Here is a 71,652-nt window from a genome sequence, read left to right as displayed (position 1 = left end):
GCTCACAGCCAACAAAAACGAAAAAGGCGGTTTTTTGTGGTTTGTTTTGTCATTTCAGTGTATCATTTGCTTCCTTCTTTAAACCCTTTCGCGAGAGAAAGCATTCGAAGGAGCTGGCTCTACTGTGAATGCTGGATTCCGTTGTTTCCGTGGGGAAAATAAAAACGATTTCACTTGCAGAAAGGATTTATTTGAGTCACTATTTCTTCGTGATCATTCTCTGAGTTCTGGCCAAAAAGCATGGCCCCGTGGGGGCTAATAGTAAAGACGTAAAGTGCTTTCAACTCTTTTCAACTTCCACTCCCAAAAGAGGAAGAAAGAGAGAAAAAGAAAAAAAAATAAAAATAAAGAGAGAAGTATAGCGGAAGACCGAAGCTGAAGAAAGAGTGAAAGAGCGAAATTAATTCTAAGCTAGGGTTTCTTTGAATCGAAGGATAAGGATGGTGAGTCCTCAGCAGGAAAGACTGGGGATCAATCTTGGTGGTGCCAGTGGTAAAACTGGATCTCTTCCTGGCTCTAGGGTTTTAGATCTTTCCACTCCAGTTGCAAGAAATGGCGGCACTCCTCTCGCCGATGAAGCGATCTGCAAGCGTCTCCGGGAGGCTGGCTTCGACGAGGAATCCATCAAACGTAGGGATAAGGCATCTCTCATTGCTTACATCGCCATTCTCGAAGCTGAGGTTCGTCTACTCCATGCATCCTTCTCTATTCTCCTTTGTCTTTCTCGGTTGAAATTCATTTTCTTGGTCATAGTTGTGTACGCTTTGGATTCAACTTTAAAGTTAAAGCTGAAGAACTAGAGTGAAAATCTCTCTTTCGGCAAAAAAAGCTAAAAATTCTTGTTTGTGATATTGAAGGAAAACATGTAAAAGAAAATTCCGATTTCAGAACGCATGTTCCCTTAACACTCAATCGTGATGCATTCCGTCATATAACAACGGGACTATCACAACAGTCAACAGCACTTCTGATTTTAATTCTCCTTTGAAAGTGTTGATAGACTAATCAGATGTTAGGAGGCGGACACAATTCGTCAATGATTTGTAACTATAACTCAAGAAAGCTTTAGTTGTTCCTTCGTCTTTGTGTTAGTTTTCATTAACTAATTCCATTCTTGAACCTTTGTGAACGGTATGATTTTAAGAGTTTCTGATTCACTTTGTTCTGAAAGCCTCTTTATATATATTTTGGGCTTAACGTATTGGAATTTTATTAGACCAATAGCTATAAGGCGATCATTGTTCATGTAGCTGAACTAGGGTTTTTAAATCAGGAATCGGTGATGGAGTCAATTCCGATTCAGACTGGAATTGGCCAGAATTGGTCCAAAAAAATCTTTGAATCGCCTGAAACGGTAGAAATCATGGGAATTTTGGCTTGAAGATTTCGATTCAGAACGGAAAATTTTGGAATCGGTCCCGGCCGATTCCCTATCCGATTCACTGATTTTTTAAACCCTGGGATGAACTGAATCTTTTTCATCTTAAAACTATCCAGTATTGAGATGTTCTTTACCCCACTTTCTATTTTTAGTTTATTAGTATCCGAAAATCAGATCCTTCTAGCTACTGAATATTGGTACCGTTATATTGAACTGCCATCTAAATCTTAACTACTGAACATGGTATTGGTGTTATGCTACTTTCCAGAACTACCCTAAAAATGCATGCTTTTGTCTCCTTGTCCCCACATTCTTCATTCATTAACTGAGGTCACAATGTATATTGCATTTCATTTTGTTCAGGTTTTTAACTATCAGCATCACATGGGTCTTCTCATATTGGAAAGAAAGGAATGGGCGTCTAAGTATGAGAAAATTAAAGCTTCAGCAGATGAAGCTGAAATTAATTATAAACGTGAACAAGCTGCACGTTCAACTGCTTTAGCTGAAGCTAGGAAACGAGAAGAGAGTTTGAAGAAGGCTTTAGGAGTTGAGAAAGAGTGTATAGTAAATGTAAGCTTGTGAGATGACCCTTCTTTTATGAAGCAATGCTTGTTTGGTCTGAAATGTGCTATGGTGTTACTGTTGTTTAGCCAGTTTTCTTCTATGGCTATTATGTAGATTGAGAGGACCTTACATGAAATACGTGCCGAATCTGCTGAAATGAAAATTGCAGCTGAGAATAAGATGACTGAAGCAGAGAGTATGACAGAGCATGCTCAGAAAAAGTATACTGAGGTGGAGACAAAGCTGCATTTTGCTGAATCTTTGCAAGCAGAGGCTAGGCAGTATCATCGTGATGCCGAAAGGAAACTCCAGGAAGTTGAAGCACGTGAAGATGAGCTTTGTCGGCATAGGATATCATTTAATTCTGAGTATGTTCTTTCTCTTCTTCTTTGAACGATTGTTTTCTCTGCAGTTTGTGCTATTTTGATCTGTATTCTATTTGTTTAAAGTCATTTTTATTATGGCCTGGACCCGTCAGTGCGGAAGGATAAAAGAAAGGGCAAAACCTAAAATGCGGATTTTGTGAGCAATGTGAATCTAGCTGATGTATGTGTCTGGAACTTTTTCATATGTGTCCTGGATTAAGATTCTTGTTAAATGAGTATGTTTTATCTTATTATCTAGTTGTAGTCTTCAGGATTCTTCATTGCAATTTCATTTTCATGGAATGATAAGTTGTTAAACTTGGAGAGGCATTATTTGCATTATGTCAGGAAAGAATATGTTTGCACTATTTGAATGTTAAATTTTGCCATTATGGATTTTACATGTAGTTCTTTGACAGATGAGCTCCTGATCTGGCTTTTATGACCATTAAGCAACTAAATTGAGCACCAATTGTATCCATAAATGGTTATCACAAATTCATGTCAATTATTTATACATAGTTTTTTGGTTCAAATGTCTTAGTGTTTATTTAATTTTGGAGAAATAGTTGAACTAACTACCACTCTGTTGAGTTCCTGAAAAGTTGATATGCATTTATTGCTGTTGGCATCTTCATATGTACTAGTTGTGATGCTAAAGAGAAGGAAATTAGTCTTGAGAGGCAATTGTTATGTGAGCGTCAGAGAGTTTTGCAGCAAGGACAATATGGATTACTTGAAGGTCAGGCCCTGCTGAGCCAAAGGGAAGAATATATCTTTCAAAGGTCTCAAGAATTAAATCGTTGTGAAAAGGAGATGGAGGTCTTAAAAGAAAAAAATGAGAACAAATATAGGGCCCTTAATGAGGAAAAATTCAATTTGGACTTGAAGATGACTACCCTTTTGAAAAGGGAGGAGGTGTGTCCCTTTGTGCTTTCTTTGTTCTGAGCACACTACTTTATGTGTTACTGTTTTCAGGGTACAGGGTGTTAATTAATTACTCTTGGTCCTCACAGGCTGCCATTGAAAGGGAAGCACTACTCAACAACAAAGAGAACGAGCTACTGATACTACAAGAAAAGCTTGCAAGCAAGGAATATGTGAGTCTTGCTTGTCAGATTTATACCATATCTGGTTAAATATTGTTGATTGAATTGAATTCAAATGGACCTTTACTTTAGTCTTGCTATTTTTTTCGTCTGGAACTTTTTCCTCTTTGGTCCATGTGCTGCTTTACTGTTTTATGTAACTATTTGTCGGAGTGTGGAAAAAACTTGTTAAGGATATATGCAATATTTTCTTTTTCTAAAGATTTCTTTTATGCTGCACCATGCAGGATGAGATTCAAAGACTCACAGTTAAAAATGAAATTGCTCTTAAGAAGAGGAAGTCTGACTTTGAAGTAGAGCTGGAAGTAAAGCGCAAGAAAATGGAGGATGAGATTGAAACCAAGAGACGGGGTTATGAGTTGAGGGTGGGTGATCTTAATCAGAAGGAGGACCTAATCCAGGAGAAGGAGCATGATCTTGAGGTTCAGTTAAGAGTATTGATGGAGAAGGAGCAGGATGTGACAGAGAGATCAATATTACTTGAGGAGAAAGAAAAAGGACTCATTGAAGCTGAAAAAGATACAGAATTGGAGAAGATACGTTTGGAGAAAGAAAGAGAAGAGATCAATAAGATGAGGTTAGACCTCCAAAAATCTATTGATTCACTGGAAAATAGTAGGAAACAAGTTGAGCAAGAACATGAAAAATTAGAAGCCAAGAACTATGAAAGAGAAGAGTTACTGGTCCTGGAGATGAAACTTAAAGAAGAAATTGATAGTATCAGGGCTCAGAAGCTTCAGCTGATGAGTGAAGCAGATGAATTGAAAGCAGAGAAGGCAAAGTTTGAAACTGAGTGGGAGCTGATTGAAGAAAAAAGGGAAGAAATACGGAAAGAAGCTGAACAAGTTGCTGAGGAGAGAAAAGTAATTTCCAAGTTGCTCAAAGAAAAACGTGGCAGCCTAAAATTGGAGAAGGATGCATTTCAGGATCAATTAAAAAATGACGTGGAATCCCTTTCACGTGAGCGGGATGCCTTCATTAAAGAAATGGAGCGTGAGCATTTAGAGTGGTTTAGCAAGACTCAGCAAGAGCGGGCGGATTTTCTACTTGACATTGAGATGCGGAAGAAGGAACTGGAAAGTTGTATTGATAAGAGAAGGGAGGAAATAGAAAATTACTTAAGAGAGGAGAAGGAAGCATTTGACCAAGAAAAAGCTGGAGAACTTCGTCATATCAGTTCTCTGAAAGAAACGGTCACCAAAGAATGGGAAGATGTTGCTTTGGAAATGAAAAGACTTGATCATGAAAGAAAAGAGATCAACCTGGATCGGGAGCGAAGGGAAAAGGAATGGGCTGAGATCAATCATGCCATTGAAGAACTGCAGACACAAAGGGGAAAACTGAAGAAGCAGCGGGAATTATTGCATGCTGATAGAGAAGTAATTCATATCCAAATCCAACGTCTTAAAAAGTTGGAGGATTTGAAAATTGAACCAGAAAATGTTGTATCCGAGACACAACAAGGTGAACCTAAGTATAGCAGAAGAAGGTTTCCTGCCAAGAAATGCTTAAATCCACCAGGTACTTTACAGGTTGCTGAGCAAAAATCCCATCTATCAAAAGAAGCTATTTGTGATACCTCTGAACTAGAGTTGCTTTCTAAGCATGGAGCACAAAATGATTCACCTCCTAGCTCTAGCCCCCTGTCATGGCTCAAACGATGTGCTGAATTGATATTCAGACAGACTCCTGAAAAACCTGCAGTGAAGCATGGAGAAAGGGTTTTTGTATCTAAGTTTGAGGATGCAAATTTGAAGTTGCTAGAGAGCAAGTATTCCCAAAATATAAAGAAGATTTTGTCGACACAGTTGGTGAATATTGAGGACCTGAAATCCAAAGAAAATGATCGTATAGAAAAGAAGATGAACAGTACACAATCTGCAGCATGTGTTCTTAAAGAACCAAAAGTGATACACAAATTGGTGGCCGTTGGTAAGGATGGTGGAGGCCCACATAATTTGGCATCTGAACGTGGAACAGATTCAGCTGAAAATTTTGTTGACTCGGTTTGTGAAGAGGACCAACTGGCTGGAAAAAAACGACCTCAAAGTGCTTCCTCATGTGAACATTTTGATGGAGAATTAAGGCAAATGGAGAATAATAAGAAACAGAGGCAACACAATTGTGCCACAGAGACCCCATGGTTAGAGACACAGACTAACTGTTTCAGTGCTTGTCCTGCATTGTCTGCTTAATATGTTGCAATGAATTTGTTACCAAGAATGATAGTTTTATAGTGCATGCATTCTTAAGCTCTTTATGATATTTGATTTTGTGCATCGTTAATTATTTATTTATTTTGTCAGGGCAACCTCAACACCATCACTCTCTCCAGATGAAAATAATGACATTGAGATTTCAGCAGAACAGGTGAAGGATGTCTGTAAGTTATCTTTGGAGGATCAAGTACCAGAATTAGAAGAGGATAATCTTCAGAGTGGAGGACCAGACAAAAATGCTAATTCTCACTGGGTAGGGAATGGTTTCTCATCTTGTGGCTTGAAGACACTAAAAAAGGTACATGAAGAGACAGTGTTGGAGGCTGACAAAGAACTAACAAGGCAGCATAATCTGGTAAGCTTAAACTTTAATGTAATGCTGGCTATAATAGCTATAATCAAGATTTTAATTTTTTTCCAAATTTATATTTCAGCTAGATGAAACGAAATCAAAATCTGTGTGGTTTTGGCTGATCTAAATCTGGATATTTTGAATATCTTGGATTTTGTAATTCAGGTCAAAATTTCGACAAGACTATTTCATGCCAAAGTACTCTCTAGTGCCCCTGTACATATTTTTCTTTTTCTTTATTTTTGCCTTATGCGATCACTATGTGTTTGATATGTTATTTATTTTGTTTGTATTGCATTATGTACATTATATGATTGTTCAGTTAGTCTTTATTATTGTCTAGATTATAACATTTTTAATTGAGTTTTTATATGTATTGACATTATTCATAATTCAATTAATATCTAAGATATAAAGCCATTTCATTACGTTTAAAAAAAATACATGTCACTGCCGTTCTCATCAGTTCTTTGCTACTCATGATGTCACAACTTTATTACTTCTCCCAGGTACTTGAAGTAGGGGTATTGGTAGCTATTCTTCTTCTTCTTTTCATGCCATGTTATTTTCTTTCTCTTGTTTTGGAATTTTATGTATATTTCTTTTTTGCAGTCATGAAGTTACGAGGAGCAGTCGCATGCTTAATGTTCATGTTAAATCAAAGCCAGAAAATGGTCGGAAAAGTTGATAAAATAAATGAAGATTTGGCAGGAAAAGATTATTAATAAGCTTGTGAAACTTGATCAGTAAAAGCTACGTACATTGTATCTGGAGGTTAGGTATGTGAATATGAATGAATGGTGCTGCTGAGAATTAACAGATTGGTGCCAGCGCTTTTTTCCTACGGTAGATTCTGTGATATTTTAAGCATTGGGAAGCGTTGGCTGCTTATTTGACAATTTTTGTTTGGTCATTGGTGTGCTGTGCAACGCCAAGGATAGCGTATGAATTCGTGGCAGCTGTCAATTATATATAAATCTGTAAATGCTTTTTTGTCTATTTTGTGTTGAAATTTTCCTGTATTGAGATATTTGTTAGTGTTTAATGGTGAAAGCAAAAAAACTTTTACTTGTGTTTTAATAGAGTTACAACCCTTAATGAATAAAGTTTATGTTTAACAAAGAAAACCATAACAGTTAATTAAAGTGACTGGATAAAGATTACAAACTGGCATGTGTCAACGACTTGAAGTTGAAACAAACAGAACAATTTTGATTTAAAAATAGCAATCTAAACTTAGTGGTAACTGGTTGGAATTTCCTCACTACAACCTCTTCTTTAAGAAACTTCTTGTTTATCGGGGTAACTATATAATAAGATGGAAGTTGGTGGGAGGGACAGATCGAGAAGACTCATCAGAAGGAAGGAAGGAAGGAAGGAAGGTAATTAATTGTGAAAAACAATTGAAGAACATCATATATGGCTCCCTCGACCCTTTCTTTACCTAAACTATTGCTGCTAGCTATTGGCTTGATGTTGTGTGGTACCACGTTGGTGCTGGTGGAGGGCCGTATTCCTCTTTTAGAAGATGGCCATACACACTTCGGGGCCCGTGTTCCTTCTGTAGTACACAATATTTCTCCTGTAGTACACACCCAGGGCCAGACAAACAGTCTGACGAAGTTCGGCAAAGAAATGGTGGACCAGCACAATGTAGTTCGTAAGTCATTGGGGTTAGGGCCTTTGACATGGAATGAGACGGTGGCAGAATACGCACAGAGATATGCGGATCAGAGATCTGGGGATTGCCAACTCGTACACTCACAAGGACCATATGGGGAGAACCTCTACTGGGCCTCAGGCGCTGCTGAGTTAGAGACTGCCGCAGCTGCCGTGAAGGCATGGGTAGATGAGAAGAGCGACTACGACTATGCCACCAACACTTGCGTCAATGGCAAGATGTGCGGGCACTACACCCAGGTTGTGTGGAAGAACTCCCAACAACTCGGCTGTGCCTCCGTCAAATGCTCCGACAATGCTTACTTGTCCGTCTGTAGTTATTACCCTCCTGGGAATTACGTTGGAGAACGCCCTTACTAAAGAGATACAGTTACTTATTATCTCTTCTAGGCTTATAGAATGTGATATTATTGTGTACACATGAAGCAGAATTCACCCATTGGTTTAGGTATATATGGTGTGACACCTGCAGTTATCATGTTGTCTTCATCTCCACAGATAATACCAGAATGTATACAACTGACGAGGCTGCTTGTTGGTCTAATTTGCCACTAGCAGTTTTGCTTCTTAGCCTTCTGGTTTAATTACCTTAATCAATCCTTTAATTTTTTCAATCTCGTGATCTTCTTGATTCTTTTGAAAGTACAACACACTGCTAGTGGGGATGAACAATCTGCCCGGAAAATTAATGAAGATAAGATCGATCAGGACTTCAATTAGCCATGTTGATTCACTGTGATTATTCATTTTTCCATCCCAATTAGGGTAAAATACACGTACCCCCCATAATGCACCTAATATTCCTCATGCCCCCCTAAGGTTCTGACAAGTCCACACCCACCCGGCTACCCGCTCAAAATTCTATGTACCACCCCCACTTTACCCCCACTAAAGCCATTTGAGTCCACACCGTTAATTTTAGGCTTTAAATGCTAATAATTTTTTTTTATTGATCAAACTATCCTTTTTTTCTTTCTTTTTTAAAATTTGAAAAGACCTAATTGCCCTAACTTATTTGTTTATAATTTGAAAAGACCTTTTTACCCCCACTATTTCCCCCTTTCTTCAACCTTACGATATGAGCAACAAACCAGCGGTGAACTGGTTCTGCTTCAGGAGATGGAACTCCCTTGATTCACCCCCTTTGAAATCCTACCTCCTTTCAAGGTAGGATTTCAGGCCACAGTACCTGACCTTAAAACCTCTTGGAAATAACCAATAGCAGTCCCGAATAATCAAATGTGAGTGCCATGCAACACGTACTGCCAATCTTTCTGCTTATAATGCTCATGTGACCACTGATTAACCTCCATGGAAATGTGATGAAGTTGCAGGAGTATAATAAGATTTTTTTTAAAAAAAATTTGATTGTGATGGGAAATGATTCAGCTAGAATATTTAATCTCTATTGACACCTACACTTTTTGCCAATTATATGTATATTTTTTCTATTATATTCGATCAATTTGTATAATATCAGCTTCTTTTTGGAATCGACGTTGAATTGGAATATGTTTGGACATATATAAATACTATTCTATTTAAAGGGTATCAAGTTGAATAGTGGTGGAAAAAGATGAGCTCTTGATTGGCAGTTGACCAATAAAAACAAATATATTAATACAAAAAAAAATTGAAAAGAAATGTAATGACCTTTTAAGATGGGAAATTGATTTGGCCTTTGATGGTTTGGCTGCACGTAGCCATCAATGCTTGACTTTGCTACAATTATATATCTATCCATCCATAATTTATCCATAGGAGAATGTTCTTTGTGCCGTAGCGCAGGCTGTGTCTAGGCATACGACTGCCACTCAGGGGTAGAGTGATCATTGTACCCATCCCCATGTGCCTGGGTGTAGCTTGTGCTGCGGCACAGAGAACAACACCCCTTTATCGATATATCATTTTGGGTAAGATATCGTTATTTGTACATGTACCATCTGCACTAGCATGTGGGGACAAATGAGAGTGCATGTAAGGGGATCAGTTGGAATGAAAATTTTTTTTCAGTTCATTGGAAGTTGAATGGTGAAAACACGCAGTTGAATGGTAAAAACACGTGGTTCTTCGTTTGGGCACATGAACCATGTGATCGGTTAAAAAAAATTGAACTTTTTGTTTTCTTTTCTATGCATTTCTTGTTAACCAAACAAAGCCTAAGTGCAAATCCTTGGTAGGGTAAATTTTAGGGAAAATTATACGGTCACCCCCCTGAGGTTGTATAAAATATAGAGGGACCCCTTGAGTTCTGGTTAGTTGTTGCAGTCAGCCCCATTCTGTTATATCATTACTGTTAAGTGGTACGATGTTGGTAATTCATGATTTAAAATGACTAATATATCCCTATTAAGGGTGTGAGCTTACCACCCCCTTCCCTGTCCTGTTACTCGAATCAGATTAGGATTCTGGTCCTCTGCAACTGAATGCCATCCCTTGCCTGCTACACGAACTGAGAAATGCGACAACCGTACTAGAGATATCTACTGAGACCATCACCGAGATCTGGGACGACCTGCGACTCTCTTCCCCGTTCTCTCTCTCCCTCATTGAATCTTTGATTCCTGTTGTCGATTTGTTTTATCACTGGTTTATTCAAAGCTTCCTAAGGAAATTTGTATCTAAAAAGTTATTCCCTTGTTTTTTAAACTCTGTGCCTGCTATTTCACAAATCCATAAGTTTAGAAATCATGGTTAGGTAACATAGGAGGCTAAGGGTAGTTAGGGCTTGGGTTTGCTTAAATGCATCCAAAAAGTCTCAACTGATTTCCATATCTCCTTGTGTACCATCTCTGATCGCTTGATTCCTTCCCCTCTTAGTCCTCTGTCAGTTTGAAACTGGTATTTTCCTTCCAGGTGTAATCTTCTCTGTTCTCTGTTCTCTTATCCTTCATATTTCTTCTTGTTTCTTCTTGCTTCAAAGCTAATGCATCCCCTGTTTTTTTGCTAGTTTTCAGCTACCTTAATCCTTTCATATTTAACAAATTATTATTTTGTTTGCTTCCATTTTTGGTAGGTAAGGGTTTCTATTGACCTCTCCTCTTATATATCCTGGCTTTAGTTGTGTGTTTATTCAGCTGGTTTTTTTTTTTTTTTTTTACAAAAAAAAGACCTGCTCTGTTTTCTGAAATTTCTACAACTCACCCATCGATCTGTCCATGTTGCTTTGGAAATCTACTTTCTAGTTTGGGAATCACTTTCTAGGCTTGGGTGATCCTATTGGTGAAGCCCTATTCTGATCTCTTTGATTTTCAGGAGGTTACAGCTTACCTTAGGGAACTGGTTTGCAGTCATCACTGTTCAGTTGTAAGGTTGAAGGAGAACTGTTCCTTATCACAAACGGGACATATTATTTCCTACATGTATAATGATCGTAAGGAAAAAAGAATGATGGAGGGTTACATCTTACATAAATAACTTGTCTTGCAATAGGTTTTGGTTTATAATCTTAGAAGAGGGCAAAGTTGGAATTTTCTACTGAGTATTAACATGATATTAGAAGAAGGCAAAATTGGTATTTAAAATGTATTATTTAACACCATCCACTAACCGTTCACTCAGGGGGTGTGGCTGTATAATTTAGAAAGACAGGGGATCACTCAATATTTTATACAAACCTCAAGGGGTGGCAGTATAATTTTCCCTAAATTTTATTGAGCTACTTTGGATAAAAACGACATTACAATAGGTAAGAGATTTTATTAAGCCCATTTTGTAATATATGGCTATGCAAATTCTGTGCTTTATTTGCAAATTTACATGAGAAAAAGAATAAAAATCTAGACTATTCTAAAAAAAATTTATAATTTTGAGAGTGATGGAGATCTCTGTCGATGGTTGAAAGATTTGATCATCCAAATCTAATAGGTTGATGGCAACAACAATGGTGGATCGTCGAGTCAAAACATTTTTATCTGGTGCTTTGCTGATGGCAATGTCACAAGTGGAGGTACAAGTCTTCGGAAAATTATCTCCTCCACGTCCCTGCCTGACCCAATTCCCCCAAGTGTCTGTAATAAGGGCGGTGGACCTCACCCAGGTAGAGTGTTCAGGCAAGGGTAGGGTGGTCGTTGTGCCCCCCCTCTTACTACAGGCACTGGGGGAACTAGGCATGATAGATAATTGGAAGGTAAAAAGATCCCAAGTCTTCTCTCTATATTATATTTCCGAGTATGCCTAGACGTTAATCCTGTAAATCTTCATTCTTTAATATGTTCTTTGACTGACCTTTGGTAAAAAAAATTAAAATTAAAATTAAAATTTAATGTATCTTATTTTAGACTCATTCTTTAATTTATTCTTTTACTCACCTTTAGGGTTTTTTTTTTAAAAATTAATCTCATTTTATTGATGACTTATTAATCAATGTTAGGTCTATCTTTAGCATAAGAAAATAAAAAGGAAATGATATACTTAATTTGGGTTCATAGTTTTAGAAGCAGTTTTAAGAGACGAACGTTATAAATTCCACTGTCTGCCGGTGTGTGCCTTTAACTGTAGGTAGTGGTGTCAAATTTCAAATTGAACCGGTTGGATCAATTAAATTGACTAGTTTAGTTTGGACCGAACCAAATCTGCATCATTCTGGTTTTTATGAAACTAATAGAAATCGAAACTAATGGAGATTGAAAACAATCCTTATAAAAAACCGAAAAAACCCCCTAAAAAAAACACTAAAACGATATTTTCTATATAAAACCAGATCTGAATAGATAGCAAGATGCTAATAGCCCATTAAACCAAACCGATAAAAGATCCAACTGAACTGGTTCAAAACCGATACCAAACATGATCAAGCATTCCAAATTGTTAAAAAAAAGGATGATACAGGAGTTAAACATTTATATTTGAAAAAAAATGATACTATACACACAAATTGTAGGACCAATTCATGTCTTGTTAGTTAAATATTTATATTTGATGTTTATTTTTTTTGTTTTTTTTTTGGATAAAGGTCAACAAAAATACATAAAGAAAAAAGAGAAGAATATTCAGAATTAACATCTACACATACCTAGACGTATACAAGAAATATATCACCAAATATATATATATATGAGATCTCACCTTCGAGATTGTCACTAGTACGAAATCAAACCCAACCCCCCCCCCCCCCACCAAAAAAATAAAAATTTAATAGTCAGATCAAAACCTAGGACGTGATTGAACATCCAAAATCAACTCATTCCACACATGAGGAGGTAGATTAGAAAAAAGTTTAAAATATTCTATAAATAAACCGCCCGTTTAGCAAAGATGTCTCCCATGCACTCCTTTAGCTTCCTTGAATTAGTGTGTAATTTTCCATGTAATGGAGGCAAGAAAAGATTTCAATGCCCCCCATTTTTTATGACAAAAAACATGAACCAAACATATTTGATGTGTGGGTGATAAAACATAAATAATATTAAATTATTATTTTGAAAATCAAAATTTAAGTTTTTTGCAGCAGCGTGCAGCACTTGAGATGAGACGGTGCGCATTTACCACCTTGCCCATGCCCAAACGCCTTGCCCTAGCAGCTGTAAGGCGGTCAATGCGCACCGCACATCTCAGGTGCTGCACATGGCTGCACGCTACCCGAATTGACAGGATTTTTTTCGGGTTTTTAGTGCCTTTTTTTTCACTCAATTTTTTTTATTTTTATAGAAATGCTAATGAAAAGGATCAAACTCCATGGTGAGGAGATTGGGTGAAGAGAAACTGGGTTCTTTTGGATTTGATTGCTTCACCAAGTTAAAGTGCCAACCTTCCTCCCTGCAAACACTCCTAGACTACAACCGCCACCCACCTGTTCTCTCCCCCCTACACCGGATCATTATCTACTCCATTTCTCAGGCAGATCCATGTCCCCAAGTTCCTCAAATAGGGAGGGAGGAAGTGACCACCCTACCCCTGCCTGACCACACCGCCCCAAGTGGGGTTCACCCCCCTATTGATTTAAGTTCAAGTGCTATTTGAGATGAGAAGCATTGAATCAATTCAATATTTAAGAATTTAAAAACCAACCTAAATGATTCTCATTGGTTCCTCTCCTCTCGTCCATGCCCCCGCATCATGGTTATTTAATTCGTCAAATAATTCATGAATTCAAATGCTATTAGCAAAAAAAAATGAAAATCATGAATTATTTTTTCCGCTACTCTGAATAAAACGACTTATGTTTATAAAAAAATAAGACAAATTATTCGAATAAATCCGAGTCAAAGAATGAAAAATTCGCGATCTTCTGAACCCTAAGTGAAAATTTGGATGACCCGAATTTTATCTGAATAATTTGCCAGGAAAAAACCCCAAAATTACGGGTAACGCCTTGCTGCCCTGTCCAACAGGGGTTTTTATCGTTGAGGGTCTAGGCGAGGAGCAATTTTTATCCTCTCCTGTTACAGCACGGTGCTGTAACGCATCGTGCGGTGGCTGCAGAGCCATGTGCACCATGTGGGGCTCGCTGTGCCACATGGCCTCTACAACACCGCACGATGTGTTACAGCACTGTGCTGTAACAAGAGAGGATAAGAGACGACTGAGAATGTCAACGAGTAACACCTTGCTGCTTGTGGAGACTAAGTAGAGTGTGCACGTTAGAGGATTAGTTGGAATGAAAATTTTGAGTTTATTGGAAGTTGACGGTAAAAACATGGAGTTCTATGTTTGGGCACATGAACCATGTGATCGGTTAGCGTTCTTTTTCCATCAATTTTTATAGGTGCAAATCCTTTGTGAGGTAAGTTTTATTGAGCTACTTTGGATAAAAGCGGAGTTACAATAATTAAACCCATTTTTAATATATGGGTATGCAGATTCTATGCTTTATTTGCAATTTTACATAAGACAAAGAATAAAAATCTACATTATTCTAAATTTTTTTTATATTTTTGAGATTAGTGGAGATCTTTGACGATGGTTGAAAGATTCGATCATCCAAACATCGAACAAATACTTAACAATTCGAGTGCAACAAAACTCGACAAATACCAAGTGAAGGATACCTTGATTAAGAATACTAACCTTTGATTAGAGACAAGACTTGTTCGATATTCCTATTTATCATTGATGTCTAGTTTCTGAATGATTGTAATATCGTTTAGAAAACTTCTTTGTTCCAAATTTCCCACATAACAGTTGCATGTGTTGTAAACACTTTCTACCATTCCTTCTTGATCTCCAGTAATAAAATGGATGATTTGGGTTTACTAAAGATCTCATTATTACATAAGAAACAAACCACGCTTGCAGAGCATGAGAGCACTCTAGAAGTACAAATTCACTTGCATATCATTTAATGATTCTCAAGTCAAGACATTTTTGTCTTGTGCTTTGCTGTTGATGGCAATGCCAAAGGTGGAGGTACAAGTCTCTTCTGCATTATCTTTTCGGGTATACACCTAGACGTTAATCTTGTAAATCCTCATCTTTAATATATATTTTTTTACTGATCTTTAGTAAAAATAAAAAATTTAATATATCTTATTTTTTATTCATTCTTTAATATATTCTTTTGCTGATCTTTAGTAAAAAAAATATGAATCTCATCTCATTTTTGACTTATTAATCAACGTTAAGTCTATCTTTTGCATAAGAAAATAAAGGGAAATGATATAATTAATTTGGGTTAATAGTTTTAAAAGGAGTTTCAAAACCCCAAAAGAACCTGTCAAATTTTTTTAAAAGTAAAGGGAGATATTTTGTATAAAAAACGTGTGTTTTAAATTTTAATGTTAAACTTAATTTTAATTTCCGATTCTATGAAACCAGAAAGTCCACTCAATCGTCTCAAATACGGCTTCAAAGTTCACTCTGGCATTTTTATCTCAGATGGGATTATTGGAAGGGGCCACTGGCGCACTGTGAAGTTTGGACTTGGGTGGAATTCTAATAAATGCCCATCCCAGTGATATTGTGCCTGATTTTAGCCCAACTAGAAGTGGAGGAGGGCCTACGGTGCCAATCTGGACAGGGTTTCAAGGAATTGTTATCCCCTCCAATTCGTTGTCCCTTTCAATTCTTTCAATTCCTCATATAAGGGCAGAAATGATCATTCTGCCCTGTGCCTGAAAATACTGTCCAAAATGGGGTCCATTCCCCCTATTAGAGGAATTGAAAGAATTGGAGGTACCTGCGAATTGAATGTGATATTTATCAAGACTTGGGATGAAACAGATTGGGGCCAGCGCTTTAAGATTTCTATGGTAGATTCTGTGATATTTTAAGCATTGGGAAGTGTTGGGGTGAGGTCATCATTTACGCCCTCCTATGAAAATAGCCTGCTCACCTGACCAGGCGAAGAACCTGAGAGGAGAAAAATTCGCGTATTTGACAATTTTTGTTTGATCGTTGGTGAGCTGTACAACGCCAAAGATATCTTATAAATTCGTGGCAGCTGTCAATTATATAGAAATCTGTAAATGCTTTGTCCATTTTGTATTGAAATTTTCCTGTATTGTGATATTGTTTGGTGTTTTATGGTGTAAATGACCGCAAAAAAACTTTAACTTGTGTTTTAATAGAGTTAAAACCCTTAATGGATAAAGATTACAAACTGGCCCGCATGCATCAACAACTTGAAGTTGAAACAAACAGAACAACTTTGATCATAAAATAGCAATCTAAACTTAGTGGTAACTGGTTGGAACTTCCTTACTACAACCTCTTCTTTAAGAAACTTCTTGTTACAAGGCAGCCATCGGGGTAACTATATAATAAGATGGAAGTTGGTGGGAGGGACAGATCGAGAAGACTCATCATCAGAAGGAAGGAAGGAAGGAAGGTAATTAATTGTGAAATTAAGACAATTGAAGAACATCATATATGGCTCCTTCAAACCTTTCGTTACCTCAACTATTGCTGCTACCTATTGGCTTGATGTTGTGTGGCACCACGTTGGTGCTGGTCGAGGCCCGTATTCCTTCTTCTGTAGTACACAATATTTCTCCTGCAGTACACACGCAGGGCCAGACAAAACTTCGGCAAAGAAATGGTGGACCAGCACAATGTAGTACGTAAGTCATTGGGGTTAGGGCCTTTGACATGGAATGAGACGGTGGCAGGATACGCACAGAGATATGCGGATCAGAGATCTGGGGATTGCCAACTCGTACACTCACAAGGACCGTATGGGGAGAACCTCTACTGGGCCTCTGGCTCTGCTGAGTTAGAGACTGCCGCAGCTGCCGTGAAGGCATGGGTAGATGAGAAGAGCGACTACGATTATGCCACCAACACCTGCGTCAATGGCAAGATGTGCGGGCACTACACCCAGGTTGTGTGGAAGAACTCCCAACAACTCGGCTGTGCCTCCGTCAAATGCTCCGACAATGCTTACTTGTCCGTCTGTAGTTATTACCCTCCTGGGAATTACATTGGAGAACGCCCTTACTAAAGAGATACACTTAACTAATTCCTAATTATTATCTCTTCTAGCTAGGCAGGCTTATACCATGTGATCTTATTATGTACACATGAAGCAGAGTACACCTATTGGCTAGCTGCTTCTTGGTCTAATTTGCGACTAGCAGTTTTGCTTCTTGGCCTTCTGGTTTAATTACCTTAATTAATCCTTTAATTTTTTTCAATCTCGTGATCTTCTTGATTGAAAAACATGGCTCTCTCGATCTTTTTGTTACAGAAATTAATTAAAGGGAAAGAGAATGCTAACTGTGCATGTGTATTGTGCGGTACCTTTTCGCCCAGAGAGAGGCGTGTGAAATGACTGTTGTATCCTAGGAAATTTTCGCTTTTGTATGGAGGCATGGCAGTCATTCCCTGTGCCATGCACAATAAAAATTTAACTTTTTCCTTCTAATACTTTTCTTTTTAATAATTCTTCTGTTCACCCATGTCCATCTTCGGTTTGATCTCCATTGGAATGTTTTTATGTGGGTGAACCCATCCCGGCCAGTATTTCATAGTCCCTACTATATCTCAGATAAATTATAGCAAATTGACCTTTGCGTCACCCAACAACAATAGGCTTCCTATGTGTCCCACCTTCTCTATATTGGCATACACCTTCTTGGTAGTCTTTGATTTCTAAAGCTTTTTTCTACCACATTGTGCCAACTCTTTTCAGACTTGGCATTGTGGTGGCCGCTCAAAAGGGAAAAGAGCTCCGAAAGGTCCAAATTGGCAACTTGAACAATGACTCTTTCAATTTCAACTGGGGGAGTTACAATTGCTATCTCTCTTACTTTTTTCAAATGCTCAGGGCATTCGTTGGATTCCCAAACCCTAAAGTGGTTGGGCCCATATCAAGCATTTAACATGGGCCGAATTCCACTACGACGAGGCTAATAACTTTAATGTTTGGGCCTGAACTAGGTGTAACTTGATGGGTTGGCCCATGAATATCTTACTCTTCAATCGTTGGGTCCCTCAATTATGTCTCTTTCCATGCAACCCTATTCTCCATTTTTCGATCGGAAGTCGGAACTGATTTCCTGTGATTTAACAAATTTTAATAATAATAAATTCTGATGTCTTCGAAAGATCGCAATGTGAGCTTATTATTGCTCTTTTTTGGAATGATCTACTTTTGATCATTCATCTGTTTTTGGGTTAATGTTTTGTTCTTATTGCTCTTCTCTTTGTTATTGTTTTTATTGATTTCATGGGGTATGGCGGTATTTATGCTCATATGGGTCTGGACCACATGACCAAGTAGTGCTTTTATCCCAAGTAATAATATCGAGTTGTGTAGATCTTGCGCCCAGACACAAAAGCAATCAGACAGTGATCTCTTGTCTTTTTTTTTTATTTATTATTATTATTATTATTATTATTCATACAAAAAAGTTCTTAGATCATTCCATACGAGAAGGCCTTCTTTGCAATACCAAATTGTGCCACATGAAAAGTTAATACAACAATGCAAATCAGTGGATAGATTGGGCCGGGATGTAAATTTAGAATAGAATTCGTCTATTTAAAAGCAAACCAAATCGAATACAAAATTGATTCGGCTTTTGTTTTGGAAAAAAGAAATTCAATTTGTTTTCAGTTTTAAATTAATAACCGTCAGTTTAAAACTGGATGAACAGAATAAAACTGAAACTGTGCAAACTGAATAAAACCAAAATTGAACAAAATAGAAAGTACAAATATTGAATACAAACTGAATAGGTTTAATCAAAATTACACAATCGTATGAAAACTAATTCAGATTGAATCAGAATTAAACCGGATCAATTCGGTTTTAGTTTTATTTTTCTAAATCTATTCAGTTTTGCTTTGTAAATATTGTAATGTGAATCCAACTGAAATCAAACCAAAAAATTGAAAACAAACCGATTGACACCCTTAAGATTGGGCATTGTCTTGACACCCAAATATCATGAATCAAAGTCAAATTCAATCGTATATCCTATGTGTTGGTGTTTCTCCACGATAAGAAAGATTACGCTAGAGATAATCTCAAATTGACTCTAATACTATGACAATTCTCGAGAAATTAAACTTGTAAAAGAGATCCATAAGAGACAATTGAGCTGATAATACATGGTAATACAGAAATGTAGACATTAGTGAATAACAAAATATCTACAACTAACAATATTCCCCTCATCATTATTATATCATCAAAAAAAAAAAGTACTGTGTTTTTTTCTTTTTTTTTAAGGCCCTGTTATTTTAGGGTTTTTGTTTTATTTTTAAAAGAATGAAGTTTGAAAGAAAAGGTCAGGATATGATTTGTTGTTGACTACTAGGGGTCACCATATCAAAATTTTAATTTCTTTTTTTCCCCTTCTTTCTAGAGAAGGTAGAAGAAATAATAGAACTTCAACATAATTGGGGGCCGGGGGGCAGGGAAAGATAGGAGATTTGTTGATTGTGATGGGAAATGATTCAGATGGAATATTTAATCTATATTGACATCTACACTTGTTGCCAATTATATGTATATTTTCTTATTATATTCAATCAATTTGTATAATATCAACTTCTTTTTGGAATCCACGTTGGATTGGAATATGTTTGGATATATATAAAAATAAGAAAAAAGTTCTCTTTCTGGGAGTGTGGCCTATGCCAGCATTCCCATGAGTCTATCTCTTTCCTCCTCATGTGAAACGATATCTCTACCCCCTTGTTTTAAGGAGGAGAGAGATAGACACATGAGAGTGCTGGCGTAGACCACATTGCCGTATAGAAAATTGCTTCCCATAAAAATACTATTCTATATAAAGGGTATATTAACTTGAACAATGGTGGAAAAAGATGAGGTCTTGATTGGCAGTTGACCAATAAAAACACATATATTAATACAAAAAAAAATTGAAAAGAAATGTAATGACCTTTTAAGACGGGAAATTGATTTGGCCTTTTCATGGTTTGGCTGCACGTAGCCATATGTACTTGCTTTTACAATAATTATATATCTATCCATCCATAATTTATCCATGTATCATTTTTGGGAAAGATATCACTATCCGGACGCGTAATGTTTGTACTAGGGTGGGGACTAATGAGAGTGCATGTAAGAGGATCAATTGGAATGAAATTTTTGAGTTTACTGGAAGCTGAACGGTAAAAATATGTGGTTCTATGTTTGGGCACATGAACCATGTGATTGGTTAGCATTCTTTTTCCATCCATTTTTTTTTATGCAAATCCTTTGTGGGGTGTAAGTTTTATTGAGCTACTTTGGATAAAAGCGGAGTTACAATAATTAAGCCTATTCTTAATATATGGGTATGTAGATTCTATGCTTTATTTGCAATTTTACATAAGAAAAAGAATAAAAATTTTAATTATTCTAAAAAAATTTTATATTTATAAGATTGGTAGAGATCTCTAACGATGGTAGAAAGATTTGATCATCCAAACATTGAACAAATACTAAACAATTCGAGTGCAACATAACTCGACAAATACCAAGTGAGGGATACCTTGATTAGGAATACTAACCTTTGATTAGAGACATGACCTATTCGATATTCCTATTTATCATTGATATCTAATTTCTGAATGGTTGTAATATCGTTTGGAAAACTTCTCTATTCCAAATCTCCCACATAACACGGTTGCATGTGTTGCAAATAGTTTCTACCATTCCTTCTTGATCACCAATAATAAAAGGGATGATTTGGGTTTACTATAGATCTCTTTATTACATAAGAAACAAACCACGCTTGCAAAGCATGAGGGATCTTTATCACCTCTAGTTCCCTGTTCGGCCCAGTTCCCCAATTCCTCTAATAAGGGGGGGGGGGGGGACTGGAATGACCACCCTACCCCTGCCCAAACACTCTGCTCGGATAGGATCCACCCCCCCCTATTATAGGAACTGGGGAACTAAGTCGAGCAGGAAACTGGAAGAGATAATTTTCCGAGTATGAGAGCACTTTAGAAGTACAAGTTCACTTGCATATCATTTAATGATCCCCAAGTCTGTGCTCTGCTAATGCAATGCCAAAGGTGAAGGAGTACAAGTCTTTTCTGCATTATCTTTCCGTCTGGGTATACACCTAGAAGTTATTCTTGTAAATCTTCATCTTTAATATATTTTTTTTTTACTGATTTTTAGTAAACAAAATAAGAATCTTATCTTATTTTTGACTTATTAATCAATGTTAAGTCTATCTTTTTTGCATAAGAAAATAAAGGGAAATGATATACTTAATTTGGGTTAATAGTTTTAAAAGGAGTTTTAAGAGACACCAACATTATGAATCCCGTCTGTCCCTTTAGCTGTAGATAGGGGTGTCAAATTTCAAATTGAATCGGTCGGATCAATTAACTGACCAGTTTAATTTGGACTGAACCAAATCTTTATTGTTCTGGCTTTTAAGAAACTGATAGAAATCGAAACCAACCGGACCGATTGAAATCAAACTTATAAAAATCCAGAAAAAACACTAAAACAATATTTTCTATATAAAGCCAAATCTGAACAGATTGCAGTACGCTAATAGCCCATTAAGCCAAACCAATAAAAGATCAAACTGAACTGGTTCAAAACCGATACCAAACTTTGGGTTAACAGTTTAGTTTCAGTTTCGTCTATTACCAACCCGATCGAAACTGGACCAAACCAATCGATTGACATTAGTTAACAACCTTGATCTCATAATCACAGTAGTAATCCTTACAACCTTTCCATTTTTTCACAAAATATATCTTTTCCGTTTTTCTATAACAACTTTGTATTCTCCCTTCTCCCTCGGCTTTATCCTCAATGCTAGGGCCGGAAGGTTAGCAAATCTTAGCTCAATCAGGCCAACTCAATTGAATTGAGGTTGGAGCTCGGGTTTGTTCGTATTAAAACGAGAATGACAAAAAAATATTTTTGTTCGGTACATTAATTATGTTTAAAACAGCTTATAATTTAAATGGAATGATCAAAAACACGGTCAAATTATTAAAATTATTTTTTAAAAAAAAAGATGACACGGGGTTTAAACATTTATATTTGAAGATTATGTAACCGAAGAAAATGATAATATACACACATAAATTGTGGGATCTATTCATGTCTTAGTAATTAAATATTTATATTTGAAGTGTGATTTATTTTTTTTTTGTTTGATAAAGGTCAACAAGGATATATTAAAAAATATATATATATTCAGAATTAACGTCTAGACGTACCCAGACAGATACAAGAAATATCTCAAAAAAAACCTGAGATCTCACGTTTGGAATTGTCATTAGTAGGAACTTAAAACCCTGAAAAATATTAAAATCTAGTAGTCAAATCGAAACCTAAGATATGATTGAGCATCCAAAATCAACTCATTCCACACATGAGGAGGTAGATTAGAAAAAAGTTTTAAATATTCCATAAATAAACCGCCTGTTCAGCAAAGATGTCTGTCACTCCATTACCTTCTTTGAAAGGGTGTAATTTTTCATGTAATGGAGGAAAGAAAAGATTTCAAAGCCCCCCATTTTTACTTAAAAAAACATGGAACCAAACATATTTATGTTTGGGATGATGTTCTCTACGCCACAATGCAGCCTACGCCCAGACATATGGGCTGGGTATTTCTACCATTCAGGGAGGCAGGGTGGTTATTTTGCCCACCCCCATGTGTTTAGGCACAACCTGTGCCCCGGCACAGAGAACATTTGGCCTAAGGTTTTTCAGTGCTTTTTTTTCACCTTTTTTTTTTTGGTAAAAATGCTAATGAAAAAGATCACACTCTGAAGAGAAACTTGGTTCTTTTGGATTTGGTTGCTTCACCAACATGGTTCTAGTGCACGGTATCGGATTGGGTATCGATCAGTTGCAAAATTGATATGATATCGATACGGTATCGGAATGGATCGACCGTATCGAACAAAAGTACCCCTAAATCTCCTTAAAAAATGGATTTTCTGATCATTTTACCTCTTGTCGAAACCATATCACCATATGGTATCGACACAGTATCAAGATCGCCTATATGTAATACCGGTATGTATTGCAGGATACCGATACTTAGAACCATGTTCACCAAGGTAAAGTGCCAGCCGGTCTATTTCTGCATCAAGCCAATGGATGTGTTCTCCCGTAATTATAGATAGAACATGATTATTATAGAATAGACCACCTACAAGGCTACAACACAATTTGGCCAGGTTGCGCAAAGTTGCCGGTTTTATGATTAGATTTTGAATTGTAGTTCTGCAATTTGCAGACCTAAGATTCGTTTTAATGTCCAATCAATTAACCTGTTTATTGACATTGATTCGTTAAGTTAATTTGAAGTTCAACCAAATTCACAAGATTTGATACATGTGTTTGTGTTTCTAAATACTTACTTATTGGGGTGTCAATGGTTCGGTCCGGTTCTGAGTGGGCTGACCGTCTTCTTTTTAGTTGGGTCAAATTGAAGCCGGCCCAATAAGTTAGAGGATTAGTTTTAGTTTCAGTTCGGTTAAATTTCAGGTTTGTATTGGGTTGAGCTACCTGCTATTATATATAGAAGATAGCTCTAGGCTAGGGGTGCAAGTTTGTTCTTGTCGGCTCAAGTCCGCCTTGAGCCCGAGTAGGGCCTGAGTTGAGATACCTTAGCCTTGAGGCGGGTCAGGGCTGGAAATTTTCGACCTTGAGTCAAGGCTAGGTCGCACTAGGGTTGGGGCCTTGGGCTGAGCCAAGCCCAACCCTGTCTTCTTCTTTTTCTTCTTCCCCCTAGTTTGGCCCAGCTCTTGCATTTGCCTTTTGCTTCCCCATGGTTAGGGCAAATGAAGGTCAGCCTGGTTTGACCCTTAGGGTGGGTCAAGGTTGGATTTTTAGGCCTTGAGTTGGGGTCAGGTCGGGCTTGGGCCCAACTAAGGGGATTCAGGGTTGAGCTGGGGTTTTAAAAAGCCCGGACGAACCTGACCCAGCCTGTTGCAGCCCAAGAAGATACTTATAAAAACTACTTTTTATTATTTGGGAGAGGGATGGGTATGCTGGTAGTATACGGTATGCTAGCACTCTATGTGTCTATCTCTCTCTTCCCCTCTTTGAAATGACTCCCTTACCTCTGAAAGGGAGGAAAAGAGAAATAGACACATAGGGTGCTAGCATACCTAGCCTTTTAAATTTTTTTGATCTTTTATTGGATTCGGTTTTGGGAAAAGAACTCTGTCTGGGAGTGTGGTCGGCCTACGCCAACACTCCCATCAATCTATCTCTCTCCTCCCCATATGAAAAGATAGTTCTGCCCCCTTGTTTTAAGGAGGAGAGAGATAGACACATGGGAGTGCTGGCGTAGGCCACACTCCTGGACAGAAAACTCCTTCCCTTCAGTTTCATTTTTTTTGTTTTCCTATCAGTTTAGGTTCGGCCAGTCTAGTTGATTTTGTTTTTACCAGTTTCAAAAACACCTAGACCGAAACCATCCTGCAAAGAATTCAGTTCAATTTGGTTTGAGTTGAATTGGTCTATTTCGGTTGGTTCGCCTGGTTAGGGCTAAAATTCGATACCCTACTTGATCCACAGAGAGAGAGAGAGAGAGAGAGAGAGAGAGAGTAGGGGCTGGTGGCCATGTTGGTATGGAGCAATCGAGCTTGGGCCCCAATGCCCTAACTTTGTGCCACAAGTTAGCCCGGCAAGCCTTTCAAGTATTGTTCACCCACAGCCCACATGTCCAATCCATTTTGCTACATTCCTTCTTTGTAATTTATACTACGTGGGACCTGACCTGAGTGACCTCCATGCCTTTCGGGTTATCACAGAGAGAGAGTCAAATTTAGTCACCGTAGTGGGGGGAGGGGAGGGGGTTGACATGGGCTGCCCCTCCCCTTCTCTAATTTCAAACGTATGGATGATGCCCCATATGAAAGCCCATCTCACAATTAGTGTAGAAAAAGTCTAATTGTGTGGGGTAAGCTAAAGGGTTTTACTTTTAGAAAGTCGGTGTATTTGATGATGATTCTCTTATGAAATCAAAGAGGGATCGATGACGATGAGGATAGATAGTAATCCTATTATTTGTGACTAAACTTTTCTTCATTCTTGTCCAATCCCTTTACGATTCGTTTCCTCAACACTACCCCACACAAATCACTTCTAAAAAAAAAAAACCCTCTCCTCTCCTCTCCTCTTGCATAATTATTAACCACTTTTGTTAATTAGATCATATCATATCATGCGTCTCTTACCTTTCTTGTGATAATAACATCTCTTCCATAAATCCCAATTCAAGTAATCAAGATAGCGTAGACTACAATGAAATGAACACCAAAAACCCAACTATGTAGACAAAAAAGTCTCTTGGTTTCCTTGATTTGGACGGTTGGTATGGAGAGGGACGAAGAAATTTATAATAATAATAATAATAAAAGGGGTTTGGAAACGAAAGGACTAGGGAAGGTGTGGGGGGCCCTATAAACAAAAGTGAAGAGAAGAGAAGAGAAGAGAAAGAGATCTCTCACTAGAGAAAGAAGAGCAACAACAACATCTTCAAAGATGGTCGGTTGGCTGTAAAGTCCTCAGCACATATCATTTAACCTTATCTCCAACTTCTCCTTCCATCATTTGCCAACTTCTACGCTCTATAATCATCCCCCACGGAATCAAATGCCCATCATACCAAATCATTGGTGGGTCCACATGCCTAATACCTGCCCTTTCTCGTTTATTCGTCGTTTCGTCCGTCTATAACACGAACGCCCCACACGTGTAGAGAATATATGAAGATGATCAGATGGTGATAGTGTATATGTGGGGTGTAGGGCCATTTGGGGGAGGGGGTTTTACTTTATCCAGCCAATATGAGAAATGAGAGATGAGGGATGACCCAAGTGAGACAACCACCCACTCACTAGCTACTAGCAGCTAACATTGTTTTTAATATTGTTGTTGTTATTTAAACTATAGTTTTCTTTTGCCTCATTGGATGAGGTTGAAGGAGGCCTAAGTGATTAGTTTAAAGTGCACTAATTAATATTAAATTGATCTTGCAATTATTCCCAATCATCCCCCCCCCCTATAGAGAGTGAGTTAGGGAGAGAATCACCATTTGATAATTGCTGATTTTTTCAATCTATCAAAGTCAATGTCTATCTATTTCCTTCGCTTTAGATACTTGTCGACAAAGATTAGGATTGCTAATCCTTCCTTAAAGGGCAATAAACAACTCTTCATGGATTAAAGATCCCAATTTTCCTCTAGAAAATAATATCATTTCACCAATAATTTTATTGTATCTTTTCTCATATCAAACTTATAATGCATGCATCTATATTGCTAGTTACACATAATTGGTGGCCACTATTGTATTATTCTTCTACATACCATCCAAAAACATGCATGATTTGAATGCGTAAATCATGCTCTATTTCCCCTCTAATGGCTGATCTAAGCTAATCTAGACTCCCTAATTTATGGATTACTACCTAATTAAAGAGGCACACACTAGAACATCAAAAATTATATACAAATATATATATATACCTATACCTTATGATTAGATCCTAGTTATATATCCAAAATCTTAAAACTAAACTTAATCACATTTTGCAAGTGTTTCAAGGGTCATGATGCATGCATGACTCATGCATATGAATGGCTGCAACCACCATGCATACATCATAGTTTTTCTTCTTCTAGAGGAGAGAGTTGATGGAAGAAGGATATCTATGTGTGTTCATTAATTAAGTGTTAATACTTACTTAAATGGATATAATAATGGTGAAATTTATTGTTAATTATAGGTGAGCTAGAAAATTAGGACATTAGCGTAGGGGACAAAACATTATTGAATGATGGATGCTTAGTAGATGGATAGGGCAATTTGTCCAAAACACTCGACATCAGCTTTCTACTTAAGCTAAGATCCAGATTCTTGTTGATTTTGAATTATAATGCAGCACCATAATTACTCTTTGAAACTTGTTTTGTGTCTTCTACCTACTTTACCTTTGAACTATTTCTCTACTAACAACAAGAAGAACAGAGACACTATGGAGCATTATATCTTTAATCCTTTGTAGTGCACATCCCTTTCTAACCCTCCTCTTAAAAATAAAAATAAAAAATTACCAGTACACGAGGCTCCTGCCATTGAGGGGTCTAGGAAGGGTCATAATGATTGCAGTCTTACCCCCCGCTTCACAGAGAGGCTTTTCCCTATTGGGGGTACATGTCTTGTATTCCGTCTCTTGTATATTAGTGGACTGATTCTGAAGGGCCGTTAAGAAATTGTAGTGGCTGAAGACCTTGAGGCCTCAAGGTATTTCGATAAATTGTCTGTATAGGGTTTCGTTATACATTTGTAGCGAGGCTTCTTTATCTATAATCAATCTGAGATAGGTGTGAGGACGAGTGGCTATAACCCTAAATCTTTGTTCGCATTGGGTGCAATGTGTTATTGTTTGTTTTTTATTTCCATTCATATTTGTATCACTTTAGGTACAAGTTTCTCTACATTTCCAGCTCAACCTCACGACCACTAAGTAATAATGGAGCAACCTTACCGTATTGCCAAGATCCACCTATCCTAAAAAAGGAGGTACTGATCACTAAGTAACTAAGAACTTGTATCATCATCACTAGCATTTTAGCTAACAAGTAGAGAAAGAAAGAGAGAAGTTGTGCTTGATGAGGTGGGAAACATTTCGTGTGGTCTGGGACAAGGTGGACACATATCAAATGAGGGACTCCAATCATGCTCTTTAGCAAGGTTGTTCCCCCTTAAATTGGCTCACATGAAATATTTTGAGAAAGATAACTAACCCATTAATCATATCACCATACAAACACACATCTCACAAAATTTCGATCCTTGGAGATCAAAATTCATGACAAACCTACATACCATGAATACCACATGATATAATTAAACAACACTATTAAGAGATTAAATAGTGAAAGATTTATAAGACACAAAGTGGGTTACAACGTAAGCTAAACAAAAGGCTAATAATTAAAAGAGAACAACCTCATTATATATACAATAAAGGAACACATAAAGAGAGGTTATTGTTTAATAATCAAAATATAGTAACATGCGAGGACAGAGTCATTCTCTTGATGTGTTGTGTTGTGTTGTGTTGTGTGTATACCCACTTCCATGTGCATCCACGCATTCCATCTATCCATCCATCCATTACTATTCACAAAAATTACACATAAGAGAGAGAGTGAGAGAGTGAGAGAGTGAGAGAGTGAGAGAGAGAGAGAGATCTTTTTCCATGGTTGCTTGTCGAGAGCAATAGCCATAACAGCAGTGGGGTTCTCATGGTCAACCTCTGTAGAGAATAAGATATATATAAATGGGGATTTTCATCATTCACCCAACCCAGATTCGTTACTCTCCTTCTTCGTCTTCTTTTCTTCTTCTCTATTCGCTGCAATCAGACTTGTTCTAATCCCTCCAAAGAGTACGTGATTAACTGTGTTTGTTCAAATACGATTCAAGAAGAAATGGGTTTTGATGATCTGTGTAATACAGGGCTTGGCCTGGGGTTGGGCTGCGAGGGGAATAGTAATCTCTCCAAATCCGATCATCAACAACGCCACAAACGATCCCTGACCACTAGTCTTGAACCTTCACTCACTTTGGCCCTCTCGGACGACAACAGTTATCAAGCGCTAGAAACCCAGATTGACGTGAACAAGGCGTGTGAAGAACCCACCGATCCATGTCAACAAGCTTCTCCTCACAGTGGGGTTTCATCGTTCTCCAACGCAAGCATCAAGAGGGAGAGAGACCCTGGAAGCGAGGAGATGGAGGTTGAGAGGGTCTCTTCCAGGGCCAGCGATGAAGATGAGGAGGGTAGTGCAAGAAAGAAACTTAGGCTCACCAAAGAACAATCTGCCCTCTTGGAGGATAGTTTCAGAGAGCACAGTACTCTCAATCCGGTACTTTTACTTGATGATCGTTTTCTTTTTTTTTCTTTTTTTCTTGGATGAGTTTGTTCTTTAGAGATTGAACTAAAATGGATTTTCTTGGATTCCAATCAGAAGCAAAAGCAAGCTTTGGCAAAGCAATTGAATCTGCGGCCCAGACAAGTTGAAGTGTGGTTCCAAAATAGGAGAGCCAGGTTCGTTCCTCTCTTTTTATGTAATATTGTATTCCATGTGTTTGGTTTTATATCCAAACTAAAAATAGATGGTTCTCTGACAGGACAAAGCTGAAACAAACCGAAGTGGATTGTGAATTCTTAAAGAAGTGTTGTGAGAAATTAACGGATGAGAACAGAAGATTACAGAAAGAGCTTCAAGAACTGAAAACATTAAAATTAGCTCCACCACTGTACATGCAGCTCCCTGCGGCCACCCTCACCATGTGCCCTTCCTGCGAGAGGATCGGCGGTATAGCAGGAGGAGATGGATCGTCTAAGACAAACAATTCTTTCGCAATGGCACCAAAAACTCACTTCTACAACCCTTTCACCCATCCATCTGCAGCTTGTTAAAGGGACGAACACACACAAACACCATTAAACAACAAATTCACAATCCCCTCTTTTTTTGGTTCAGGGCTTTGTATGTGTGTATGTATGTCTCTGTTTGAATTTTAAGGTCGATCAGTGTAATTAATTTGTATCCCATTCTAGAAATAGGAAACTAGAAAACTCTTTCTTCTTGTTTAGCTCTCTAGCTTCATTTTTCTGATCTTTGTAAATGAAATGTAATGGGAAATTAAAGAACATAATTAAATATATGTCAATGAAGTTCCCAATTTAATATTTAGATTTCACTATCTAGTTTGATTAACATTTCATATTGAGAATTTGAGAAGAGAAATGACTAAATAAGGAAAGGGGAATGAATTGGAGTTATATGATTACGAAAGACTAGGAAAGGCTTCACATGGTGTGAGGTGTGACCAAGTAATGCTTACAAGAGAGTTGATTGTTTGTTGGTTGGGTAGATTCGATTATGGAGGTTGATCAGTGAGAATGATTGATGAAGAGGAATTCAAGGAGGAAAGAAAAGAGAAGAGAAACGGGGGGGGGGGGGGTGAACCATGAAGATTATTGGAGGGATGCGTGTGGGGCAAGAAAGGAATTGAGAGATTTGATGGGAGATCATGGCGTTAGCGTCAAAATCCCCCTATCTTTACTGAATTACTGGGACCAGTGGGTCATGCCCCCACGTGATCAATCTCTCTCTCTCTTTCACTCCGATTCCTAATTTCCATTATCAAGTCTTCAAAACTCCACTGTTGTCTCTCTTCACTGCTCACACTATCGCACTCACAAGTTCAAACAACTAGTTTAGGGTTATGGACTTATGGGCTTCAATTCACATCTCTTCTAGAACACTAAGGTGGACAGGGGTCTGGTCTAATTAATCCAAGTGAGGATATATTGCCAATCATGTCGAGAGCTACAAGTGGGGTTTGGATAAAAAATTGAAGGGGAAGAGTTTTCTGGTCCGGAAGCATGACCCCGTATTGGGAGCGCACAAGGAAACATTAACAAGGATGGGATTTCTTCCATCCTATGTCTGGGTGCAGGAGCCAAACTCTCAAATAGTTTCCTTTTTCCCAAAATTGAATTAAAAAATGTGGAAATGGTTTTTGTGGGGGAAGCATCGACCTAGATACAAAGGCGGTGAAATGATGATCCACCCCATCAAAAGCGGAATGTCCGCTCAATTGGTGCTTCTGCACGTGCTCCCATTGCCCCCTTGGTGTTTGCCCGCACAAGGGCCACCCTCCCCCACAAAGAACTCTTCCCCTTATAAGATACATATACAATAGAAAAGAGAACCAATGGAGGATACAAAATGGTTGTAGCCATGTTCCTGTTGCCCTAATCGTAGGTGTCAACTTGGAATCCCAAAAGGTATTTTAGTAAATATTTAAAAATAAAAGAGTATTTATGAATCCAAAGGAAAAAAGGATTATTCCAAATTGACACATGCAATTGGGGGCAGTAGGAACATAGAGTTGGAGCCAGGTGTTTTCCAAGTTAGGTTAGGCCCACAACTCATAACTAATGGTGATGTAGGTTTGGACTTTGGAGAATGACCAACCACTGAAATTAATTTAAACTGAGTTGTTTTTTTTCTCTTTTTTTTCTTTTTTATGGTAGACGAAATTAAAGTGATATGTTGGATTTGGAATTTGCTTACCCAGACGGAGAAAAAACCGGATTGGGTTGGCGATCTGGTGAGGCCTAATCCTTTACACATTTTGAATGAGAGAGAAAGAGAATGTTATCCAAACCAAATTCAATTTTCGTAGTCCAGAATAAATGGTGATTTGTGAATGGTTGTGACCTCATTAATCAAGCCGAAAATGATGGAGAGAGAGGAAGAAAATAACCAAAATAGATCATAAATTACAACGAACCTTCCTGGAAACTATAATCATCGTCATCAATACTGTCTCTTCTTCCAAACCTTTAATTTCTTATTCCTCCCCTCCATCAACTCCAAATTAAGACTGGAGATATGGGTAATACAGAGGTGAACCAAAAAAAAAAAAAAAAAAAAAGGGTAGCTAGAAATCGTTTGGCTGGTTTGGTTTTGCTTTCTAAGCTTTTTAGTTTCTAAACCCAATTGATTACTTTACTCCTGAGTTCTAACTTCCTGGGTTAGTGTATAAAGATAAATAAAATGAGAAAGGGATTCTTAAAGGAAGGAAAAGTCATCTCTGATTCCTATACTAGCCTGCTCGTGCAACCACACGTAACTACTACTTACTATTCTGTTTAGTTTCCTATTATTTTCGAGACACCATAGAATAGAGAGACACAGTGTTTGACAATGTGTACAATGTCGGCTATTCTGTCCCCTGACCAAGACAAAGCAATTACCCTAAATAATTAAATAATAATAAAATAACCCAAACTTTGGTTCATTAACTAGCTTAATTAATACTTGTAGACAGGATTAATTAACAGTAGTTTTAACTTTACTTAAAGCATTAGATTTCTAAATCAAATTTGTCGTGGAAAAGTACGAAAGAGGTCAGGGAGGACCTCACTTAACTCTCACTGGGAAGCCACTGCCTATTGGAAAAGGTCTTGAGTTGTGTAGTTTAGGACCTACCTACGTGCACCTGAAAAGGGGTTTTGCATTTTAAACCTTAGAGAAAAAAAAAAAAAAAAAAAAAAATACACCCGTAATCATAGGGCAGCAAGATACCTCGCAAAAAGAAGATAATCCTGCCGAAGAATGGGTCCATTTCTTTTATTTCTCTCCCATCAAATGTGGTAAATGAAAGTAATGAAGACTAACCATAGAATCATAAATCAATTTACTCTTGAAGGGGATCTTGATCACATGCAATTCCCTACCTGGTTCAGTTTCCCTAGTGCCCCTAACAAAGGGGACGTAATGACCATCCCACCCCAGCCCGAACATTCTTCCTGGGTGGGGTTCACCCTCTTCTTATTACAAGCACTAGGGAATTGGACCAGGCAGGGAATTACAGGAGATAATTTTTCCTCTTATAGTGCTTTCTAATCCATACCCATGCTCTAGGGCAAAAGCTGAATGGTTCCAGCAGAAGGCCAACATTTAGGCAATGTGTGGTATGCAGTCTTAGAATGCATTCCAAGTTGATTTTGCATTCTCAGATGACAAAAATAGCTGTATTCATTATCCGAGAATGCAAAATCGACCTAGAATGCATACCAAACACAGGTATTTCTATGGAGAAAGAAGCATGGAGTAGGCAAGGAATGAATGAGGGCACTCCATGCAATGAAACTATTGACGAAGATGGTGAATGTTGCCCGGGTTTACTGTTTAGGCCCAAGGGAAAACCCTGGTTACAAGGAGCCTACCCACACCCCGTGTAACGCTTCATTCATCGGGAATCGAACCTGGGACACCATAACCAAAGCACATTATCCTAAACCAGCCGAGCAAACCCATGGGGGGGGGGGGGTTAAGGCATTTTCACTTGTTTCGCGTTGAAACTTCACCAATGAGATGAGCGTCCGGTCCTGCATAAAATGACCCATTTGCTGGTAATTAAGCCCATCTCCTCAGCAAAACTTAAAATATGTTTTTACTCAATGGGCCACCAACAAAGCCCAACAATGATTGGAAGTAAAACTTCTTAACATAAATGAGTGCTTATATGCTCAATATTCTTCTTCTTCCTCGATGCGATTCTATCAAACTTCCAGTCAGCAAAATTTCAATATCGAGATATCTATATATGCTAAGAAAGAGTATTTACTGAAAGAAAGAAAGAAAAATTCCAAGAACAATTGTGCATGGAACTTGAAGGTTATAAGGTTAGGTTATTATATTTGTATACACCAACATGGAGAGATGTAAAATCAATCGATATTGTTGGACTAAACAGCCCTCACAATGCTTATTCTCTTCCTCTACTTCATGTGTGCATCATCCACTATTTCATAATTTGAGTCTTTTTCTTTTACTTCTTGCAAGTACTTGTTATAAATAGTTTATTTTATTTTATTTTTTTGTTGAATAAGAAATTCATTATCAAAAGGAGAAAGAAACAAGGGCCCAAGAATAAGTGAGGAGGAAAAAAAATAAAAAAAAAATACAACCAGCCAGACAAACCCCAATCCTCAAGAGGAGGGGAAACACAGAACAACAGATAGAGCTACAATCAGATCAAACTAAAGAAAAACCACCCAAAGAGTAACTAAAGGTCAAAAAGGTCCCAAGCAACGAATTACGAGATTTTAAAGTTGACTTTCTTCCCATTTGGATTATAGGGAAGAATAGGATGAACCACCCATCTCCTGCTAAAACCACTGCCATCTGCTCTAGGATCTCACCGAGTATTGGTGACTAAGTCAGATAGATCCCCCATACGAGAGTCGTTGCCCGGAACTACACCCACAGAACCTACATCACAATCATTGTGAGCATTGCTTTGGCCCAAACTGACAACTACCCTATCGTCGACAAATGATGAAACAGAACCTGAAATCATCAAATTCTTTTGGCGAGAAAGGTCATTAACTTCAGGAGCTCCAGGATCCCATCTCGGAGGAGGTGGCATAGGCACCCTCGAGCTTCTTTTGCAAACACCCGACCCATTATTTTTTCCATTCATTGATTTCTTCTTCGACTTTTTCTTCAACTTCTTCGACTTCTTCTTAGACATTGACCCCAACGAGGAAGGGGAAGAGGAGGAGACGGATAGATTACCGTCATCTACAAACACCTCTTCCATTGTGGAAGTACCTAACTACACCATCGAGTTAACTTCCCCCATATGGGCATTCTCTTGGTTTCCATTTTCCATACTTGTTATAATTAAATATTAACTTAGAAGGGGTTTCCACAAGGTCAACCCACATCAAGGCTAAACAAGTCAAACCAAACAACCAGCCCATGCGGGGACTGCAGCCTTCTAGATCAGTATTCAGCCGATTAACATGAATCTCCAAGGATTGCTCTTCTAAATCATCCATTACTCTTTTGGTATGAATTGGACCTCAAGCATGCAATTTTGGAGAATATATGGACTTTGGGAAGGAGATCTGACATGGATATTCAATATGGAAGTCAACTATGGAAAATGCAAGCCAAGGACAATATTTTTGGCATACATATCTGGGGAAGCAAGTAGTAGGTGCCGCCACCTTTAGCCTCCATGTAGGGGTGTCAATCAGTAGGTTTGGGCCGGTTTCAATTCGGGTTGAGTCAGTTTCGGTGTAGCAAATGGTGAATCCGAAACCAAATCAATAAAGAAAGTTTGGTTTCAAGTTGTATCGATCTTTTATCAGGGTCCGCTTCGGTTTTGAACCGATTTGGGTTCGGTTTAACATACATAGTTACACAAAAGTATGGGACAATTTTTAAAAATGGTTTTTGGGTTGTTATCGGTTTCTTAATGGGGTAGATTGGTTTGGTTTCGATATCGAATCAGTTTGGGTTCGATTTAAATTATACAAAACTATGGGACATTTTTTTTAAATGGTTTTTGGGTTGTTATCGGTTTCTTAATGGGGTAGATTGGTTTGGTTTCGATTTTGATGTTGATGAACCGGTTTCAGTTTCATTTTCGGTGTCAGGTTCTTTTGGTTTCAAGTGTGCTTTGGTTTCGAGATCATAATACTCCAATCTGAAACCTGTTCAAAGCTCTCTTTAGCTCTTTTATTTAGTTCCATTAAGTAGAAGTAAAAATAGTGGATTCCCTTTTTGAATACAGAAATAGTAAACTCTTTCACCGAAGGCAAGAGAAGTTGGATCACCCCCAGGTGGGGGAAGCTTGACCCTGCAGATTTTGTACAGCCAAAATTTGGAGTTGATTCCAGTTTGGGGGGGTTTGCTGCAATTGGCACATGCCCGCAATGCTTGACCAGATATGATGAGAGAAATGGCATGAGAGAGAACTAGTGGTCCAGAGTTTCATGGGGCTTAGTGGACATTAAACCTATCAGGCGACAGAGGGTCTTAGAAGACTCTCGCATCATGCTGTTGTACTTTCGTAAGTTGACAATCAGGGTGTTCAGCAATCCCAAAACTATTCCATTAGTTAACGGGACCAAATCTAGGAATCGTCCCAATTGACACCCTTATTGACTATAAATATCACCATTATCAATCGAAGATGCATCGATCTTTTACTAATTTGACAAACGAGCCAAAGAGAAAATCTTTGATTGGTGCGTGGTGGTCGAGCCACACCACAGATATTGGTGGTAAAAGGGTTTGATACAAGAGGGTTTTCACCATACCAATACTTGATCCTTGGTATGGATTTCAAATTTCAATCAAATATGCAAAGCATACAAATATATAGCAATGGATTTCAAGTTCCAAATATAACAATATTCAAGATTCCTATAGTGAAGGACTTGGACTGAAATTGCAAACTTAAACCAACTTATACCATCCCAAGTAGTGGTCCTCACTAATATACACTGAAAACTACCCATCATTTAGAGTAATTTCATGAGACCAACAAAAAAGAAGAAAAATAACAATAACATAATATATATTTTCTTTTGGCGATAAGATCATTAATAATGAACTACTAAAGCAAGGCATTAATGGTATAATACACTGCTAATTGCCAGTAAGTTCAAAGAGTAAACAAGCCTTCAAATTTACTCCAGAAGAGCAAACAATCATTTTCAATTCTTTACCTTCTGCTGGTGATCATCATGGGCCCAAACGGTAACCACCATCGCTCATGAAATGACTCTCCATATACAGAGCTGCTGCATTCTGGCTATGTAGCCCATCCATAACCACAAATTGCATGTCTTCCGATGGTTTCCAGTGTCGTTTTCTCTGATTTATGAACCAGTTATTGATTTGCTTCTGATCCAAACCAGTCGATTCTGCCAACGCAACTTTCTCCGTCTCCTGCTCCATTGTCATTAACGTCGCCAGCATTGTTAATTTACAAAGAGAAATAAAACAAGAACTTGGTGATAAATTTTATTTATGAATGCATTCTTTCTCAAAATTTTCTTAATCTTCTTAATCATATGAAAAATAACACATACCGATGGATATGGCCATTTATAGTGTAGTTCCCACCAATTGAGCAGCTTTTGTCTGGCATCCTTTGGAAGTTTCCCTTTCTTTTTTTTCTTAGAAAGCTCCTGCTTGAGGCTGCTTAAGTAGCCACTATACTTCTTCAAAAGGTGATTCTTTAATTCCCTATCTTCAGAACGTGGATCGATCTCAGGGGTCTCCATTTCTCCTCCACTGTTGTCTTGATCTTCTTCAGATGAGCCCACACCTTCACACTTCTCATCTACATACACCAATTCAAATTGTTATTAACATAAAGATGCCTGAATTCAATTTTATTTTTGGCTTTTTACACCCCTACATCACTTCAGGGACCTGGTCATGCCCTTTAAAATTTAATTGCCTAACATGGATAAACACCTTAATGAATAATGACCATCAATTGAATATTTTGATTAACATTTCCTACTTATTGATACGAAATTCGAATAAATAACATAAACTGATCAAAGAGGGGGGAAAAAAACAATTTGTTCAAAAGAACGACATCTTTCAATTTTTTTCGGACTATTTTCGTCTCCACCAAATCTATAGCTAGCTCACTACAGCATCAATATTTTTTAAGTTAAAACCTAAACTACTTAAACAATGTAAATGCATCATGACAAATTAAATAAAGCCTTCTATAGTTTATGCTTCAGGGGTTGTTACAACCAATGCTTAAGCATCACTTTCTGATCCAGTTTCTGTATACCATGCTGATGGAATCAAATGAATTTCATCCTTCCTTGGATAACCACCTCCCTTGGGTGGGAAAACATATGTGAAAGCATCGTGACGAATTCAATATAGCATAAAGACACTATTTGGAAGAAAATAAATAAAAGACTTTGTATCAAAATATAAAATTTTTATTATTCCAAGTCAAAATCTTACAGGATATTATCAATTATCAGGATGATACCAACACACAAATAATGCATCAATTGATTTCCTCAAATATCTATGAACCACTTTAATTTTGATTATCCAAGTCAAAATCTTGTGCGATCTATATATGGGAAATGGGATCATGTCGGGGAAACAAATCATAGGAGCAATTTATATCAAACATACACAATTTGTGCAATATGATTCAAAAAAAATTCATATATCTACAAAGAAATCTCTACCCATTGGGTGCAACTCATGCATGAATCTTTTACAATTATTTATTCTCTACGAATTATGGACTAGAAGACTGCTAATATATTGCAATAAATCCAAAGATATTTCACTTGTGAATTTTGAATCTCCTAAAAAAAACACAAAAGCAAATAATAAATGTAGAGCAAACAATGTATAAGTTATGATATTTTAGTTTTGGACGGGGAGGAGTAATTTGATATTTTCCAATGAATTGTCAATAGCTCGGGTACAATTTCATTTTGAACAATTGGCTCCAACTGCTGTCAGGTAGGTAGATAGCAAGCAACATCATCCATTTATCCTAAGCCCAAGAATCTTAATCTTAATGTTCTTTCACTTTATTAATTTAGGGAGAGGGTTCCCCACAACGCCAGCATAGGTGCGGAGAACGGTATCATTCACATGGGCCCACATGGTCAGAAGGAGAGAGAAAATAATAAAGAACCCCATGTTAGAGGGAAGTAGTACCCTAACGTTGTCAAAAGCTTTTTCCATTTATTTATTTATTTTACCTTATTTTTTCGTTTTTTTCTCTTTAGATTTTTTTATGTTGATAGTTAAACAAATTTAATAGCAAGGAAGAGGATAAGAATATACACATACAAAGGATGGCAACACAACCTTCCTCCCAAGGACAGACCCCATGAGAGGAAAGAGGCTGCAGAGACCCATACACCACCGGGGAAAACTCAAAAGGGCAAAATACACCACAAGCTACACAGAAAAGGGGGGGGGGGTGTGAAGCCTAACAAGATCCCCAACACCGACGGCAACATCTAAGGGACAATATGGGAGCCACCCCCAACTTTCCACAAGGAATAGATTCCAAGGGAATCTCTTCCCTTGGTAGTCGCAATTCACAACACGACAACGGTCCTCCACTACAGTCCGGATGTCTCTAACTATGGATGGCCAGGGTCGGGTTTTATCCCGAAAGATACAAAAATTCCTATCCTTCCAAATATGAGCAATAGTACAGCAAAACATTGCAATGCAGCCGATAAGCATAACACTCCTGCCAGGGTTCCTAAAAGGGGCACACAAGTTGAGAATATTTCCCTAAACTTGGATGGCAAAGGGGCACCCTGCTCTCCATCCCTGCCCAGTAAAAACAACAAAAGGGAGCAACCTGAATGTTCCTCTTTATCGGCTGGTCTTTGGTAGGAAGGCCATAAAGCATACACCTCTAAACCATAAAAGACTGACGTGGGATGCAAATCTGAAACCAAACACTAGAGGCCCAAGCCACCTGAGGGTGAGGGCTCATGATAATGTCCCGAGCAAACTTAGCAGAAAAGAAGCCGGAGGTATTAGCTTTCCATATAATGGAATCCAGGGCAGCCTCACTCAGCCTATCGATGCTGCTTAACTGTTCCCACACCTGAAGAATATCAATTGAAGAAGGAGGCACATGGTCCCAATTGCCATCCTTAAGAATGGACTGAACCAAAGAAAACCTGTCTGACCACAGAAGTGGGAGAACATATACTCCAACTTGTTGAGGAGATGATACAAATATGGGATTTGAATTTCTGTATATATTATCGATATAATGGACACTATATATATACAAAGAATGGGAGGATCAATCATCCAAAAAATATGGAAGGAGGATCAATCATCCAACAAATATGGAAGGAGCCTAATCTATTCCTAAGAATATGTTATAGGATCAATTATCCTAGTCATGGGGTAGGTATAAAAACTCATATGGTAAGACTCCCCCTCAAGTTGGAGCATGCAGGTTACAAACGCCCAACTTGGAACTTAGGTAATGAAACGGTTCCCGGCCAAGTGACTTGGTGAAGAGGTCGGCCAGCTGATCAGAACTAGGAACCTTTGTAGGGCGAATAAGGCCTTGTTGGAGTTTCTCACGAACCACATGGCAGTCTATCTCACTGTGCTTGGTGCGTTCGTGAAAAACAGGATTAGAAGCTATGTGAATGGCCGCCTGATTGTCACAATATAGCGGTGTGGGGGATGTAGGAGAAATCCCTAAGTCAGCCAACAAGGTTGTCAACCAAGAGATCTCACAAGTTGCAACGGCCATGGCCCGATACTCGGCCTCCGTAGAGGAACGTGACACAGTAGTCTGCTTCTTTGTCTTCCATGAAATTGGGCTCGATCCCAGTAGGATGCAGTAGCCGGTCATGGACCGGTGAGTCATAGGGCATGTGGCCCAATTAGAATCACAATATCCATAAAGTCAGAGTGAAGTAGCCGAAGAAAAAAATATCTCCTGTCCTAGTGTGGCTTTCAAAAAACGGAGCAATCGATGCACAGCATCCAAATGTGGTTGGCGGGGCTGATGCATAAATTGACTCAGAATATTAACTGTATGAGAAATCTCAGGGCGGGTGACAGTGAGATAGATTAAGCGCCCAATGAGCCGGCGATAAAGGGATGGATCTTGTAATAAATCCCCATTGGAATCTGTGAGGCGTAAATTCTGCTCCATAGGCGTGTCCGCGGGTTTGCTTCCCGTGAGGCCACAATCTGACAAGATGTCCAAAACGTATTTCCCCTGAGAAAAATATATTCCTTTGGAGGATCGGGCAACCTCAATGCCCAAAAAATATTTCAAAGGACCAAGGTCTTTGATGCGGAAATGTTGAAATAAGAAATCTTTGACTGCTTCGATCAATGTAGCAGAGGTACCAGTGATGATGATATCATCCACATAAAGCACAATATATACACATTCGTTATTTCTCCGTAAAATGAATAAAGAATGGTCGGCCTGAGACTGAGAAAACCCAAACTGTATAAGGGCGCCTGAGAACTTGGAAAACCACTGCCGTGACGCCTGTTTTAAACCAAATAAGGACTTAGTGAGCTTGCAGACAATATTCTCCCCCTTGCGACGATAGCCGAGGGGTGGTGTCATGTAGACATCTTCCTCAAGGTCCCCATGTAAGAACGCATTGTGAACGTCCATTTGATGTAATAACCAGCCCTGAACAGAAGCCATAGCAATAAGAGTGCGGACAGTCACTAGCTTGGCTACAGGGGCAAAAGTATCATGATAGTCGACACCCTCCACCTGATTGTACCCCTTGGCGACAAGGCGAGCTTTGTAACGCTCTATAGAACCATCAGAACGACGCTTGATTTTGAATACCCATTTATACCCAATTGGTTTCTTGCCCTGGGGTAATTGCACCAGAGACCAGGTATTATTCTCAGATAGGGCTGCAATTTCAGCTTGCATTACATCACGCCACTGTGGATATTTCATGGCCTCGGCAAAGGTTGCAGGTTCACCTGTGCTAGCAAGAGAGGAAAGGAAAGCAACTTTGGGGAAAAACAGTTATACTGTAAATATCTGTGTAAAGGATGAGAAGTACCTTGGACCAATGTCGAAGAAGCTAATTGAGAAGGAGTAAACGAGACATGGTAATCGTCGAGATGCTTGGGTGGAACCCGATTGTGTTGGGGACAAGTAGGAGGTAAAGAAGGGATGGGAGGGGTGGGCAAAGGAGGGGAATCAGCCAAGGGGGGGTGGGGAGATGGTGAAGGGTCGGGTGGAGGTGGGGAAGGGGTACCGAGAATGTCTAAATCATCCGCATCAATCTCAGTTGTCACAATAGGACGAACCATGGGTGTAGGAGAAGGGGCGGTGTGGAATGGAAATATGGTCTCATGAAAGATGACATCACGGGATACCAGAATTTTCTTGGTTTCCAAGTCATAAATTCGATAGCCCTTTTGGCCAAATGGGTAGCCTAAAAAAAACCCCAGGTGAGGCCCTTTTATCAAATTTATGTTGGGCTGCAGCGTTGCTAGCAAAACAGAGACAACCAAACACCCGTAGGTGAGAGAAACTGGGCTTCGCACCAAATAATAATTCATGAGGCGTCTTCCCACGTAAGACAGGGGTGGGTAGACGGTTGATAAGATGGGTAGCGGTGAGCACACAATCGCCCCAAAACTGTAATGGTAAGTGTGCTTGGAAACGGAGCGCCCGGGCAACAGTGAGAAGGTGCCTATGCTTGCATTCCACCACCCCGTTCTGTTGTGGGGTGGAAACACAACTCAATTGATGGATAACCCCTAATGTTTGAAAAAATTGGTTGATGGGATGATTTAAAAATTCGATACCTTGGTCGGATTGAATAATTTTTATGGAACCACCAAATTGTCTTTGAATCATGGCAAAAAAGGCCTGAACCAAAGTGGGAACTTCGATTTTTGTTTGCATGAGATAAAACCAAGTGCTGCGAGAAAAGTCATCGACAATAGTTAAAAAATAACATGCCAAAGATAAAGAGGGGGTATGGTACGGTCCCCAAACGCCAAGGTGAATCATATCAAAACAAGCATTAGTGGAAATGGAACTATTAGGAAAAGGCATACGATGCTGCTTAGCAAGAGGACAAATAACACAAGGGCAATGCTTATTATTAAAAGAAATATTTGGATCCAAAAGTTTTAAAGAAGGGAGAACAGAGGAACCCGGGTGACCTAAGCGGCAATGCCATAAATCAGATGAGGGTCCAGATGCTGCAACAATTGGGCATGGAGAAACATCCAAGTAGTAAAGATCGCCATGTCGTTTACCCATCGCAAAAATCCTCTTCGAGCGAGGGTCCTGAAAAGCACAAGAAGTTGAGGAAAAATTAACATCACAAGAAATGGTAGAAGTAATTTTAGGAATGGAAAGTAAATTGAACCGAGAAGTGGGAACGTATAGAACATTTTCAAGTGTTAAAGTGGGAGATAAAATAACAATACCAATATGAAGAACAGGTGTTTGAGTACCATTGGGTAAGGTAATGGGTAATGGAGAAATTGGATCGGAAACACTTGAAAATAATGATAAATCAGAAGATAAATGATTTGTTGCGCCGGAATCAATTATCCAACGAGAAGAACCAAAAGAGGATGCTAGACAAATGTTACCTGCAAGATTTGCAAGAGGATGAGTATTACCAACAGGTAGGAGAGCTAATAGCTGCTCAATCTGGGCAGCAGACAAAGTCGGTGCAGTAGAGCTGGAGGCCGGAAAATTGTCACCATTGAGGACGGGGGTGACGAGAGCCGTGCCGGGCTGATCAGAGGCATGTAAGAAGTAGGGAGAATGAGCAGGTATGGCGGTGGTGGGTAGGGCCGTGGAGGTTGAAGATGAATCATCTCCAGGCATGATGAAGAAAAAAGGACAAATCCAGAATCGGTTAGGCTGATACCATATTAAGGAGATAATACAAATATGGGATTTGAATTTCTGTATATATTATTGATATAATGGACACTATATATATACAAAGAATGGGAGGATCAATCATCCAACAAATATGGAAGGAGCCTAATCTATTCCTAAGAATATGTTACAGGATCAATTATCCTAGTCATGGGGTAGGTATGAAAACTCATATGGTAAGACAACTTGAACATTACAGTCCCTGAGAGACAAAAAAAAAATCCCTAACCAGCAGATGTAATCCCCTTAGAGAACTTAGGAGATAAGCTTGATGGGGTGCTGAGTGTTAGTGAAACCTGTCAATGCTAGTAGTTTGGGAAGGAACAACACCCAAAATAATAGACGATTTAAAATGTTTTAGTTGGAGCGTAGATAGGGTAGCAAAAGGGGCCAAGGTGTCCATTACTGGAGAAACAAACACGCAATCCACCTTTTCAAAAAACTTCAAATCGTCTGCAAAAACCAGGTGAAACAATACTGGAGGTGTACATGGAGAAATAAGGTGGATTCGATGGCCATCAATCAGTTTCTTCAGCAACATAGTAAGCTCCTCCATAGCAAGACTGAAAAGATAACGAGACATTGGGTCTCCCTGCCGGATTCCCCTCCCCCCAATAGAGTAACCAGCTGGGCTGACATTAACTAAGATAGGGGACATAGCTGAGTTAACACAGCTCGCCACCCATCCAATGATTCTCTCCAAAAAACCCAGAGAGGACATAACAAGGAACAAGTAGCTCTTCAGAGAATCATAGGCCTTTTTAAAATCAATCTTCAAAATTGCTGAGGGGAAAGACTGCTTTTGGGTCACCCCCTCACCGCATCATGGCACACCCTATAAATCTCCCCTTAATAAAAGCAGATTGGTTAAGGGAGACAAGATGGCCAACCACTAGCTAAAGCCTATTGGAAGAAAGCATTATTTTCATATCCCTCAGAGCCTAGTCTTCTGCTTCAGAAAGGATTCCTCTTCCCTTAGAGAACCCTAACTCACCTCCAGCTGGGCCTGTCCAGGGTGAGCTTCTCATTCAAAGGGTCGAAGGAAAGAAGCCTATGAATAGAAGACAAATTAGTCTCTGCAGACTTCACCCCATCAAAGACATTTACGAACTCATTTCTATTCCAAATCTTCAGATGCTTTTTAACATTCTTCAATCTAGCTGCAAAACAAGATAGAGGATCCAATCTGGCCAAAACTTCTTCCCCCGTCCTTAGATTACCACATCCTTAAAATTATCTCTATAAGTCCATTAGTTAAATAACTTGAACAACTTAGGTCCAAAATCCTTATCTCCCAAGATGGACAGCCGAATGGGACTGTGATCATACACCCTAGGGCTAAGGAATTCAACCTCGGAGTTCCTTAGAAGAATAACCCTTTGGGTATTCACAAGCACCCTGTCAAGTTTAAAATTAATCCTACTAGCCCCACCCTGACCATTGCACCAAGTTAGGGTCTCACCTTTCCCTTTGACGTCAAGTAACCCTGCATTGAAAAATGAACTCGGTGAGAGCTCCCTTCAGAAGGATATGCACTTGAAGGGAGTCGCACCAAATCCAGATCTGAGTGGAGGAGGTAGATGCAATAACAGGATTGCATTAGGCATAGGTCACGTTCCTTCATCCAAAACTTAGGATTTTGGACCCTTTACTTAGTGCAGCCATCTTACCCAACCTCGTCCATTCCCTAGAACCACTAATGAATTGAATCTTGCCATTGACAAACTTTGACCACCTGAAAGTTAATAAACTTCGTGACCATTTCTCCAATCACAACCCATTGAGAAAAAAGGGAAGGAAGAGAATACCACAACAGCCAACCTTCGAAAACAAACACCAAAGGAACTCCAGAAAATTTATGGTCCATCATCAACTTCTCCATTCTCCCTCCTTGGTTTGAAAAGGTAAAGCACGAAAAAGAAATAGTGCAGATTAAAGCTTTTTATGACATGAAAATCATTTCCAAGCAACACATCATCATCCCTTGCAGCATCATGGCTGAACAGTTTCACCATTTGTTCTCCATCGCTCCTTACACTGGAGATGAGGTAATGAAAAATATTAAATTTTCAACTGGCTTGTAAACTTAAAAGTTCTAATCCTTTTGGCTAATCATAGACATGTTTACCTTCCCGTCCTTATAATTCGCCTAAGGTTTCATGATTAGCCAAATGATGGATCATCACATCTCAAAATTGCAGCCAAAATCCATATTCACAGTTTTATAACCCGATATATTTCAGTGCATTCAGTGTAACATTCATGTATGTCTATTAGGATTACCAGGCAACAGCCAAATCTCCCTCCCATCATTTAGAGTGGACAAACATCTACTGGAATTTATCAAATAAATTTAGCCTCCTCGGTCAAATTAAAACGCTTCTAGAACCCCATGAGTTGATGATGAACGAATATTAAGAAACTATGAATTAAATTCAGTATAATAATAAAACAGATTAACAGTGGCTTAGGATACATCACAAATACCATAGTCCACATAAGATTGGGCCATTTAGGCAAGTGTTAAAACCAGAATCGCACAAGATGGCCAAGTATGGGACCGAAGAAAGCAACAATCAAGACAATCACAAACACAACAGATTTACGTGGTTCGGTTTTGCGAGAAACCTACGTCCACGGGAAGAGCAGTGGCAAACTTAAAAAAACGAAGATACAAGTTATTTCGTCTAACCCCTAGAAAGAGAGAAAAGTGCCTTATATATAGCTACAAAAAATTTTCTCGGCCCCGAACCCCAAAGAGATTCGTTCGCTTGCTACGGGTTAGGCCTATCGGCCCAACTCTCCGCGTCACGAACTAAATCTCGACTTTTCTACCCTTCGGGTCGCGCCACAAAATATGTCGGGTCGGGTCGGGTCGGATCCACATCACACTCAGATCCTTGGAATACAAGACATACTCAACAGTAAGTGTAGCCATTGGAAACCTCAAACACACAATATTGCAGTACAAAATAAAAGAAGGCAAAGATTAAACACAACATAGAAAGATTTACGTGGTTCAGCTGGATTGCTCATGTCAATGGATGAGATAAGATGATTTTCCACCATAAGAGAATTTACGTCACATACATATAGATCTAACTTCTTCCTCGGTTCTCCCCACCACCCCTTCCCCCCCCCCCCCTCCCACACACACACACACACAAAAAAAAGAGAAACAGGATTCTTGCTTCCTACAATTTTGTGAACCAAAGACCTCTTATGAAAAGAATACAAACACAAGGTACAACAAGTCTGATTTTCATCCAGTTAACAAAGGATACCTTTGTCTAGGACTACAATTGGGCCAAATTGTATGGTATTTACCCAGGTTTACGGTCATCTCAGTGATCCATCACCAAATAGAATACCAAACACCTACCAAAACAGCTAATATTTCACTAATTGGATTCCTATATTTGTGTTTTGCAACCATATGTATTTGATCTGGAAACCCTGATTAGAAACAACTTTGTCATCCATTAATCATGATTTGGAAAGCCTAGCAAGGATTCTTCCATATCTTTGGCCTATGGAAATAGCAATATTTTACCTTTTATATTTGGAAGGTAATCTTACTAAAACAACCAAGATACAATGCTAGCAACAAAGATCTAATTTCACCAAATTATGGAATCTCCTTCTCCCTTTAGTTTGGTTCCTATTTTTAGTATGTCTTTTGTACCAAGGAACCTACCTTATTAAAGGTTACCATGTTTAGATTTATATTATCTACAGATTCTCAACCATAGGATTTAGGTTTTTATTGTTTGATCTTGTCTTAGGATTAAAGCTTGGGCTTGAGAATTAAGGTTTAGTTTTTCTTATAAACTGAAAGAGCTTTGCTCATTGTGATGAATAATAGAAGAATTATATTTGCTTTTCAACAAACACCTTGAATGTATAAACCTCTTTGTGCTTTCTTTTTCTTTTGTGTTCGTGTTATACCCGGTTACATACTTGGTAGAGTGTGTTCTTGAGTCTCCTGATCCATAGCTTCCACTACAGCACAATTATATATAACAAGAAAGTTTCCTCTCTTCTTCAGGGTCAGTTTCTTACTATATTCTATTTCCTTTCCTCAACAATGTGAAGCTCATTTTCCTTGGATGCTCATAAATCTAGAACACTATCCACTAGAGTACAAAAACCAAGGATGATAGTTAAAAAAACTAGTGTTAAGAGAGTCAACATTCAATGTCATTGGAAATAGTTTTACCAATATGGAATACTTGGGGGGCCTCTAGATAAAGGTTCCTGGAAGAAAGTTTTGGACTTCCGTAAGTAAGAACATAAATAATCATAATTCTAACAAAATAGCCATCTGTGAAAAAATATAGAATTCTATTGTACGGAATGGGTAGAAGGGAAAGGCTAAAACTAACAAAGAAGAAGAAGAATAAGAAAAAGAAAGTGACCTAACTAGTGGAGTTGGATAAAGAGGGGATAGAGAGGGAATTATATGAAAAAGAAAGGAGTGAGAGTGGAAAAGAAACCATAAAACTGAGACGGGACGTGTAGCAGGCAGAGGCTAGCAGCTACATTGGGTATAGCATTGATTTGAATAGCATCCGAGGGGGGAAGGTCCTCCCTTCGTCCTCCAGTTAAATTATTAATTACTTTGGGTAGCAATAAATTTCTAGGTTCTTTTTTTTTTTTTTTTTTTTTGAAAAAAAAAAAAAGAAGAATAAAAATGAACAACTCTCAAGAAAGACATGACAAGAAGGATGAGCGAGTGAGATCTTCTCTTTTCTCTTCTGAAAGAGTCTTTCAGTGCAGTAGTCTCCATTCATTCTCTCCCCAATCGAGGAGAGGAGCTATGTACACCATTATTTGACCTATACCTCAAAGCCCTATAAAAATTAAAATGACGCATGATGCAGTGGAGGAAGATTTGAAGCAGCTATGGCAGACGACCGTCAAACAGCCCCAAACCAAACCAAACCAACCAGAGTCCAGAGAGGGAAGAGAGAGAGAGAGTTTGGATTTTGGAACATCCATCCTCTCCATCGGAACCCTAAATGAGCCGTGTGTCAGCACCGAACTGTGAACCAGTCAATTAGCACTGGAGTTATGCTAACACGTGTTTTCACCATTTCCTTCCTTCTTTGACCCCAATCTCTCTTTCTCCCTCGAGTTTCGAGGGAGCGTTTGTTTGCCTTCGTTTCTTCTTTTTTAATTAAGCATTATTATTTTTTTTTTCTCTTTTTATTTCTGAAGGAAACAGCCAGTGAAAGACTCAGTGGGGGTAGGGAAGGGAAGGGAAGGGAAGGGAAGGAAGTATTATAGGGGCTTTGGCTTGAAATTGAACCCTAAGAAGACTGATTTTAATTTGGAGAGTTATTATTTCAGTCGTCGAGATGGATCGTTAATTATTAGGGTAAACGATCGAGGATATGGAAGGGATGCAACTTTACTTAATACTCTCTAACACTGACTTCGCTCCTAACTACAACTCTCGATCAGATCGTATCTTTACGCCTATCGACTTGCACTACAAACCACGAAACAACCATGTTCAGACCTTATAATAGACTCTCTAAGATTTGAGACTCTCTCTCTCTCTCTCTGTCTCTCTCTCTCACACACATTCACACAGATGTTTCTATCTATGTCCTCCTTCAGATCTTCCCAACTACTAAATTAACTTCTTGTTCAGATCCTTTCCTAGAATAGGGAAAGAGAGAGAGAGTAACCTGAGGTTAATATCCGTACAGGGCCATGAGTGAGCGTAGTAAGCTGCGCCTCGACCCTCTGCATGAACTCCATCGCTTCTTGTATAGGCTTCATCAGCTCCTCCCTATACTTCACCAACATATCGTAATAGGCTTCCTGCACCAACCAATATTACCCCCCCCCCCCCCCAACACACAAGAAAAAACATGGTTGTCAATAGTCTGAAATTTCTTCTATAAAAATTAAGAACCCAACTAAAAATACAATCAACTATAATATTACCCAATTCATCTTTATTTGTTTATTCTTCAAATTATAATAAATTTAAAAAAGGCGATATTACCTACCATGAATTGATCGAGTTCCGGGTCCGTTGAAGAAGAGTCTCTGTTAATAACGTATGATCGTTGCCGCGTTTCGAATTCCCGAAGAACAGCCGTAAGCTTAGCCACCACTTCAGGTGGAGCTCCTATCTGTTTTGTTTTTCACCATTATTATTACCAATTAAAGAAACAAACTACTCAGCCCCCCCCCCCCACCCTTAATATTCAAACTCAACTCTTCTCTTCTCTTCTCTCTCTCTCTCTCTCTCTCTCTCTAGAAGGTCATGGGTAAGGGAGTAGTAGTACCTTTTGACATTCCATGTAAGCTTCCAATAAGTTTGAATACTGAGGGTGAGCAACGATCTTAGCCTTAATGGCCTCAGCTTCGCCACGGGCTTCGGTCTTAACGACCGGAGGAGCGTTGGATGGAAAACACACGCCAGATTGATGATGATGATGATGATGATGAAGATAATGATGGAAAGCGTTCATGGGCATCTGCGTATGCTGCTGCTGCTGATCTAACACGTTAGAAGAAGAAGAAATTCTACTTCTCCCATAGAGTGAAGAAGAATCGGGTGCAAGAACAGAAGGAGAAGGACCTCCTCCTCCTCCTCCTCCTCCTCCATATAAAAAACTCCCCCTTGTACTCATATTGTTATGATTCTCACACACTTGATTATTGTTATTATTATTATTATTATTATTATTATTATAACCCTCCATTACTCACCAAGCTCAGACCAGCAAACCAAGGAAGAGTACAGACGGAGGGCATCAAAAGTGCATCACAACCTTCTCATCTCTCATGGTCTCCCGGGAACCGGCGACGGCTCCGTGGTGTCTCTGTGAGTGACAAGACTCTCTCTTTTTCTCCTTAAAATATATATATTTTCACACAGAAGAAAAAAGGCAATGAACTTACAAATTGGGGTTTTAGAGATAAGGCTATATCAATCTCTGCATCTCTCATTCTCTCTCTCTCTCTCTTTCCTATTCCTTTTTTTTTTTTTTTTTTTTTTTTTTCACCGTTTGATCAGATGTTTCTTTTTCTATACTACTACTACATGAATACAATAGTAAATAGGAATATGGGTTTGATTCTACTTTGAGATGGTGGGTATATGTATCTCATCATTTATTGAAGGAGATGGGAACTGTTTTTCTTGTTTGATGATCTTTGTGAGTCCCAACATTTATATATAAAAACAGAGGTGGACAACAGTTAAGTTTATTTTGGTGGGTAATTAAAATAAAGTTTTTTAAAAAAATAAATAAATAATTTCATTCTATCATTATCATATTGTATTACATAATATATCTATAATTTGATTGATGTAAAGAAATTGGACCCCACCAAACTTCTTGTCAAATTTATTAGACTGCAATTTGATCTGTCTTCCTGATTCTGATGGGATGGCCTAAATTGAAATCCATACATACAACCTACAATCTAGATTCAAAATTAAAGTTATGTTTGATATGTATTCTTGAAATGCATTTTATTCTTAGACGAGTTATTTTTATCATCTTAGAATAAAAAATAAATCTGTGCAAATTTGAAGAACAACAACAACAAATGAGCAATTTATTACTGTTATTTTAGCTTCACTACTCCCTCCTCATGTCTAAAGGGTAGCTCAGAGAATTTAGGTAAACTGACTTTGAGATGAAACTCGTGATCCCGCAACTGAGTATGAAACTTAGCCCTATGACCTCTATCATTATCATATTTAGGAAGAATACCTGTCTAGCAAATTACCTATTTGTGTCACATGAAGAGGTGATGTGGCCATTTCTACTATTGCAAATGAGGGCATAATTTGGAATATGCATATGTCAAATTTCACAAACTAATTAAATTAAATATCCTTATGTATAGGTATGTATCCCTGTGTATGTGTCAATCAAGGGCTTGCCCTGTTGGTTCGCTGCTACTTTGGAGAAACAGCATCGAGAGCTTGATCAGTGGTTCAAGTCTCCTCAGCGACACCTAGTCCACATTTAATTGCTTTCCAAGAAGTAGAGCCTGTTGGTACCGGGTCCCCTCTGTGCCTCCTTGTGGGGTCCTTAAGGAATTGTTTGGGTGAGCGGTGGGCCTTGGTTATTGCTTTAGTCTAGGAGCCTATTGAGTCTTGGGGAGCCTAGGCCCAAGGTTCTTTAGGCTGCCTTTGCCTTGTATATATTTTTGTTTTCTTTCCTCGTTTAGCAATAAGATGATCAACTTATCAAAAAAAAAACACTAATCAACATACATTACTATGCATTCTCCAATATACCCTGCGTTTTGAAATTTCTATTTTATAGTTTAGCAAATTCTTTGACTGAAATTTTTTGATATGTGAGAAAGGAACCTTAAGGTCTATTTGCCAAGAAGAATTTAGCACCATACGAATTGCCATGTGGGAAAACTAATAATCGATCTAGACAATGTTCCTCTTGCTCTTCTTGCCTAAGCAATGCCCCTAGGGTGTCCAATTACGACATAATTTATTAGCTGATATTTGTGGTATATTTGAACTTCAAAAATCTATCCACAATCCAATTACAAATCAAGTAAAATCATGTTTATTTTTTTACCCCTTTGTTTATGAATTTCTTATGTCTGAAATTCAAAATTACATATTCAGATAGAGTGGTAAGCTAACTACAACGTGTTCAGAGAGCAAAAGCATCTTATTTAAAATGAATTTTGATTGAAGAGGCTCTAGTCACAATTTCTTTGTTGAAGGAATTGGCAACTACTTAAAAGCATCGACTTTTATCATTTTTTCACACAAAATACAAAATGGTAAAAAAAGAAATGCATGTTGCATTGGCCTTGAGGCAGTAAGAAACTTATAAATAACAAGGTGTAGTTTTTCTTGCATGCAAATGGAGTGTAAGAAAAATGCCAACTTATTTTGGAGAAAAATATTTGGTTTTGAAAATGTAAATAGTTGTAGACACTAAATTCTGTCATCTTCAGAAGGTCCTCAACAATGATAAGAATAGTCTTTCGGAACCTCATTGAAAATCTCAATCACTCGTGATTTAGGAAAATTAGGGTTTTATCAATAGAAAATTACCAAAATACTCATATACTACTTTTGTAGCCGAACCTTCTCCAAACTAAATGTATAGAGCAATTGTGGTTCAACAAATTTAACCTAAATCTAAAATGTCAACCCAAAACAATGCAATTTCGCTGCCATTTTTTGTAAATTACTACTTTGCACTAACAAAAAATTGTTGATTCCCGTGGGAGTCATTTCAACCCCTAAACCTTTTTAGATTGATCCCAAAACTTTTATGCCAATGTTAGAAGGAAAAAAAAAAAAAAATTCCCTTTCTAGAAAACCCCTGACTCCTCAAAAATTCAATATTAGGAGGATAGAGGTCAGCCTTAATGCCATACTCTTGGTCATAACTCCACAGAAAAAAAATTACCATGCGGATAGGCCAAAACCTTTCTAGTGATTTTGCTACATCTATCTTTTTTATTAATGTAATAAAATTATTATTAATTTCTTAATAGTTTATGTGCCTTAATTTACTATATAATTCTTAAAAATTAACAATGTGAGGTAATCATGCATTTCTTCTAATTTCAAGTAAATCTAGATGATGCTTATCAATCCAATGGTAGGAATTTCGACCCCATCCTATTACGTGGCACAATAGATTGATCATCACGAGAAAACAGTGATTTGGCATTTTCCCTCTTTTGTATTGGTTTTCTTGATATTGTTTAACCAAACTTTTTATGGAAAAAACACAAAGATTACTCATCTTGGAAAGCTTGTTTGGATGACCTAAACTTTTCATTAGATAGGCTCAAATTTTCTTAATAGGTAGACCTTAAGGTTTCATAGCTACATTCGAGCTTCAGCCCAACAAATTTCGACGGATGACAAAATAAAGTTTTGAAATTATGGAATTACAAGGGGATGAATAGCATACATGGATCGGTGAAAAAAATACACGGATGCATGGAATACATAAGAAGATATTTTACTGAATCAGGTATTAAAATCTAATCATCCAATGGTCAGAATCGTCACATCATTTTGTCATGTATTTTTTAATTTGGTGGACCATCGTAATAAGCTTATCAGTACGGGCTATTTAAAATACAAGAAGATTTTTTGTTCTTATTCTTATCCATATAAAGCAACCTCAACCCACACATCAATCGCATGACAAATTAGATGTGCCCAAATTGTGTGGACAATTTGATGTAGGGATCGAATTAAAATCATGTTGTAATCAGCTTTGAAAATCCCTTTTAACCCTTCACCTCTATATTAAATACATCATTAAATAATTTTTGAGAATAAGATATGGAGTAAAAAAAAATAAGATTATAAATTGTTAGTTCACCTACTTGGTGACAACAAGATACATCCTTAGATCTATCAAAACAATAAAAAGATGCTACCCTTAGTTGTATAGAATCAAAGGTCCACTAAAGCAGTAACAACATTTATTGCCAATCTAACATAATAGGTCACCTGTTAAAATAAAGCAAATTTATATATTAAAACAAAACTCAATCTTTCAAAACTTGGTAGAAATAATGAAAATACTGAAATATACAAGAGGCTTGATATGCAAATACTTGAGGGCATATGATTGAATTTGATAAGGGACAATTAGAACTTAAGGATTTTTAAAAGGTTTTTTTTTTTTTTTTTTTTTTTGCTGTACGATAAATGGTTTATTTCAATATTAGAAACTTTATATGAAAATGAAATTTTGTTTTGCAAACACCAAAAAATTAATGATAACAAAAGAACCCATTAAAGATGGAAAAAAAATCACTCTCACGAAAGAAAGATAAACACCTATGTAAAGCAAAATTCACAACTTCCTTAGATGCTCATCAAAACTTTAACTTTCAAGAAAGCAGAACGTAAATCTTGACCACATAAAATTCGAGACCTAATGTCCCAACCAATCAAAGAAACAAAGTTAGAGGCAGAGGAGATCAGGACACAAAATGATCATGAATAGTAATATAAAAGAAAAGATTTGATGCCTCATATGGTTCTTGAGAGGAAATTACTAGGGAACTCCTAGTAAACAAAGAAAAGAATAAAAGAAAGTAAGACAACACTCACAGGACTCGCGTCTCAATAATCAAAATGTACATTACCGTGTAGCTGAGGGAAACTATGAATTATATTATGCAATTTAAGCTTTTTTTTTGTTTTTTTTGTTTTTTTGGGAGGGGCAGGGTGTGGTGTTTAAAAATAGGGACATACCATTAATTATATTGGGAAAAAAGAAATTGGTTTTTTTTCGCCATTACTATGTCTACTGAACTACACAGTTTCACTATTTGCCGCATTGCAATACATGAGTTAATCCATGTGATAAAAGACCATGCAAGCATCTATATTTTTTTTAGATATATACTTATTCTATCCGGGAGAGAGGGAAATGAGAACCAGGAGGTCTAGGACGAGATTTTATGCTCCACACTTCTATTACTTACGCTAGGCAGGTGTTCTTCATGCAAGCATCTTATTGGTACAATTTTGACTTAAAATGAATAGAAAAAATAGCTAAAATTACAAATGATGTCATATAATAGAAATTTGTAGAATTTCAACTTAAAATTTGTGTTAGAAATATGATTTATTATTTTTTTTTGTTTTTTTTTTATAAGAAGCGTGATATTTGATTGAGTCTAGAGAAGGACCCTATAAGTATTTCGTACTAAAATAATTAAAAATTACACTTCGTTAGTACGAATATTCACTCAAAAAATGAGCTTTCTAGAAAGGAAAAGGCAAAAGTAGAAAAAGAAACCGTCAGTTATCTCCAAGTTTCCGTCTGAGGAAGTGAAAGTTGTTACTGTAAAAGGACGGAAGGGGCCAGAGAGGTACGAATGTCTTTTCAACGGTAAACAGTTGAAAACCCCATTCTGTTTCCCAAATTGTAATTTGTTATCAAATCCGAAGTCAGTTACAGTGACTGACGGTACTCAACTCAACTAAAGTACTCTCTCACCACATGCAGATTGCGATATAATGCAAATGCCCTTGGGCCCACACCTGACGTTACAAATGTCTTTTTATTTATTTTTTTCTCAAAGACAAGTAGAGGGCTCTCATTAACATAATGTTTTATTAATCAATATTTACATTGTCGTCTACTCATAACATAGTTGGAAGTAGGGTTTCAAGTTTGGCCCTGTCAGCCCGAATCTGCCCTGGCCCGCCTTGAATCCGAACAGGGTCTGGACTGAGATATTTGGCCCTGAGGGAGGGTCAGGGTTGGAAATTTTTTGCCCTGAGTTAGGGTCGGGTCGGATTAGGGTTGAGGCCTCGAGCTAAGCTTGGCCCGGCCTGGCCTGGTCCGACCCTGATTTAAGTTATACTATAAAATATATATTGATATAATTTATACATTATAAACTTTAAATTTCACCCACATTTTTTTATATAATATATTATATATGAAGACAATAAGTATTATAATATAATTTATTACATTGTTATTTTATGTAAAATTAATAATGTTTTTCCCAACCCATTCCAGCCCATGCATTTCTTTTCCCCTCCCCATGATCAGGGCCAATCAGGGTCAGTCCGGCCCGACCCTGAGGGCGGGTCAGGGTTGGATTTTTTTGGCCCTGAGTCAAGGTCGGGTTGGGCCTGGGCCCTGAGTCAGGGTCGGGTCGGGCCTAGGCCCAACTAAGGGGACTTAGGGTTGGGTTAGGGTTCTATAAAGCCCGGCCCAACCCAACCCGACCCTGTTGCAGCCCTAGTTGGAAGGGAGATTAACAGTTTAGCTAACTTCCTGATAAGGAGGGCTCTATTGGAGACATGTACAACAGTTTAGTTCAATTCCGATCCATGGGTTCAGGATAAGTGTGTTGTTCATATCGTGAGTTTTACACACTGATTCTGAATAAAATCTTCTAGTATTGAAAAAAAAAAAAAAAACTTGATTCGTCCTTTTAAAAACCCCGTGTGATGAGTCAAATTTGTCATAATTAATTAAGGGTATCAATTTAGAATTGAAATCAGCCATTTAAAACTAAATAAAACCAAAATGAAGTGATTTGGTTTTGGTTTCAAAAGATGAGATCTATTTTTTTTCCGGTTTGGTTTCAATTTCATGACTAGACCGTTGAATTGAATCAAATTATCCATATTCAAACTAAATAAAGAACTGGATAAAATTATATTCTTTTTATTTCAATCAATGTGGATGATAAATTATATTCCTTTTAATGTTTTGAAAAAAGTTTCGTGGTATAATCTAAACAAATAAGGGTTTTTTTTTTTTTTTTTTTTCCGAATATGTAAGAAGTTGGCCCATGTAAACATGTGAACCAAATCGAATTTGAAATCGAGTAAAAACCGAAACCATACTAAACCAAATCAGTTTGGTTTTGGTTTTGAAAATGTGTTCATTTTCTTGGTTCGGTTTTGGTTGTTGCATTGTGTATCTTGAACCAAATTGAATAATCAAAATCGAATTGATTGACACCCTTGGGGCTAATATTTTTTTTAATTTTATTTTTAATGTATTTTTTCCTCCTTCTCAAAGTGAAGAGGTACTGAGGCTATGGTCAAAGGTGAGAAATAAAAAGGGACTAATATTGACGATAATAAACAAAATTCTAGGGTTTTGTTTTGTTGTACACCAGATTAATGATCATCGAATAGTATACAGCCTAATAAAAAAAATGGACTCAGTGAATTTTAAATGACATGGATAAACACTTCGAGTCAATAAATACTCGGACATGGTCTGGTCATTTGTTAAACTTGGGTGAGAGTCTTTATGACTCCTGACTAGGTTTCATGTTTTTTTTATTCTGACTCAAGTGACCTACTTGACTCAAAACTTCTTTTTCAACTATTCTATCGTATATGAGACAAAGGAGAAGTATCAAATTACATTTTGGAGGCCAGATCAGATCAGTGTCGTGCCTCCTTACATTTGTCACACCGAAAGTTGAAATGTCCATTAGTTTGAGATCTTTTTATTTTTCTAGTTTACACTAAAAAAAGAAAAAAAAAATGAAAGGACAATGGATTTTCAAAATTTGACTCATCACCTACAATAAGGAGCCTAGGTGCATTGTAGGGGTGTCAAAAGTTATCGGTAGGTCCTGTCTAAACCAATCGATTGAAGGCCGGACAATTATTAAAGTGTTAGGTTCAAACATCAACCGATTAATAATCTAGCATTCCTCATCCAATGTAATGGCATGATAGTCATCCGAACGTGACCAACCCAATAGTCAACCATATATAGCATGATTAGTCCATTGAAGTCGCTTTAATCCGATTATAACCCTTTCAAAGACTATTTATAACCCAATTAGTCAATTTATTCGTTTAAACCTAATTGTAGCTCGATTATTGCATTAAACCCAATTATGAACCAATAACTAACCGACAGACCAAGTAGAAACATATTCATGTCTTAGACTGTGTTTGGTATATATTTTAGGTCAATTTTACATTCTCGATCGATAAAAACAATTAATTTATCATCCAAGAATGCGAAATAGAATTAAAATACACTCTAAGAATACATAGCAAACACTGCCTTAATTTACAGTCCTTATTACCTAATCGGAGGAAAATGATACGAGAACATAAACGATAGTCGACCACTCATGTAAGTATGGAAGAGAGAGAGAGACACGTCTTTCAACTTCCAAGCTTCAAATCCTTTGGTCAGGTGTCAGCTGCTGTTGTGAAGAAGACTTGAATAAGCCCCCACCATCGTTAAATACTCCCGGGATTCCCGCGCTAAAAATGGGGTCCATTTGAGAATCTTAGGTTGGGTCCCGAAAATCAACTTTTATGGAAATGGACTGGACGTTCTACTCAGACAGTTGCCCACACCAACATATGCAACGCAACCGATTTCTCATAAAAAAAAAAAAAAAAAAAAAAAAAAGCAACTGATTCGGTGCTTCCTGGCTCACTGCACCATCCAATGAAGGTCTCAATTTTCCTTATTCGTCATGATATGAAAGAAAATTGTTTCCTTCGCCACTTCCCCATACTTACAGACTGCAATTGCAGGCAGAAGGCATGCGACCTGGATCCGTATGTCCACTACTGAGATCGGAGTCACACATTAAAAATTGGGAGAAGGCAGGGGCCACGGGTGAGGGGCAGCAAATGAGAGGGTGCTGATATCTTGAGGCAGAATGTCCACCTTTCATTGGGGTGGGGCGGTCATTTTCTTCTTTATTGTGTTTGGGTGTGACTTGCATCTCCATTTCCCACCGAATAAGTTTTTCTGTATATGATAATGCATCATGTACGGTCGGATTAACTTGGGCATTTGGTCCGGTGGTATGATTCTCGCTTAGGGTGCGAGAGGTCCCGAGTTCAATTCTCAGAATGCCCCTTTCCTTTTTTGTAATTTTATTGTTTTTGGCACTTCTGTTGATGCAAGGCATCTCCCGTTTTAGTTAGGGGCTTTCCATTCCCTCTTTAAACCTATTTTTAAGGGGTTCTAAGTGACTTCTTTTTTTTTTCTTTTTTTTTCATTTTGTAACATATTTTACTTATTAAAAAAAAGAAGGTATATGTACAATCCTGTCCCCTCTCTCATAATAAGGAGTCGAAATGTGTAATCACCTTTCCTATTTGACACTACATAACTCAGGATTATTATCCTCTCCAATTCCCTATAAATCGGCAGTGTGGCAGTGCTAGTGTGGATGTCCAACATGTGGGAGTTTGGACATCCAACAGTCTAAGCTCAACATAGTCAATGAGCTCGAACCAATAGATGTCCGAGCTGCCATATGTCGAACATCCACACTAATACTGCCGCACTGCCGAGCTATAAGGAATTGGAGAGGATACTTTTCCACATAACTCATCCGCTCTCAAGACGCCTGCAAGAAATCCTCCCCCTAAAATAAAGAAAAACAAAAATTGAATCCACATAATGAAAAAAAGAATGAAGAATCCACACGCATCTCATCCCCTATTATATTTTTCTAGCTTTCAATGCCATTGGTCATATTGCAAACTCCAAAGTTAAAATTCATTATTATTGGTAAACTTAGCGAAATTCAAAGGTATTAATCACAGGTAATTATCTATTAATTGACATGATTAAAATAGTGAGTCCAAATTATAGAGGATCGTCCACCTATCTCATTCATCAAGTAAATATAACAAAGGTAATGGGAAAAAAAAAAGTTATGTAATGCTATAGAAGTTAAATCACAGTTCAAAATGATATCAATTATGCAAATGTAACCAACCTATTATATAAAATAATGGAGGTTAGTGGCTTCTTTTTATAATTTTTCACAACTTTAGACATGCTTTTGGCCCAGATAACATACTTAATTTATATTGAAATCTTATATATGAGATTGGTGGGGTGTTGTGTTGCTTTAAAACATAGACTGATTATATGGATAAAAAGTGGGTGAATTTTACAATTTTCTTTTTTGGTAAGAAATTTTACAATTTCACTAAACCTTTTGAAACTTATTATGACCTTTTTATAACTTTTTTACTTTTGACTCACTACTAATCACATCTTTTAATTGTTTTAAATTTTTTAACTGAAATTATTATTATTATTATTATTATTTTTTGATGAAATAGTCGAGAGGTCTTCTATCACATGCATCAATCCTCATAAATGTCCATGTTTTGCCTCCAATTGCTAGTGAAATGTTGATCCCACAAAAAAGGTGATGTCATAATCTGATCGTATTTTGAGTAAGTTATTTTTTTTTTAATCTAAACTGTAAATAGAACACGGGTTAGGCCCGGTCCAAGCCACCCACAAGGGGCAGGTCGAACCCGACCCGACCCTGGTGCGCATGGAAAGAACCAGCCACTTAAGTGGTTGGGTCTCTTCCCCCCTTTTAGATTGATTTCCAGTGGGAATCTAAAAGGGGCAAGGGTCTTAGGGTTTTGGTTTTAAATAGAAATCCTGTAACCCTAAGACCAAGAGATTTGAGAAATCAAACTCTCCCTCTCTCCAGTGTTTTGTGTTCTCTTTGAGATTCTATCTCTTTTCAGGGATTTGTGGTGTAGAGTTATCTGTGGAGAAACCTATCGTGATCGTGGAGCTTCATTCGAGTGCTAGTAACCATAAGCTTGGCTGTTGATTCTTCTTCCGCTGCGTCTCCGTACACATTCAGGTATGATCCAAACCCTAGTTTAATTGGATCTTGGTATATGTGATCCAATACAAACTAATTAGTTTACATCTCAGGGGGCAGAATTTCTGCCTTTCATAGGGTTGGGGCAGTCATTTTGTCCCCTCCCCTCATTGAGAACATTTTTCCTATATTTATAGTTACTGATCCTCTAGAACAAGAACAAGCAAGAGTAGATAACTTACAAGCACATATAAATGAAGATAAGCAATGCTTAGCCCATTGCCTTTGTCTTTGCTAAACGATTTGTGCAACTTAGTTATATAAAGCTAACTAGATACATCTCAACTAATAAAAATACATATGTATTTAATCATTTAACAAAATCAATGGATATTGACAATTATGACCCTCCCCAGACCCCGCAGTGGCAAGAGCCTTGTGCACTGGGTTGCCCTCTTTTTAAGTCTTCCCCAACTTTCTTAATCTTTATCAACACCATCTCAAATACTTACTAAATTTAGCAAATAAATTTCATTTTCTTTTCATATAATCATATTATTTAGACTGTAGTAACTATTGAATGTCTAATACACTTTCATCTGCTTTCTTATAAGTAACTATTTTTTATTATGTTATTGCACTTTTATTCTTAAAATACTATACATTTCCTTTCATCATTCTAATTCCACCCATATGGAGCCTTAAAAAAAAAATTTAAAAATTTTATATTTTGAATTAAAAACCATTCATGGTGATCACCTTTTCAAGTTTCAAGTGTTCTACGTACGTTAGAAAATTTATCATTTCAACACAACGAAATATAACAACCAGTTAAAAAGATTTCTCATCAGAATTTATTTTGTTTTTTGGAGACAAGAGGGGTATCCGACTTTAGGCTGACTAAATCCCCCCTGGGCTCGTACATGACCCTCGTGCCATGCACGAACCGGAAGCTTCTGGGCCATAGTGAGCCTCAGGCGGGTGGCCCCAAGAAATTATGCAGCAGCGAAGGTTTAATCACGAGACCTCGATTCCTGAGGCGGAGTCTCATGTCCCCTCCAAACTAGCTGCACTAATGTAAGAACATCATCATGAAGAACAACCACCATGAACCCTACCCTCCTTTACTTTCCTTTTATGTTAATTATCATTATTTATTCAAATATGGAATGATGATCATATATGTGGTAGAAAGTAATTAAGAACAAAACCAAACCACGAGATTGGCTAGATTTCTTAATCTTGGAGTACATAAAAATATGTATTGTAAAGAATCCATATGGACTTTTAGTCTTTGACATTGTTGCATCTGAAATCTGATCCATTGACGTGGACGTCCCGTAACATGGCACAGAACACTAAAAAGATCTGGAGTGGACTCTGAGGGGGGATTCTTTGATGCCTAAATTAGACCCGAGCAACATATAATAATCTGTAAAGAGAGTATGAAAAGAGCGTTTTTGAGTCGTCTAGATATTGTCCAACCCTTTACCGGAAGTTTTGCCATCATATTTATAGGAGAATAGATGATGGAAGAGTTCTTTTCTTGTAATGAATCGTTCTCTCAATCACAATTGTGTGATGAGAGAATTTTGAATCCTTTAATGAGTGAGAGTTTGAATAGTCTTTTGCCATGCGTCAATCATCTATAGCAAGACCAAATCAATTGTGTATGAATCTAAGACATTTGTGAAGTTTTTGGTGGTTTTTAAGTGCCAAGATTCTTTGAATTGTCCTGTTTGGCTGTGCCAAGTCTTGTTGAAGCGACACCACCAAGGATATTGTTAAGGGTCATTCACGTAAGCCCCACGAGAGTGGGCTTGTCCAAAGGAGGAGAAGAGAAGAGAAGAAAATGCCTCTTTGAGTTAGGACTCTCGAGTTAGCCTTTCCAGCTGCTTAGTATTTTTTGAACGAAACCAAACTTGTAAAGTTAGTTCACTGTCAATTTTGCTTTACTTTCGTGAAAAGACGATGATAATCATTATTAGGTTTGTCCACAAATATACAAACATTTGGATATCACTAACGTGATTGGCGATTGTTTTAGGTCAAATATTAGGTTTAAGTATGTTCCTAGGTCGTTTAATAGGGATGCCCATATTCTTGCTTTAAGGGGCGGCCCTTCTTAGTTTATCTATTTTTTGGTAGACGCATCCACCGCCTTTTGTTGTAAACCCTTTCCCCCCTCTCACTCACATACCACCCCCCCTCCCAAAAAAACTCTTTTTTCTTTTTTCGTCAAAAACTTCAGGACTGATGGATTAGATTAAATCAAGTCGTTTAATATATTTCATACTAGGTTGATTTAATCTAGTGCCCATACATTAGAATGGGCCTCATTAGACACATAATATTTTCTTTTCAAAAAAAAAAATGATCATATAATTAAGGAAAAAAGAATGTTACTTGGTTAAGTGGCTTTTGCGTCCAGACATAAGAGCACATGCGAGAATACCACCCTACCCTTCATCAAATCAAAATTACATCTATGTTGATGCCCCTGCGTGTGCTCTCATTGACACCCATACTGGTGCAGGCGCTACACAACCAGAAAATGATCTCTTGCCCTATATTTAATTAGTTAAATCATGAGATCTAATCAATATTTTGCAATTTAGAATGAGATACTAGCTTTATAATATGGCTGACACGTGTTGTGTTTGTAAAGTTTGAACGAGATTCTAGTTTATAATATGCCTACACGGGGTTCTTCCATTGTACCCTCAAACTTAGAAGGGACGACATTTTCTGTGCCCAGACACATGGGGCTGGACAGGGGCAGGGTTTGGTCATTTAGGAGGCGGTGATTTTGTCCACCCCCCATGTGTTCGGGTCGCACCCTACGCCCCCAGTGCAGAGAACTTTATCCCAAGTCAGAATTAGTCACAACTCACAACTCTATTTCTAGCCCGATTACTCAAGATGGTGACACTCTATCTCAGTCAGAGGACATTAAGGTCGAGTTGATGAGCTACTTCACAAAAATTTTAGGCCTCCCTCCCTACTTGACTTGGACCCGGTTCTAGACTACTTATCCTTCCACAGGCTTGATCTGAGCCAGCAGTTTCTCCTCTAAAAACTTCCCTCTGATGAGGAGATTCTTTTGGCTATTAAAGGTCCTAACGATTTCACCATGGGGTTTTTCCTGTTGACTTGAGACATCATCAGAAATGATTTGTTTAATGTAGTTCATAATTTTTTTTTGGGCTCACGTTCTCTGTGCCGCAGCGCAGGCTGCGCCCAGACACATGGGCCTGCCACTCAAGGGGCAAGGTGGTCATTGCGCCCACCCCCATGAGTCTGGGCGTAACCTACACCCCCACACAGAGAACATTCTCCTTTTTTTTTGTCAACCAGGCAAAATTACATGTATCAACCGCTCTCTCATTTTTCATGATCCCCAAGATTGATGACACATCTAGAGCTTTTGCTTTCGGACCTACTTTTCTTAGTAAACTTCTCTACAAATTTATTGTTAAGATTCTTGCTAATAGATTGAAGTACTTGTCAGGATGTTATATGCCCAAATCCAACTACACTTATTCCTGGTAGATATATTTTGGATTATATTCTTGGCCAAATATTCTCTGAGCCGGGGGTGCGGGCTGCACTCCGACACATTGGGTGGGTGAAATGACCACCCTGCCCCCCTAAATGGCAGGTCCATATGTGTTTGGGTACAGGCTGCACTGCGGCACTGAGAACATCTGCCCTTTATGCTAGGAGATAGCTCATGGGTTTGATGGAAAGACTCACCCCCTCTGCCATATTCAAGCTTGATATTCATACTCTTTTTTTTTTTAACTCCATTCAATGGGACTATATTAACTCATTGGCTCCTTAAATGCATATCTGTCGTCCACCTATCGGTCCTTGTCAATGGTAGTCGTATAAGTTACTTTGAATCTAAGTTCAGGCTTAGGCAAGATGTTGCTTATCTCCTCTCATGATCTTCTCCATTGCTATGGAAGGTCTCTATAGAAGTCTCGTTTATGGTGGATCAAAATTTTCTAAAACTTTTGAGTGAGTGTCTGCTTCTTAAGCTCACTCATCTTTTATTTGTGAATGATATCATGATTTTCTCCAAGGTCTCTATCGGGGTTCTGTAACTGCTAATATTAAGGCTATAAAGGTTTTATCTATGATGTTTGGGCATGTTATAAATCATCAGAAATCTGTCATCTTCATTGCTAGTGTCTTTGATGGTGACAAAATCAGGCTTAAATATATCTTAGGATTCTCTTTCTGGGAGCCTCCTCGTTACCTATTTAGGCCTTCTTCTAACATCTTCCAAGTTTTTTGCCCACCACTGCTTTTATTCTTGATAGGCTTAGCAAGCGGTTCTAGCTTTGGAAAAGCAAATTATGACCTATGCTGATAGACTAGAGCTCATTCGATTAGCCACGCAAGCCTCTTATCTCTACTTGGCTGGAGTGTTTGGGTTTCCTTATAGAATGAAAGGAAAGTGGAAAATTTTAAATTTAAAAAAGAAACTTTGATTATTAATTATTATCCAATGCATAGGATTTAGATGTAAAGTAAAGTGAATTTTTATAACCAAATATGAAATAATTTGGAATTAACAATATGATCATTGGGTACTGATTATTGGAGCATCTTATGTGCATCTCTCTTTCTTTATCGGAGGATCTTATGTGCCTCTCTCTCTCTCTCATGGAAACAGTAGGGCGTCAAGTTTGGCCCTGTCAGCCCAAACCCGCCCTGAGCCTGAACAGAGTTTGGACTGAGATTCTTGACCTTGAGGGTCGGTCAGGGTTAGAAATTTCTTACCTTGAGTTAGGGTTGGGTTGACCCAGGGTTGAGGTCTTGGGCTGAGCCCGATTTTATTTTTAGATAAACTATAAAATATATATTAATGCAATATATATTATAAACTTTAAACGGCAGACACATTTTGTTATGTAATATATTATATATGAAGATAATAAGTGATATAATATATTTTATTATAATATTATTTATGTAAAATTTATAATTTTCTCCTCGACCCAACTTAACCCATGCATCTTCCTTCCCCCTCCCAATGATCATTGCCAATCAAGGTCAACCCAGGCCTAACCTTGAGGGTGGTGGATTAGGGTTGGATTTTTTTTACCCTAATCCAGGTTAAGCTGGGGTTGGGCCCAGGCCCAGCTAACGCTTAGGGTTGGATTGGGTTTTAAAAAACCCAACCTAACCCGACCCTATTGCATTCCTAGGAAAGACTAGCTATGAGGCATGTACGAGAATGTATCCATCATTGTCATAACAGATTTCTGTCACATCATAGTCAAACTCAAGCTTGCAATTAACTGTGCCCAAGCGGTCATTACCAAATAATTAGCATTATAAAACAAATGGAAAGAACGAAATAGTCAAAGAATTACGGCTCATACATGCACTAATCATTTTTATGTCATGGAAGATCAAACGATTTTGCTTATTTAATTGATGAATTATACATTTATACTAGTAAAGATACCTTAATTATTAGCCACGTGAAAGTAACAAAGAAAGAAAGAAAGAAAAAGTAATCCACCAGGGTAATCAAGAACTCTTTTGATATCGACTTAATGCCCAACCAGACTTTAAGTTACAATTAAAAACGAAGGTTTAGATCCCCAAAGTCAATTAAACGAGGAACCTAAGAAGAATTAGCAAGTCTTTGGCTGCTAACAAATCGAAATTTCTCTTCAAAGCTTCTATTCTCTATGTGATTCTAGCTAGACTGTCATAGCCTTGGAAATTTATGACAATCTAGTGGGCTTGACATGGACTCTTATTTGTATATATGCACCCCACAAAATCCTATTATGAGATTCTCCAATTGGTTTCATTTAAATAATGACATCCTTGATTCCATTTAATCACCTTTTCATTTTAATGAGGTTTTATATGATTTTGAAAAAAATTCAAAGGTAAAATCCAATCCAAAATTCTAAATCTTCTTGTAAATTGCGAGTTATGATTGATAATCATGATCTTTGAGAGATCTCATTCCATGGTCTTTTCTTCACTCGGTCAAATAAACATTTTTCAAAAATATTATTGGGAACATTTAGATCGGGACTTGGGATTCCTTTCATGGTGCGACCATGAATGTTCTTCTTGAGGTTGGGTTTGACCATAACCTTATATTAATGATACATTTTACCAAAGGTCTTATCTACGAAGGTCTTTCACCCTAAACTCATGAACTGTCTTTGACAAATGGTCGGATTTATTTAAAAGAATTATGCTAGCTCTTCAAGAGGTGGAATAGAGAGGTCTTTGAATTAGTAACATCTTTACTTGAAGAATTACATTTGTAATAGATTACGAGAAACCCAATCATCAAAACCATCACCGGATGACTTATTCCTTATTTCCAACCTGGAATCTCAGATTGAGAATCTCAATAAAAACTGAAGAGATCTTTTGGATGCAGAAATCTAGAGAAAAATATATCTCCAAAGGGGATATAAATACTTTTTTTTTTATATTCACAGAATGGCTAAATTCAATTAAAAAAAACAAAAATTTTTGCATTAAAATTGAATCAAGTTCCTTAATGTCCAATCCAATTGAAATTGCAAATGCCTTTGCAGATCATTTGAAGCCTATCTACATTACTTCCAATCCCCTGAACTTTCATATCTAGAAGGATTTTTTTATCCCTCAAGGAGAAAGATGCTCTCATAGGACCTCCCTAGCTCTATTGAAGAACTCAAAGAGGTGGTGTTCAATGTGAGTCCTTTCAAAGTGCCTGATCTTAATGGGTTACCAGCATGTGTTTTATTTCCAAAAATATTGAAACCTGGCTCAACTTGATGTCATGAAACTGGTCTTTGACTTGTTCACTAATTGCATCATTTCTTTTGAGACCACTATATATATATATATATTTTATTTTTTTTTTTGGTAAAGAGACCAATAAAATATTGGTGAGGCCAAGAAAGTCAATTTCTTTAGACTATAAAACTGGCTTTTGCAAATGATTTATAAAATAATCTCCAAAACCCTAGCTAACATGTTTCGACCCTTGTTGAATAGATCCATTTCACCCCTTGAGGATGCTTTTGTCAAGGAAGGCAGATATCGTACAATTAAGAATTTTTCATTAGCTAGAACATAGATGCGGCAAAATAGGTTTTGTCACTCTTCAAGTCGACATGTCAAAAGCCTAGTTACCAACATAATTGATTGGCATTTCATTAGGGTTGTAATGAAAATGCTAAGCTTCAACAACCATTGGCATGACTTGATGTCCCTCATGTCCTCATGTAACTATTTTGTTACACTTAATGGTTTCGTTTATTCACATTTTACACCATTTAGAGGCTTAAGACAAGGAGATCCTCTTTTTTGATTATCTATTCATTTTAGCTAAGAAAGATTTCTATCGTATGCTTTCATATGCCTTTTCAAAGGTATTGAGTTGGTCAGATCGATTAGAACGATTGCTTAAAATTTTTGCAGATCCAAAGAAAATGATATTTAACTATAAATCCATTCTTAAGTTATGTAGAATTATGTCAAGTAAAATGATCATCCTAGAGAAAGCTCGATTCATTTAATAACAATTATTCGAAAGCCTTAAAACATTCGGTATTAGATACTTTGAGCTTTAGGCAACTGAAACCTGACTCTAAATATTTAGGTATTAAGATATTTTTGGAACCATCTAAACACATTTCTTTCTCTAATCTACTAAATAGATTCAAATTCAAATTGTCAATGTTAAAGCAAACACTACCACACACCAATATGATGTCCTACGTTTATGGGCGAAGTTGAAGATGATCATTATGTGTGAAAGCCGAATCGAACTTCTCAAAGGAAAACTCCCAACTCCAAACCAATGTTGTGAGATCTTCAACAGGACGAATCAAGCACTCGAATCCATCGCTAACGACCAAATTGATGTTTGTTGACGATTTCCTTCGCGCCTCTACTCTCAAATCATGTCGAAATGGTAGAAGATGACTTCTCATCGATTTCCTTCTTCACTAGGGCTCCAGAGATGCGTTTTAGGTCCTTTAACGAGAATATATATACAATTCCAAAAGATACTGTTCGGACAAATGAGAAAGAAGCAAGAAAACACAAGCCCAAAAAATCGCCTCAAGGGGTTATCGCCCTCGAACCCCCCCGCGAGACCATTGGGGGCTCTGCCCCCGAACCCCCGCGCCTACGGCGGGGATACGCCCTGTTGACCAACTGAATACTGTCTTCACAACCACACCACTGCCAAATCCTTGTTGCCAACAATGACAATACTGCCAAGAGCACCAACATTATGTAATCGGAAGAAAATAGTACAATAGAGATCTCTCAAGAACATCAAAAAGTCATGCAAGAACTCTTTCCAAAAACCCTAACTCGAAAGAGAAAAAACCCCAAATCTCACTTGTTTTACTTTTTTACACAACAAGATGATAAAACATATAAATATTCTTCGAAGATAGGTTGATCCATTGGATTGGATCATATTATACCATTACAGACCTCAGAAAAAATCTTGTTCGAGTCAACACCAATAATATCGGAGTGGGGAAATCTTTGAAACAAGTGGAGCTTTGGAGAAAAGCCCTTGTCTGACTGCAAAGTTCGGAGTTAAGAGGTGAGAATAATAAACACTTAAGTTCCACCTTTGTTCAAACTGTCCACTACCCGCTAGTGCTGTATTTATTTATTTATTTATTTTTGATGAAAGAAATATTAATTTTCAAGTGGATCAATCCTTTCTATGGAGTTGTACGCTATCTTTCAGGTTATGATTCTATATGAGTGCCGTATTGCAATTTAAAAAACCAGGCCCATGATGTCTAAGTAAGATCTTAATGCTAATACCTAAGATCTGTTGCAATATTGTCCATTACAAATCAAATCAATACAAAAGTACTGACTTCTTTCAAGTTGATTGGCACAGCTGCACATCACATCTTTCATTTCTTTCCAGTTGCAGGTTGAATTATTGCCCAGACTTTTAGTGGTCCAGCCTTCAGGCCCATGATGGGTGACTATCTTACATTGAACGTCTGGCCAAGCCCAAGTTCGGCCCTTACATCCGTGATCCAATTTTACGAAATTTCGAATTTTTAATCTTGAAAGTTGGGATAACCTCACCCTTGGACTGACACTGTCCAAGCAGTTTCTGCTCTATGCATGATGCCTACATCAAAGTTTGGGCTTGGCATATAGCCCAAGTCGCCAAATGTTGTAGACTTATCAACAAATTTCTATTATATCACCTGGGCTTTTTATATTTTTTGGGGTAAGGATTTGTTAATGTGCGAAAAAACATAAAAAGAATCATACAAATGCAAAAGAACTGGGCTAGGAAGTTGTCTAATGGACCATTGGCCCATCAAGTTCAGGCTTGGCCTAAAACTAGCTGTGTTCATATTCAGGCCCATCAATCTGTACCCAACCCAATCACTGGTAGTCACTCGTCAGTGTGTAATGGACCAAGGGGCCATGAAGTCCAGGCTTGCCATCAAACTAGTTGTGTTTGAAGGCGTAAGAAGGAATCCCCACTCCAGCATTGTGGAAATCTTTTTCCCGTAAACATTTTATAGAAAGACTAGGTATTCCAATTTACTTAGAAGAAAAAAAGAAAAAGACGGAAAAACCAAGACCAATCCAAAACCACATAACCAAGCGTAATTGGTAGTTTTCCAGGGTTGGTCTCAATCGCATTCCTTAGAACCACCCAAGTTCCTGGGCTACAACCTTGTCAAGCCAAGTAAAAGAAATGAGTTCGGCTGATTTCATGCACCCAGACATAGGCCGCACAACTCATGATCGTCACGCCCCCATAGAAAGAAGGAAATCTTTGGTGGTGCAACGGTCATTTCTTACGGTCCTGTATCTGGGTGCAGGGGCTGCGCATAACAAACAACCATGTAGCGTTCTCTTTTCCTTTTTAAATTTATAGAACATGGAATATTAGTAGTTTTTTTTTGGGTAAACGAATTATTAGGTTGAATAACCACAAATGCTATTTTGAGTGAGGAGAGGAAGGATGATTATCAATGTAACAATGGAAGGTGATATTTCCAAAAATCACACGATAAATTTTAGTCATTTATTTTATGGTTTCTTTAATCTAAATCTTTTGTTCTCACTCCAAGTTGGAAGAGTGCACAATAATGTCTACAGTATTGATACACATCCATAGATAGAGATACATGAGATATTTGTCAATACAAAAGGAGGTGTTTTTTGATTGAATTAGACTATCAAATTTGACATATTAACGAATCTAACATGTCTCACTATCCAACGGTCGAATTGGACATGTCATCTATCCACTTGATAAAATAGATGTGTCCTTTGTGATAAAAAAAAGTTCGGCATATTTACACTCCCATGTTCAAGTCATCTTTAGAACATGTAATTACTAAAATCATCCAGTACAACTCAGCCTAGATAGAAAGCGTGTCAAAATCTAAACCGAACCGGTCAAATTGGCCCGGCTTGGCCCGGCCCAGTCGAGCCCGTTCCAAAACAAAACTGAGGCTTTATCGATTCGGCTTCGTCTTATGGGTTAGATCACCATTCGTTTTCAACTCAATTCGGGCTAAACCGACAGGCCACCAAAAGGCCTGGCTGATAGGATTGAACAAAAGCAAATATTGAAATCGACCCCCAAACCCTAAAACCTACCTAATCCCTACCCAAAACTAGTCTACACCCGGTTTTCAAACTGAACCGAACCAAATTGAAGCTGATATCATAAATCGAATCGAACCTGAGTCCGACCCAAACTGAAAAATCCTTATTGGCTTGGTTCCAGTTTCCCTAAAACTCACACCGAACCCAAACCCGAACCAAACCGCCCAATTGACACCCTTAGAAACATAGGAGTCAGAGTCGGAGTCGGCATATTTGACTCGACTCATTAGGCATGCGAGTGCAGCCAACTCGGATCAGTCACCGAGTCGACTCCCAAGTCAGCAAGCGATATGGGATTGCACACTCGCAACCCCAATAGGCCAATACATAGTATATATAAAGTGACACACTACTACAAAACAAAGATCCGATGCTTCCAGTAGAAATCGATCCTCGTTTGCCTTTCATTTCACTGCTCAAGCCTCAGGGGTAGCTCAAGTTATTCTGTTCAGAAGCTCAGAAACCCAGAAGCAGAGGTCATAGTTTATCAGAACAGAACGATTAAAGAAGGTTTCTTTTGATAGCCCACTTACAGTCAGTCAAGAAGGCCTTCAACAGTTCATCCATTTATACCCTTTCTCTTTAATTTGCTGATCCTGCTTTCCTTGAAGTGATAAACTCAGAGAAGCCATATTATTTCTCTTGCTCATCCTCTCCCATTCAACTTATGCTCTCCCTCCTTTCTTTCTCAATGGAATAATATTATTCCACTAACAGTGTTTTAATAGTCTGTGAAGAAGTACTCTAATTATCTTCCTCATTGGAGTGTTCAGAAATGATTTCAGCTTGTAGATTAGTGATCATGGTTTTGCTCGCTCTTGTAACATTACTGTTCATTTCTGCAACTCTTGGATCCATTGTACTTGCTCGAGAAATTCCAGATTTCAATTACCCACTTGGTTCTTCTTCTTCTCGAAAAGCCACTTCAAAGGACGACAAGAGAGCTGTACCAGGCGGAGCTAATCCACTCCACAACAGGTAGAAAAGGAAGCAGAGATAGTATATAAAAAATGATTTAAATCTTTGTACAAATTCCAGGA

The 71,652-nt window shown here is 37.9% G+C and overlaps 5 protein-coding genes across 8 annotated transcripts; 4 read left to right on the top strand and 1 right to left on the bottom strand.

Moving 5' to 3' along the window:
- Positions 1–354: 354 nt before the first annotated feature.
- LOC122658937 (protein CROWDED NUCLEI 4-like) lies at positions 355–6,886 on the top strand. Of its 2 annotated transcripts, none has more exons than XM_043854099.1 (8): positions 355–680; positions 1,760–1,954; positions 2,063–2,316; positions 2,961–3,231; positions 3,330–3,413; positions 3,650–5,565; positions 5,729–5,996; positions 6,606–6,886. In XM_043854099.1, exons 1-8 carry the CDS (start codon positions 441–443, stop codon positions 6,609–6,611), a joined length of 3,234 nt encoding a protein of 1,077 aa, XP_043710034.1. In that variant the 5' UTR covers positions 355–440; the 3' UTR covers positions 6,612–6,886. The 2 variants fall into 2 exon arrangements, with proteins under 2 accessions (XP_043710034.1, XP_043710033.1); XM_043854098.1 differs by having other exon boundaries at positions 1,745–1,954.
- Positions 6,887–7,412: 526 nt separating this feature from the next.
- Positions 7,413–8,033, top strand: LOC122658987 (pathogenesis-related protein 1A-like). The gene has a single exon (XM_043854156.1). It carries the CDS (start codon positions 7,413–7,415, stop codon positions 8,031–8,033), a length of 621 nt encoding a protein of 206 aa, XP_043710091.1.
- Positions 8,034–15,702: 7,669 nt separating this feature from the next.
- Positions 15,703–49,530, bottom strand: LOC122657311 (homeotic protein knotted-1-like). Of its 3 annotated transcripts, XM_043851973.1 has the most exons (7): positions 49,159–49,530; positions 48,877–49,002; positions 48,550–48,685; positions 36,495–36,748; positions 36,129–36,351; positions 24,112–24,121; positions 15,703–15,713 (listed from the first exon to the last, which is right to left on the bottom strand). In XM_043851973.1, the coding sequence occupies exons 1-5, from the start codon at positions 49,504–49,506 to the stop codon at positions 36,145–36,147; spliced, it is 1,071 nt and encodes a 356-aa protein (XP_043707908.1). In that variant the 5' UTR covers positions 49,507–49,530; the 3' UTR covers positions 15,703–15,713; positions 24,112–24,121; positions 36,129–36,144. The 3 variants fall into 3 exon arrangements, with proteins under 3 accessions (XP_043707908.1, XP_043707910.1, XP_043707907.1); XM_043851975.1 differs by lacking the exons at positions 15,703–15,713; positions 24,112–24,121 and adding an exon at positions 22,988–23,001; XM_043851972.1 differs by lacking the exons at positions 15,703–15,713; positions 24,112–24,121 and having other exon boundaries at positions 36,128–36,351.
- Positions 16,378–17,052, top strand: LOC122658986 (pathogenesis-related protein 1A-like). Its single transcript, XM_043854155.1, has 2 exons — positions 16,378–16,440; positions 16,612–17,052. Exons 1-2 carry the CDS (start codon positions 16,378–16,380, stop codon positions 17,050–17,052), a joined length of 504 nt encoding a protein of 167 aa, XP_043710090.1.
- LOC122657312 (homeobox-leucine zipper protein HAT9-like) lies at positions 28,460–29,646 on the top strand. The gene is made up of 4 exons (XM_043851976.1): positions 28,460–28,944; positions 29,047–29,126; positions 29,210–29,579; positions 29,617–29,646. The coding sequence occupies exons 1-3, from the start codon at positions 28,507–28,509 to the stop codon at positions 29,499–29,501; spliced, it is 810 nt and encodes a 269-aa protein (XP_043707911.1). The 5' UTR covers positions 28,460–28,506; the 3' UTR covers positions 29,502–29,579; positions 29,617–29,646.
- Positions 49,531–71,652: the final 22,122 nt, after the last annotated feature.

This window comes from Telopea speciosissima, chromosome 4 (assembly GCF_018873765.1).
Source record: "Telopea speciosissima isolate NSW1024214 ecotype Mountain lineage chromosome 4, Tspe_v1, whole genome shotgun sequence".
Lineage (NCBI taxonomy): Eukaryota > Viridiplantae > Streptophyta > Magnoliopsida > Proteales > Proteaceae > Telopea > Telopea speciosissima.
Note: the sequence above shows the minus strand (reverse complement) of the source record. Positions and strands in the feature narration are given on the sequence as shown.

What these genes read in the sequence shown, in the direction of transcription:
- LOC122658987 (XM_043854156.1), top strand. Translation starts at nt 7,413, where the DNA reads ATGGCTCCCTCGACCCTTTCTTTACCTAAACTATTGCTGCTAGCTATT.
- LOC122657311 (XM_043851973.1), bottom strand. Translation starts at nt 49,506, where the DNA reads ATGAGTACAAGGGGGAGTTTTTTATATGGAGGAGGAGGAGGAGGAGGA. An exon ending in TGTACGGATATTAACCTCAG is followed by an intron (nt 36,749 to 48,549) that starts GTTACTCTCTCT and finishes TGGTGTATGTAG; the next exon opens with ATGAGAAGTGTGAAGGTGTG. An exon ending in ATAAATGGCCATATCCATCG is followed by an intron (nt 36,352 to 36,494) that starts GTATGTGTTATT and finishes ACAATGGAGCAG; the next exon opens with GAGACGGAGAAAGTTGCGTT.
- LOC122657312 (XM_043851976.1), top strand. Translation starts at nt 28,507, where the DNA reads ATGGGTTTTGATGATCTGTGTAATACAGGGCTTGGCCTGGGGTTGGGC. An exon ending in AGCACAGTACTCTCAATCCG is followed by an intron (nt 28,945 to 29,046) that starts GTACTTTTACTT and finishes GATTCCAATCAG; the next exon opens with AAGCAAAAGCAAGCTTTGGC. An exon ending in TTCCAAAATAGGAGAGCCAG is followed by an intron (nt 29,127 to 29,209) that starts GTTCGTTCCTCT and finishes GTTCTCTGACAG; the next exon opens with GACAAAGCTGAAACAAACCG.
- LOC122658986 (XM_043854155.1), top strand. Translation starts at nt 16,378, where the DNA reads ATGGAAGTTGGTGGGAGGGACAGATCGAGAAGACTCATCATCAGAAGG. An exon ending in GAAGGAAGGAAGGAAGGAAG is followed by an intron (nt 16,441 to 16,611) that starts GTAATTAATTGT and finishes TTTCTCCTGCAG; the next exon opens with TACACACGCAGGGCCAGACA.
- LOC122658937 (XM_043854098.1), top strand. Translation starts at nt 441, where the DNA reads ATGGTGAGTCCTCAGCAGGAAAGACTGGGGATCAATCTTGGTGGTGCC. An exon ending in AGAAAGAGTGTATAGTAAAT is followed by an intron (nt 1,955 to 2,062) that starts GTAAGCTTGTGA and finishes GCTATTATGTAG; the next exon opens with ATTGAGAGGACCTTACATGA. An exon ending in AGCTTGCAAGCAAGGAATAT is followed by an intron (nt 3,414 to 3,649) that starts GTGAGTCTTGCT and finishes TGCACCATGCAG; the next exon opens with GATGAGATTCAAAGACTCAC.